Genomic DNA, 70,270 nt, shown 5'->3' with positions numbered 1-70,270 from the left:
ACGCAAAGTGCAATTATCCAAAAACAAACACTTTTAGCGAGCTGGAAACTGAGCAAAGCCAGGCAGGACTAGCAGAAGTCAGGTCCTCTCGCCTCGGGGAGGCTCCCAGCCCACACCCAGCTCAGCTTTCAGGAATGGCAGCTTTGTGTGCACAGGGCTGGACGGGGAAATCAGCAGCTGGGCTTGCAGGAGGAACAGACTGATGTGGTAGGGACTTCGTCTGATAAGGCGAATTCACAGGAAAGAAGCCGGGAAAACTACAGCTGTGCTGGCTGGGACTGTAACCCTGCTTGCTGCAAGAGCACAGCCGTCAGGAACTTGGAGTGGAGCACCTGCCGCGAGAGCCAGAGCCAGGTGGCGGTATGGTCTTCCTGCATGCCTGGCTGGCTAAAATCCCCAGCGACTGCAGGGGAGTCCAGAGGGAAAAAGCAAGCTAAGATGATCTGAGAGTGCTGAAACTCAAATGAGCTCTGCACGTCACACACAGACGGAAAAGGTGACGGCTGGAACCTTGTGGGCACAGTGGCTGTAAACAACCACTGGGCGCACAGGTGGTGCGTGGTTACGGGGCCACTGGGACACCTGCACCCATAACAGTGATTGGGTTCGAGTCCCAGCTCTGCTTCTGATTCCAGCTTCCCAATGCTGGGCACCCTGGGAGGCAGCCGGTGACGGCTTAGGTCTTCTGGGGAGTGAGGATCCCTTTCTGACTGTCTAAGTCTGTCTCTCTGCCATTCCAGTAAATAAAAATAAATTCAAAATTTTACAAAAAAAAAAAAAAAAGGAACACTGTCCAATCACCGGCATGGTGATTCCGGCATGATTCCGGAAGTGATCTAGAAAACTCTGAAAATCTGCTGCTGCACAGAAGCAACACAAACACTGGGAAGATTATCAAAATCACTTTTCCAGAACCCTGGAAGTTAGCCCACGTCTTGCAACAGTGCAAATGTTGGTTCTTTGGAAGAACGGCAAGCTCTGTGCCATTCTAACCTGCCCATTCCCGTCCTCCTCTCCCCAGCTCCGTGCAGCCACGAACCCCAGGAGCCTCACAGCTAAGGTGGCCGTGACCGTCAGCAGCCACCCAGAGCCCACGTGGAATTGCCACTGAACCGCTACCGGCTAACGTGCCTGGCACTTCCCTGCAAAGCTGCAAGGTCAGGGGTTCCCTTTATTTGACCAGACGCAAAGTGCTTTCTGGGCAAAAAGCTCTTTTGCCGTGACATTTGATGAAAACAATAATGGTGACTGTTTAATATCATGATCGCCTGAGGCAGAAATTCCAATTAGACGTAGTAAGAAGCCAGTCAACAAACTTGAAAGGAAAAACTTGGGAAGATGTCCAGAGGAGACTTGGAAAAACTCCAGCCTACCCCAGGAATCTGGAAGGCCATGAGCATGCACAGGGCTGCTTCCCGGGAAAGAACCTAACTCCTCACTTCTCTCCCCTTGAGGGTCCATGCAAGCAGGAGTCAAGGTCAAGGCAGTGTTGCAAGCTTCCTTCCGTGAAGGCATACCCCCAAACTGACACAGAGGCCCCTGGCAAAGAACACAAGATTAGTGCAAGGCATTTAAGGGAGTCTCTTACTGACGGTTACCTGAAAACCAACCTGAACAAGCACAAACATCAGTGGCTTCAGACTTCACAGAATTAGCCCAAGAAAATCACTAAACAAACAGATGACAACAAACACCACCAACAACCCCAGTGGGACACAGGAACCTAATTTCCAGAGATGCTGTGTCATATTACTGAAAATGTCAGCTTTCTACCCCCTACCCAAATAATAGTAAGACATGCAAAGAACAAGAGACTGTGGCCTGGCTGTTGTTTGAATGTTTTTGCCCTCTCCAAAATTCATGCTGAAATTTAAGCCCCAGTGCGACAGTGTGGGGAGGTGTGGCTTTAGAAGACTGACGCAGGAGAGCTCCGCCCTCCTGGATGAGATGCGGAGCCCCTGTGCAGGGGCTGGAGGAAGCACTTCACCCCTGTGCCTCTCCAACTTCCACCATGTGAAGACACAGGGTGCTCCTCCCCGAGGACACGCTGTTCAAGCAGCCATCTTGGACCAAGTCCCAGCCAAACAATGAGCCTGCTGGCACCTTGATGTTGGACTCCCCGGCTTCCAGAACTATCAGAAAAACAATTCCTGTTCTTTGTAAATTACTCAGTCTGTAGTATTTTGGGAAAGCAGCACAAGGGACTAAAATAGGGCCATGGATAAGAAACAATGTAGTCAATAGAAATTGTCCCAAAGGAATCTTAGATAGCAGACTTAACAAAGATTTTAAAAGAACTTTTCCAAAAATGTTTAAAAAAAAAAACTAAAAGAAAATTATGTTTGAGGAATCAGAAGGGAGCATGCCAATGCTTTCTTACCAAATGGATAATATCAACAAAGAGACAGAAATTATTTTTAGAAGAGAAGGGGGGAAGGGGAAGGACCACCAAACAGATTTCCTGAAATTGGAAAGTTTAACATTCTTACTCCAACACACTGGATATAAAAGAACACATTTATGTAGTAAAAAGCAATATTAAAGAAATAATGGTTGAGAATGTTTCACATTTCATATCAAACATTAATCTCTAGAACCAAAAACCAAAAAGCCCAATAAACCTTGTGTAGGACCCAAATGAAGAAATATACATCTGTAGACATCATAGTCAACTGGCTGAAAGGTTAAGAGAAAAATAACAAAAATAACAGAGAAATGACACTGAGAAGGCTGAAAGGGAAAACAAAATCAACTAATTTGATATTGAGCAAAAACTCTTTCAAAAATAAAAACGAAATAAAAGACATTCCCAGATAAACAAAAACTGCAAGATCTGTCCAAGAAATGCCAAAGCAGCAAGTCCTTTACGCTTCAAGGTAGTAACACCAGGGGCCGGTGCTGTGGCACGGTGGACTAATCCACTGCCTGTAGCACCTGCATCCCATATGGGAGCCCACTCAAGTTCTGGCTGCTCCACTTCCAATCCAGCTCCCTGCAAATGGCCTGGGAAAGCAGCAGAAGATGGATCAAGTGCTTGGGTCCCTGTACCCATGGGAGACCTGGATGAAGCTCCTGGCTCCTGGCTTCAGCCTGGCCCAGCTCCAATGATTGTGGCCATTTGGGAAGTGAACCAGAGGATGGAAGACCTCTCTCTTTACTTCTGCCTCTCCTATGGAACTCTTTCGAATAAAATAAATAAATATTTTAAAAAGCAGGGGGCCAGTAATATCCAACAGGAATGCAAATTCACAGGAAGGAACAGAAAGTACTAGAAATGGCAAATATGAAAGCAAAGACAAAAGTAGGCGACTACTCATCTGAAGCAGATTGTGCTAAATTAGATAAATAATCACTCCAGCACCCATTAAACAACCAGTAGGTAGAAGCTTTCTCTCTCTCTCTCTCTCTCTCTCTCTCTCTCTCTCACTCTGAGTGTCCTGCTCTATCTCTCAAACAAATGCTTTTCAAAGAGCTGGCAGTGAGGCAGAGTGGTTTAGGCTGCCACTTGTGACATCAACACCCGCATCCCACATTGGCACTCCAGTCCAAGTCCCGGATGCTCTGCTTCCAATCCAGCTCTTTGCTAACGCTCCTGGAAAGGCAGTGGAAGATGGCCCCAGCACCCATGTGGGAGACCCGGATGGGGTTCTGGGTTCCTGGCTTCGACTTGGATCACATCCATTTGTTGTGGCCATTTGGGGAGTAAACCAGTGGATGAAAGATCACTTTTCTCTCTTTTTCTCTCTGTGTCACTCTGCTTTTCAAATAAATAACAAATACTTTTCCAAAAAATTTTAAAACATAACTTATAGATCAAGTGAGGCCAAGCATTTGGCCTTGTGGATGAGACACCAGGTAAGACATCCATATGCCACATCAGAGTGCCTGGGCTGGATGTCTGACCCCAAGCTTCCTGCCAACGCACACCACGGGAAGCAATGGTGATGGCTCAAATGACTGGGTCCACACGACACCTGGACTGAATACCTGGCTCTCAGTTTTGGCAGAAGTCTTGTGACCTTCCACAGTGCTACCATGTGGAGTCTTAAAGGGGTGTTTTCATTGATAAAGGCACTTAAAAAATGGATCTTGGCTCTTGCCCACAGAACAGATGAACAAGTTGGAGGCCATCTCTAGTCCAGGCCTGCCATGAACTTTTGTGGAAAGAGAGGCAGAGACAGAGAGCAACTGACGCTGTGCAACATAACTGTGGAGAATGAGAGAGAACCTGCTAATGAGGAGAGGAAGAGGAGGGAAAGAAAAGCCACACTCTCATAACACATAAATAGCATTTATTTACACACAAGCTGGACAGCAAATCCAACTTTGAGATTTAAGAGCCAGAGGAACCAACTAAGAAAGAACTAATTTTTTTCTAAGTCAAACTCCCCTTAAAAATTCTACCACTTCTCTGAATTGAATGTATACTGAAACATATAAGTCCATAAACCTAATAAGACATTTTAATGTCTCAATTAAAAGTAATAAAATAAAAATTGAATTGGAAAAGCAGTTTAAAACCCAGGGTTCTACATGGAGGCAGTTTTAAGTCACCTGGGTTAATGCTTTCAAAGACATTAAGTGTTCAATAGTACACTCAATGATTCATTATGCTGGAACAGAACATTTAGCAGGCTAACCACCTTGGCAAGAAGACCAGGCCATCACCCCTAAGGAAGTACCTTTTAATCTTAATGGGCTGGGAGTTAACAAGAAGTAAATTACCACTCTCTGAAATGAGGATATATTCTAAAGTCGCTGCTGCAAAAAATGAAATAGACAATTCTGGAACAGGTCCAAGGAAGCCTATCACGGGTACACTTACCCTTCAAACGGAAGGTTCTTTTGTAAATGAAAGCCACAGTTGTTCTTCCTGTGTATTTAGTTGAACACAAAATGACTGGAAAAAACCTTAATTTCATGAATATGCATAATTATTAATAAAATAGTTTTTTTAAAAAGATTAACTTCAGGACCAGAGTACATTTAGATACGTAAGACTCGGTACAAGTGTTTCCTTGGGAAGCTATGACAATGTTCCCATGAATACGATTATCAAGGGTCCCTGTTCCATGAATGATGGTTCTAACGCCAAGCTGCTGTCAGGAGAGAAAAAGAATGTGCAGGTGGTACAGCAATCTTAATGAATGAGGTGTTGAGAAAAGAAACGGCACTTCAGAGAGCACTGGGGTGGAACCCAGAGAAGTGGGGGACCTCCTACTCCCATTAACTGCCTGTGTATCCTTGGAGAGGTCACTTGACCTCCCTGGGCTATAGCTCCCCGCTCTGAAAGCAAGGATGGTGAGGGTGTGCTCTGCCTCCCACAGTGCCCAAGTCTGGAGGCAGCACTCTGAGCGTCCAGAGGGGGGATCACCCAGCACTCCTGCACTGGCACAAGTCAACGTACAATCGCTCTGCTTTATGTTCCCTCCTGACAATTTATTTTGAAAGTTCAAATAAAATTAGCCGGCGCCGCAGCTCACTAGGCTAATCCTCCGCCTGCAGCGCCGGCACACTGGGTTCTAGTCCCGGTCGGGGCACCGGATTCTGTCCCGGTTGCCCCTCTTCCAGGCCAGCTCTCTGCTGTGTCCAGGGAGCGCAGTGGAGGATGGCCCAAGTGCTTGGGCCCTGCACCCCATGGGAGACCAGGATAAGTACCTGGCTCCTGCCATCGGATCAGCGCGGTGCGCCGGCCGCAGCGCGCCAGCCATGGCGGCCATTGGAGGGTGAACCAACGGCAAAGGAAGACCTTTCTCTCTGCCTCTCTCTCTCACTGTCCACTCTGCTGTCAAAAAATTTAAAAAAAGACAAAAATTTAAAAAAAAAAAAGAAAGTTCAAATAAAATTAGTGAGGCAGATTTTTGCTCAGCAAGAGATACGTATTAAAGGTGTAGAGACACCACTTTCAGTATGAATATGAGCCATTGCTATAAGTCATATGAAACCGTGTAGGATAATGATTCTTACTTTGTGGCTTACTACGTTAAACTAACAAAAATCCTCATGGGCACACTGACAGTCAAGTGTAGCAGCAGCTGTGTTAGGGTCTCCACAGAACATCACAGAAAATACCCACATACCATTCCACGGCTTGAATAGGATATGGCTCCCAAACTCACGCAGAGCCGTTAAGTCCCAAAGTCCTGGGCCAATGGCACTGAGAGAGGGGAGGCTGGATCCAAGTATGCTGTCTAGGCCGCGGGCTTCGCAGGGGCGCCTCGTGTCACTGGGGAGTGGTCTTGGAGGGAGTGCTCATGAGCGGGTTGAACAGAGAGCTGAGCTGGGCGTAGTTACTCCCTGCTTCCCGGCTCGCCATGTGATCCTTCCTCCACACACACTCCACCACTGCCATCCTCTGGCCTCACCAGACACACACAGGACCAATGGCACCATGGGATCTTCAAATGGCAACATGGGAGCTCAGACTGTGACCTTCAAAACCATGGGCCAAGATACACCTGTGTAGGTTCCTAAGTAGACTGTCTTAGGTCCTTTGCCACAAGAGTGAAAGGCGGACCAATGCAGAGACACAACAGGCTTTCTAAGGATTCCTCCAGCACGTGGCCTCCCAGCAGGACGCAGGAGACCCAGCGGGCAGGGCATCTCACCCCAGTCAGGGCCCAGCAGCTACCTCTGCACACCACTGTTTCCTCCCACACACCTGCACGGCACACAGCAAGAGCCAAGGTAAGAGTGGACACACAGAAGCTGCAGCCCATGTCCCACCAGCCTTTTCCAGGGATCTGGACCACAGGACCCTAGGCCTACATGCCCAGTCTCAGCTCCCAATTCAGACGTAGGCGCACAAGGCAGATAGGCAAGTTCAGCACTCCATGGTTACCTTGCCTCTATGGCTTATCCAGAACCAGTGCTGGGAGGTGATAAATTCCAGAGTTATTCCTGCAGACAGGCCAGCTCAGCCCTGGGTTGATGTTAGCCTTTACTCATAAATACAAAATAAAAAGCCACAGGAGAGGCCGGTGCCATGGCACAGCGGTTATGCCACCGCCAGCAGCGCCAGTATCTGATACAGGCACTGGTTGGAGTCCTGGTGTTCCACTTGCAATTCAGCTCCCCACTAATGGCCTGGCAAAGCAGTGGAAGATGGCCCAAGTGCTTGGGTCCCTGCACCCACGTGGGAGACCTGGCAGAAGCTCCTGGCTTCAGCTTGGCAGCTGTGGCCCTTGTAGAGGGCACCAGCGAACCAACTGATGGAAGACTTCTCTCTCTCTCTCTCTCTACCTCTACCTCTACCTCTACCTCTCTCTTTGTAACTCTTTCAAATAAATAAATAAATCTTAAAAAAAAAAAAAAGCCACAGGATCTTATAAAACAATGAATTCTCATATACAAGGGGTCGTCAAACAGTTCAAGGAAAACACGTATTATAAAAAACTATGCATGGTTTTCAGAATGTTTTGGCATCAAAATAAACGTGGTCGTTAATTCCATTTTTTCCACAAACTTTTTCAAGCTCCCTCATAGGTGAGAACACTGAAACTCAATGGCTACAAGTGACCATCCAGAAGTCACATGGCAGCAAAGCAGAGAAACAGAATCCAAATCTGGGCTGATCTGATCTTTCAATCTATGCTCTCCCTTGCTCTGGTCCAGCAGACCACGTGGCTGGAGGAAAAGAGCTGTGCCAAGGAGCAGAAGGGAGAAGATATTAAGGTGGAAAGACAGGCAAAGCCCAGGAGAGGCCCGGATGTTTGGATTTTATCCAGCGTCCCTTCTGCTGCCAACAGTCAGCCAGCAGGAACCATTTTCTGCTCAGATACACCCGTCCACTCAGCACACAGGGCAAGTTTTGAATAGGGTAGGCGACCTGCACAAAGAGGTATTGTAAGAAAATTAATATGGTCAGGGAACTGATGGGAAAATTATTCCAACAGAATAGATGTGAAGAATCAAAAATCATTTACAAAGGATTGCCCCAAAGCTAGAATTAGAACGAGACAGTGATAAAAACATTACAAAGAACAATCTGGTAATACCTGATAACGGGCGGGGTGGGAAAGAGGCGAGGATAATGCTATGTTCACAAGGCGGCTACTCAGAGAAACAGGAAAATGGTAATGGTAAGGAGGAATTCGGACATGTCGAAATTAAGGGACAACGGGACAGCACAGTGTTCAACATAAGCTGGAAAAAGTTGAAAGGCCAACAAAAAGCTGAATGGGAGAGCACAGAGCCCTGAGATGCGCCAGGACAAGCTGTGAGGACAACAGGCCAGTTAACCACACAAAGGCAAGGCAAGGACAGGGCCACACTGTCCCCTGCCACGTCCCCCTCTCCCCTCACACAGACCAAGTGCTCAGTGGCTGTCTTCTGAAGAAAGCTAAGAACTAATCCTTAAGATCACGACCCCGTCAATTTTGCCTGGATGAAAGCCATAGCCACTATTTTCTGTATTCCTGTCGGTACCTCTAACCCCAGGAGAGAGAGTGATGAGATCAATTTAACACGAGTTACTTCCAGGAGCCAGTATCAACCCCTCCAAACCAGACTGAGAACGACTGCAAGAGCTGTGCTCCAGCCTGCCCTTGACACTGCCCCGTCAGTTACTCAAAACGTTCTTGTGGAAGACCAGAAAGTATTCACGGGGGCCATTTATGTCTCCAGAGCCCACCCACAGATGTGAATTCCCAAAAAGCCTCCAGGAACACAAAAATTTAAAAAAAAAAAAATCGGTCCCTACAAAGTCATGACCACAAAGAGCTTATCACAGTCCACAAAATTCCAGAAATGACTGACAGCCTAGGGGAGTGATTGTTAACTCTCGAGTCTGTTTCCTGTATGATTTCCTGGTGAACGGCTGCTACCCCACCCAGTCTGTCAGTCAGCACATCCTTTCTCCAAGGTCACAGAGAGGCCTTCACCGGGCAGGGGTGGGCACAGGAGGCCCAGGGGTAAGCCAGTCTGTCGTGTCCCTGGCCGGCCCCCTGGGTCAATGAGGCCAGGACCGTACCGGGACTGTTAGAAAACTGTAGAACCCAGAGCTGCCATGGCTACCGTGTGGCCCTAGAAAAGGAAGCCAACGCAGGCGGCAGCAGAGTCACATGTAAAGGTGCCCTCGGAGGGGACTGTGGCACAGCAGGTTAGCGCCTGGGATGCAGTCCTGCCTCCACTTCTAATCCAGCTCCCTGCTAATGTGCCTGGGAGGCAGCAGATGATGGCCCAAGGGTGGGAGTCCCTGCCACCCATGTGGGAGACCCAACTGCAGTTCTTGGCTCCTGGCTTCAGTCCCAGCTGTCCTGCGCATTTGGGGGATGAACTAGCAGATGGAAGTCCATTCTCTTTTTCTCTCTGTCATTCTTTCAAATAAATAAATACATCTTAAAAAAAAAAAAAAGGCCGGCGCCGCGGCTCACTAGGCTAATCCACACACCAGCACACCGGGTTCTAGTCCCGGTCAGGGCGCCGGATTCTGTCCCGGTTGCCCCTCTTCCAGGCCAGCTCTCTGCTGTGGCCAGGGAGTGTAGTGGAGGATGGCCCAAGTGCTTGGGCCCTGCACCCCATGGGAGACCAGGAGAAGCACCTGGCTTCTGCCTTCAGATCAGCGCAGTGCACCGGCCGTAGCGCACCGGCTGCGGCGGCCATTGGAGGGTGAACCAATGGCAAAAGGAAGACCTTTCTCTCTGTCTCTCTCTCACTGTCCACTCTGTCTGTCAAAAAAAAAAAAAAAAAAGAAAGAAAGAAAGAAAAGAAAACTTTAAAAAAAAGAAAACACAAAAAAAAAAAAACAAAAAAACAGCCCTTCTTTGGGCCAATAAAATCCCATCTTTGCTTAGCTAGATTCAATCAGACTATACAGTTGCAATGTTAAAATTCCTGGCTAATTCAATTGCCCATGCAGTTCTTACTTGGGGGAAAAAAATTTTTTTTTTAATTTGACAGATAGACAGTGAGAGAGAGAGACAGAGAGAAAGGTCTTCCTTCTGTTAGTTCACCCCCAAAATGGCCGCTATGGCCAGAGCTGTGCCGATCTGAAGCCAGGAGCCAGGTGCTTCCTCCTGGTCTCTCATGCAGGTGCAGGGGCCCAAGCACTTGGGCCACAGCAGAGAGCTAGACTGGAAGAGGAGCAACCAGGACTAGAACCTGGCACCCATATGGGATGCCAGCGCCGCAGGCAGAGGATTAACCAAGTGAGCCACATCGCTGGCCCCCTGGGGGAAAAATTTAATAGATGGCCCCTCCATTTCATTTACCACCCTGTTTATTTTGCTGTGCACATCACAGAATACTCGATGTGAGCTTATCGTTGCAACCAAGGTCATCAAAGCTCACGCCTCCCTAAGCTGTGATAACGTGAGCAAACCAGAAAGATAAATGGACTACAAAGGCTACGCCGAGGACACTCTGGGCTCTGATCAGCTTGTCCCAAACACCAGTGAAGGGAGATTTATGCTTTCACACTGAAGTTATCACATTCACAGCTGCTGATACAAGAAAAGATGCAGGCAAAGAGGGGAGGTAACAACAGAGACTGCCGACTCCAACACTTCTACCAACAGCGGGGGACCGCCGCAGCCCCCAGAAGGCAGTGCAGGACCACAGCTGGCAGCCCCATCCCTTAGCAACTCAGGTCACAAATATCTGCAGAGAAAAACACATGGGGGAAAAAAGCCACTGGCACAAGCAGAGCACAGAGAAATGCTACAGAGGAGGAACAAAAATGAGCAACCAACTGGAGGTGAGCTTTTCCCTGTACAGGACTCAACTGTGTTTAATATTCAGTATGTCTCATCTGAAACTCACCTTTGACATACATTACAGCTTGGGATGCTGGTTTTTTTTTTTTTTTTTTTTTAAGATTTATTTATTTGAAAGGCAGGGTGACAAAGAGAGAGAAAGAGGAAGAGACAGAGAGAGAGATATCTTTCATCCACTGGTTCATTCCCCAAATGCCTGCAACAGCAGAGGTTGGCCCAGGCCACAGCCAGGAGCCTGGAACTCCACCTGGATCCCCCCCGTGGGTGGCAGGGGCCCAAGTACTTGGGCCATGCCCTGCTGCCTTCCCAGGGACATAAGCATGAAGCTAGATCAGAAGCGGAGCAGCCGGGACTTGAGCTGGCACACTGATGCAGGATGTGACTTCAAAAGTGGTAGCTTACCCCGCTGCACCACAACACCAGCCCCACTTATACATCTATTTTTTGTCTCACTGGCGGGAGTGTGAGTCCCTTGAAGTCCAGGACCTTATCTTTCCAGACCTAAAACACCGAGACAAAGCTCAGAAAACGTCTGCTGGAAACGATCCCAGTGTCAAACCCTTCCCTACGGCGAGTTTATCACATAATAAGTCATCCTGCCCTCCTTGCTTAAAATTCAGAACCATTACCACTTGCTGAGTGACCCCAATGCGCCAAGTACTGTGCTTTATAAAAACCACACTCGTGATTTTGCTCAGTGACTTCTCAACCAGGGAGTCAAGAGGAAAGACCATGTTCTTCCTCACCTTTCCCATGGCTGTGCCCGACAGACCCAGAACACAAGCAAGAGGGAGCAGAGTGGACAGCGTTAGCTCAGTCTCAAGACAATGCAGTGCTGGGGCAGGGCTGTGGGATGGGATTTTCCCTGAAGGGGCGCTGGTTCCTGGAGGAGGTGGTGCAGAGTTTAGTCGGAAGTCGCGAGAGATGGTGCAGGCCCTGCAGCTGCTGTCCCAAAGAGTCAACCAGAGGCTGGCACCGGGGCTCACTAGGCTAATCCTCCGCCTTGCGACGCCGGCACACCGGGTTCTAGTCCCGGTCAGGGCGCCGGATTCTGTCCTGGTTGCCCCTCTTCCAGCTCCCTCTGCTGTGGCCAGGGAGTGCAGTGGAGGATGGCCCAAGTGCTTGGGCCCTGCACCCCATGGGAGACCAGGAGAAGCACTTGGCTCCTGCCTTCGGATCAGTGCGGTGCACTGGCCGCAGCGTGCCGGCCGTGGCGGCCATTGGAGGGTGAACCAACGGCAAAGGAAGACCTTTCTCTCTGTCTCTCTCTCTCTCTGTCTGTCTATTCTGCCTGTCAAAAAAATAATATTAATAATAATAAAAAGTCAACCAGAATTGGGAACGACTGGCCCTAAGATCACCAGGCAGAGGAAGCAGCTGCACTAACATCTGCGCAACTTCAGAGCCTACAACTGTCTCCTCTCCTTATCTACAAGGCGAAGACACTCCCAGGACAGTCTGTCCTCTCACTGTCTTTGTTTTTTTCTTTTAAGATTGATTTATTTATTTGAGAGGCAGAGTTACAGACAGAGGGAGAAGCAAAGAGAGAGGTCTTCCATCTGCTGGTTCACTCCCTAAATGGCCACAATGGCTGGAGCTGAGCCAATCCCAAGCCAGGATCCAGGAGCTGCTTCTGGGTCTCCCACGCAGGTGTAGGGACCCAAGCATCTAGGCCATCTTCCACTGCTTTCCCAGACTACAGCACAGAGTTGGATTGGAAGAGGAGCAGCTGGGACACAAACCGGTGCCCATATGGGATGCCATCACCGCAAGCAGAGGCTTAGCCCACTATACCACAGTGCCAGCCCCCTCTCAATGTCTTAAAATGCTTGCAGTCTGGGGCTGGTGCTGTGGTGTAGCAGGTTAAACTGGCACCAGCATCCCACATGGGCACCAACCGGTTCATATGGGCTGTTCTGCTTCCAATCCAGCTCCCTGCTAATGCGCCTGGGAAAGCAGCAGCAGATGGTCCAGATGCTTGGGCCCCCACACCCACATGGGAGCCCTGGATGAAGCTCCTGGCTCCTGGCTTCAGCCTGGCCCTGCCCTGGCTGGTGCAGCCATACAGGGAGTGAACCAGCAGACTGAAGACCTCTTTCTGTCTTTCCCTCTCTCCCCTCTCTCTGTGACTCTGCCTTTCAAATAAAATAAATAAATCAAATAAATTAAAAAAATATGCTTGCAGTCTGTCCCCTTCAAGATGTGACAGAGTTTTACAATGCTAACATCCACCTGCTCTACATATTCAGGCCACAAGAGATGCAGATTTGAAGGTACTTTTGGTGTCCAAGCCTCTAACAAAGCCAGGCTGGCTTAATAACTCCTGCAGGGAAAGAGTAGCCAAGTACACAATCTCTACTGCTGTGCGCCCTCCCACCCTACCATGCTGACGTTATGTCGGCTGCTGGGTCCTGTCGGAAGGACCAAAACTGGGGGAAGGCTGCAGCAAAGTCCCACTGGGGCTGCCTTGCAGCCACTTAGGTCTGGGTCACAGTCACGTACCTCGGAGCCAGGCGGGAGGCACCGGATTAGAAAGGAGCCCTGAGCTTGTTCTGCCTGCAGCTCCTGGATGAGCTGATGATGGAAAAGCTGTCCCAAGTGACTACTGGCCAGAGAACAATATGAAAAAGACCCAGTAGGGAAGAAGGCAAGTACATCTGGGAACCTGGGAGACACTCAGAGGGCTGCACCTTTGCCCATGAGGTAGAGAGTAGAAGGACATGAAAGCAGGGACTGGTACTGTGGTTCCAGAACCAGCTGCTCCACTCCCAATCCAGCTCTCTGCTGTGGCCTGGGAAGGTAGTGGACGATGGCCAAGTGCTTGGGCCCTGCACCTGCGTAGGAGACCTGGAAGAGGCTCCTGGCTCCCAGCTTCAGATTGGTGCAGCTCAGACTGCTGCGGTCATCTGGGGGAGTGAACCAGCAGATGGAAGACCTCTCTCTCTCTCTCTCTCTCTCTCTCTCTCTCTCTCTGCCTCTGCCTCTCTGTAACTCTACCTTTCAAATAAATAAATAAATATCAAAAAAAAAAAAAAAAAAAGAAGGCCATGAAAGCAGAAAGCCAAGCAGGGCCGGGCCCTTTAACAGTGGTGGGAAAGGATCAGGTTGATGTCTTAGGACGCTTGCTCTATTCCTACGTAGACAATGGATTGACAGAAGGGAAGGACGCAAGACACAGACAGGAAGGGCAATGGCGATCACATCATCACCACTCAGGCAAGATGGGGAGGCTGCTTAGATTGCAACGGGCCTAGAGAGAGTGGACACATTCGATAATGATCAGGAGGTACAAGCATCAGGACTTGGCAACTGCCCAATGGAGGGCATGAGAGAAGACAGGAGTTGAGGGTGCGCTGGGGGTCTCTGGCCTAGTCAGCGGGAGAGCTGGTGGTGATTCCCACTGACAGGGACATGGTAGTCGGGGGGGGGGGGGGGGCTGCACTTGAGACACCTATGTGGCATCTAAGACGAGAGGTCCAGAAGGTACTGACAGATCTGGTGATATAAATATTCATTAGCATCAACAATCCACTCATTAGAATACAACATGAACCACGAGAAATGGGGACTTTAGGGAAAATGCACCGCTCAGCCCTCAGGCCCTCAGGCTTAGTGCAAGAGCCCACGAGAAGACAACGCCTCGGTACCTACTGCTGTCTACACTTCACAGCTCACACAGGGCGTCAATGCACAGCCTGGGCACGTGGGTGTCACGTAACAGATACGAAACACACATGCATCCCTACAGGAAAACCAGCTTCCGCTGACCCAGCCACAACAGGTGGCTCAGAAGTCTGCAAGCTCAGCCTGACAATGCCTTCAGGCACGGACTCTTACGCCATCACGCTCACCGGTGGCCAAGGCCTCCTCCCGCGTGTCACTCTCACTCGGCTGATGAATGTTCCAGGAGGTTTTAGGAAGTGAAGAAATTTCGTCTGCTGACGCTAATTTCACCATATCCATGTGATTGCTCTGCAACCGGTAGCGGGGGATAAAGCAGACTTTGCCTTGCTGGAAGATATCCTTGATGATCTCTTCTGTCTCGATTTCATCCGGCATGCTCAGGAAGATGGAGATTCTCTGGGATTTCTGATACTGCCGGTGGGCAATCACCTGCGTGGGGAACGAGGGCGGGACATTTCCCAAGCTGACACTTTCAAAAGCCAGCAACCCCCTTCCCAGTTTCTCCCTTTTTCATCCAAATACAAATGGCAAGTGGTAGAGTGGGTTACAGACAACGCCCTGACCTGAAACCTGATTTTCAGTTCAGGACTCACGTATTACTTCTCCAACTGTTTAACCCCCTTATGGCACACACACTGATTTAAAAGTTGCCATAGAAACCAGCTGCTGCCATCCAGGGTTGATTCCCCAAGTACCCAGGGTAGTAGTCTCCAGTCATTAAATACTCTTCCCCTACAGGCCTGCTGTATTGTCTCTCTGAACCTTGGCTCCCACAAACTACGCCAATCCTTACACTGTCAGACATTTCTTTTTTTTTTAAGATTTATTTATTTATTTGAAAGGCAGAGTTACACAGAGAGAGAGGCAGAGAGAGAGACAGAGAGAGAGAGAGAGAGAGAGGTCCTCCATCCGATGGTTCACTCCCCAACTGGCTGCAATGGCTGGTGCTGCGCCCATCGGAAGCCAGGAGCTTCTTCTGGGTCTCCCACATGGGTGCAGGGGCCCAAGGACTTGGCTCATCTTCTACTGCTTTCCCAGGCCACAGCAGAGAGCTGGATAGGAAGTGGAGCAGCCAGGTCTCAAACCAGCACCCCTAAGGGATGCCTGCGCTTCAGGCCAGGGAGTTAACCCATTGTGCCACAGCACCGGCCCCAGGCTTCTCCACTCCTAAACTCGACCCATTTAAAGCCTCACTCAAGCCCTAACTTTTCTTCTGCAGAACCCTTGAGACATTGAGAGGAACTACAATTGTGTATTGTCGTGGGTTGAGCACTAATTGTTTCGTGTGCCCTAAATGCGGTATCCCTAACCAGTCTGTAAGTTTCCTGAGGCAGAAAACATGTCTTATAATGCGCTCTTAGGCTAACATTTCCATCCCATTTTCTGAAATGCTTCTGTTCAAAGGAACATTAAAATGGTCCCAGAGCTGGAAGGGTGCGGGGGTCCTGGTGGAAGGATCCCTACTCAGCAGAGCCATTCATTGGCCAGAGGGGGCTGAGCTCTGCTTACCAGAACTGTCAACCATCTCAAGAACCTACCAGTTGCAGAAGGCGGCCGTAGCTCCCCCTTTTCCCCTTTCTTTTTATGCCCTTGCCTGTTCTCAAGCTAAGAAGATAAAGATGCTGTAAAGCCAGCTGATGACTGGCACAATGATAACCAGGACAAAGAGTCAACTGTTCTTAATAAAAAGGGAAACACAGACATTAAGTAGATACAGCACGTCAAGTCAATGCTAAGGAACAAAGTGAACTCCTGTGTTCTGAAAAGCTACAAAGCTGTTAACAGGCCTCAAACAGGCAAAGCAAACGGAATGAGAAACCCAGACTTTGGGCAGGCCTCCGGCTTCTGGCACCCAAGTATAAATGAGAAAGTTAAGCGTGTTCCTAGAGAATCGAGAGCTGAGTAAGCAGCAACAAACATGAGTTAAAATGCAGTGTGAGACTGTGCATAGGCATTTAACTTTCTTCTGCAAACCCCATTTAAGTGACAGTAAAGACATTCAAAAAAAGAAAATCCATGATAGCACTAAGACCAAGAGAACAGTGGTTTGACTGATTCCTGTAAGACAAAGTGGAGGCCGGCGCCGCGGCTCACTAGGCCAATCCTCCGCCTGCAGCGCCGGCACACCGGGTTCTAGTCCCAGTCGGGGCGCCGGATTCTGTCCCGGTTGCCCCTCTTCCAGGCCAGCTCTCTGCTGTGGCCCGGGAGTGCAGTGGAGGATGGCCCAAGTGCTTGGGCCCTGCACCCCATGGGAGACCAGGAGAAGCACCTGGCTCCTGCCTTCAGATCAGCGCGGTGCACCGGCTGCAGCGCGCCGGCTGTGGCGGCCATTGGAGGGTGAACCAATGGCAAAAGGAAGACCTTTCTCTCTGTCTGTCTCTCTCACTGTCCACCCTGCCTGTCAAAAAAAAAAAAAAAAAAGACAAAGTGGATGGGACAGAACTGGTAAACAAACCAGCAGACCACACCACTCTGAAAGCATCGACACAGGTCAAGCAGAATCCATTCCTCCCTTGGAATCCTAAAGGGACTACATATGGCACAGGAAATCCCACTAACGGTCATAACTTCATTCATAAATATATACAGACAACAAAGGATAATCAAACATTTTGGAAAAGTTAAAATACAAAATAGAAGAATGGAAAAAAAAGCAAGGTGTGCTAGCAGAAACTGAAACAATTCAGGAAATATAGAATTTTTCTGAAATTCAAATTAGTTTCCTTGGACAAACTCAAGAAGATAACTGCATCTATACCACAACATATTGCAATGGAAGAAGCAATCCGTGAATTAAGAGATAATCACTGGGTTAAAATTTTGATTGGCAGGGGCCAGCGCTATGGCACAGGAGGTTAAAGCTCCGGCTTGCAGCACTGGCATCCCATATGGGCACCGGTTCGAGTCCTGGTTGCTCCACTTCCAATTCAGCTCCCTGCTAATGCACCTGGGAAAGCAGCAGAGGATGGCTCACGTGCTTGGGCCCCTGCACCCACATGGGAGACCCGGAAGAAGCTCCTGGCTCCTGGCTTCAGATCGGCGCAGCTCCGGCCATTGCGGCCATCTGGGGAGTGAACCAGAGGATGGAAGACCTCTCTCTCTCTCTTTCTCTCTCTCTGCCTCTCTGTAACTCTGCCTTTCAATTAAAATAAATAAATCTTAAAAAAAAAAAAAAAAGAAATGTGATACAAGAAGCAACAAAGTAGAACATGGTATGACTGAGAAATTGTAGGGTAGAAGAAAAAATTTGGTATCGATATTTGAAACATTCCTTCCCTAAGCCAAAAATATCTAGTGACATGAATTACACATCTTTTTCTTACACATTCAGCCACACAACTTGGCTCTACAGTGACTATGAAGTAGGCAGGCACACAGGTGTGGCCCGGCCTGCTCTTTTCTCTGGCCTCTTGCTAGGAAGGGGCTTGCTGTAGCCCCGCGCCTCCAGGGCGCATGGCCTTCAGGCCATGTGCTCTAGGCTTCCTGGTTCCTGGTGCTCAGTATGAACCCCCATTCACCTCTCTCTCTCAAATAAACTCTCACTCTCCTATGCATCTTTCTTACTAAATAAAAGCTTAAAATGTACCATGCTGCCTCGTTTACCTGTGCCGGTATTTAGAATTCTTCTCTAAATATTAGGCAAGAACCCTCTTGGGCTTATTAATATCGGGGATTTAGGCCGGCGCCGCGGCTCACTAGGCTAATCCTCCGCCTTGCGGCGCCGGCACACCAGGTTCTAGTCCCAGTCGGGGCGCCGGATTCTGTCCCGGTTGCCCCTCTTCCAGGCCAGCTCTCTGCTGTGGCCTGGGAGTGCAGTGGAGGATGGCCCAAGTGCTTGGGCCCTGCACCCCATGGGAGACCAGGAGAAGCACCTGGCTCCTGGCTTCGGATCAGCGCCGTGCGCCGGCCGCAGCGCGCCAGCCGCGGCGGCCATTGGAGGGTGAACCAACGGCAAAGGAAGACCTTTCTCTCTCTGTCTCTCTCTCACTGTCCACTCTGCCTGTTAAAAAAAATAAAAATAAAAATAAAAATCGGGGATTTAGTAATAAGCCCAGGGTGAAATCGTAAGGCACCCCAAATTTGGGTAGCACATGTGGCACCCTGGATAGCATTTGTAGGGAACTTTAAGGGGCCACATTTCAGTGTAAATTTTAGGGGGTCTTGTCCAATTTCAACTACACTATCTATGATTGTCGAGGGTTGCCCCAGGCACTGGGGAAGTTCCAGAGTGGTTCGGGATCCCCTGCCCCACTCAGAAAAGTAAACCACCTCCCTGGGAAACCGGCTGGATCACGGGAAAGCTCACCCTAAGAAGGGACCTTTGCTACAACAATGCACTCTGATTGCAGTCCACGCTGCAGCAGAAACCGGCTGCCCGCCTGCTAGCCCTGTGCAGTGTGTGCAGCACTGCTCTGCTCACCCCGACGGCTCTGGGTTCCTTCACCATCAGTAACTACAGCCTGAACAGGTTGTTTCCTGTGGCCTGTAACAAAAATACTGTGAATACTGCTTACTAGAATCTCAATCTTGGAAATCAGCCACAACTATTACTCAATAAACTCATTACAGTTACAGAACAGAGTTTAAGTATTACAAAACTTGACAGCGGGGTGGACACTGTCAGGTAGTAGGCTAAGCCTCCGCCTGCGGCTCCCGCATCCTACATGGGCGCCGGTTCGAGTCCCGGCTGCTCCACTTCTGATCCAGCTCTCTGCTGTGGCCTGGGAAAGCAGTGGGAGATGGCCCAAGCGCTTGGGCCCCTGCACCTGCGTGGAAGACCTGGAGGAAGCTCCTGGCTCCTGATCGGCGCAGCTCTGACCACTGCGGCCATTCGGGGAGTGAACCAGCAGATGGAAGACCTTTCTCTCTGTCATTTGCTCTCTGTCACTCTGCCTCTCAAATAAATAAATAAATCTTAAAAAAAGAAAAAGAAAGAAACTGCATCATTTCCTGGACACTTCACTGGTCCGCCTGGACTCTCCTCGGAGCGCAGACTTGCTGAGGGGTCAGGCGGTGCACCCACCTCCACCCTGCTCTCGCCTCGGCACCGCCATCACCCCCATGCAGGTGTCGTCCACCCCCACCCAAACCCACTCCCCCAGAAGCCCACAACCCTCAGCCTCGTCCACTCTTCCCGCCACTGCGCGCCCACAGCTTCCCCAGACATAAGACGTGCGCGCGCCGGCGGGAACATGGCCTGAGGAGGAGGCGGCCGTGCGCGTGCCGGCGGCGACGTGGCCTGGGGAGGAGGCGGGCGTGCGCGTGCCGGCGGCGACGTGGCCTGCGGAGGAGGCGGGCGTGCGCGTGCCGACGGCGACGTGGCCTGCGGAGGAGGCGGGCGTGCGCGTGCCGGCGGCGACGTGGCGCGCCGGCGGGAACGTGCCCGGGGCCGAAGAGGATGGAGTGAGCGCGCGCGCGCTGGCGACTGCGCCTGCGCAAAAGCGCCAGCCCAGGGCCGCCCGCGGTGGAGGGGGCTGCCGGTTCGCTGTGGAGTCGGCCCCCTCGCTCTCTCGCACCTTCTGGGTCAGTAGGCGGGACTGGCGCAGTCGCTCCTCGGCGCTGATGGCCCGCAGACGCTGCTTCAGCTCGGCCCGCAGGCTCCGCTTGGCGCCGCTCACAGCCGCCGCCGCCGCCATCTCCAGCGCGATCCCGCCCGGGGCGCCCTCGGGTGCCTACGGCTGTGGCCGCTGACGCTGGCCGCTCTGGGGGAGGAGGGGCAGGGCCGGGGTCCGGGTCGCGGGCCCGCGGCGCGCCACGCCACGCCCCCAGCCCGCCCCCGGCTCCCCGGACCCCCTCCTCCGCGCCGCCCGCCTGGCGACCCCGCCCTCCCGGGTCCAGGGCTGCAGGTGGCGCCCGGGCCCTGCCTGGAACCCAGGACCCGCGGGCCCGCACGCGCTCCCCTCCGGGGGCCCGCAGAAGGGCCGCCGGCCCCGCTCCCTGTGCCGCGTGCAGCCCTGGGGCGCTAGGGGGACTGGGCCCCTATAAAGGGCCAGAGACCCCCCTCTTTGAACAGAGCTCCCTGCTGCAGTCGGGGGGTTCATTGCCCTTGAGCTGGACTCGCCCCGCGTAGGTCAGGAGGTGCCCCCGCCTCTGGAGAACCTAGGACCCGCAGTAGGTTGCCCGGTTCCTTACGGGCCCAGGATGCCACCGTATTGTGAGAAAATGGAGGCTGCCAGTGAGCCCGGCTCCAGCTGGCATTTGCCCTTCGCCGGCTGGGGGAGTCCCTCCAGGGAGTGGGTTGATGTAGAGAACCCTTATGCGTCAGCCTTGCCCCCATGTTGCCCGCCGGTAATGCAAATGTCAGTTAATTTTTAACGTGGATGAAGGTATTGACCTGTTAAATAATTACAGGCCAGAGCTTAGAAGCCTAACAGGTGGATGTGAACATGTAGTAGGTCTTGGGTTAAAAGTGTGTATAGAAAAAGCACCCAAGGATAGCAGGAAAGCACTGGAAACGGAAGATCACCAGGGAGCTAGCCCTTCTGGACATGGGAGGACACTAGGAAGCCGGTGTCGTTGAAACGGAAATACACCAGTGAACCAGTGGAGTAGAATGGAAAACACGGAAGTAGACTCAGAGCCATGTGGAAATTTAGAACGTGATAAAGATAGCATCTCAGATCCCTGGGACAAATACGGACTTTTTAATAAAGGGTGCTGGGACAACTGGATAGCAGTGATAAAAAAAAATTGATCCATTCCTCAAACCATACATAAAAAACTCCAAGTGGATTACAGTTCCTCTTTCACTTGGGTGTAGGGAAAGGTTCTCTAATTGTGGTTCAAATCCCAGAGACAATAAAAGACTGATGAATTTGTGGGCATTAAAAAAAATACACGGGGCCAGAGTCAGGGTCCCATATGGGTACCAGTTCTAGTCCCAGCTGCTGCATGTCCAATCCAGCTCCCTGCTAAGTTGCCAGGGAAAGCAGTGGAAGATGGCCCAAGTGCTTGGGTCCCTGCAACGTGGGAGACCCGAAACTCCTGGCTCCTGGCTTCAGATCGGGGCAGCTGCAGCTCTTGCGGCCATTTGGGGAGTGAACCAGCGGATGGAAGACCGCTCTCTCTCTCTAACTCTGTGTATATTAGCCTTTCAAATAAATAAATTAAATCTTTTTTTAAAAAAAGCTCCATATAAAAAAATACACAAAGCCCAAAGACAACTGACAGACTGAAAAGAATATGCCACAGACAGAGGGCTAATCTCTCTGATACATGAATGTCTTAGTCCTTAGTCCATTTTTCCTGCTCTAACAGAAAGCTGAGACTGGGCAGGTTATAAGGAACAGAATGGATTGGCTCATGAGTCTGGGAGCTGGGAAGTCCCAAATGCAGGAGCTGGCATACGGGAAAGGCCTTGCTGTATCGTCCCATGGTGGAAGCCTAAAGGTTGAGGTGGGGGATTGAACTCAGTGCCTTTTTATAATGAAGTGACTCCCACAACAACAGCATTAACTCATTTATAAGGACAGCGCTCTAATGACCTCTTAAAGATCTCACCTTGGGCCAGCGCCACGGCTCACTAGGCTAATCCTCCATTTGCGGCGCCGGCATCCCATTTGGGCACTGGGTTCTAGTCCCGGTTGCCCCTCTTCCAGTCCAGCTCTCTGCTGTGGCCTGGGAAGGCAGTGGAGGATGGCCCAGGTGCTTGGGCCCTGCACCTGCATGGGAGACCAGGAGGAAGCACCTGGCTCCTGGCTTCATATCAGCATAGCTCTGGCCATAGTGGCCACTTTGGGGGTGAACCAACAGAAGGAAGACCTTTCTGTCTCTCTCACTGTCTAACTCTATCTGTCAAATAAAAAAATTTAAAAAGATCTCACCTTGTCATACTGTTACAATGGCAATTACATTTCATTGTGAGTTTTGAAAGGGATGAACCTTCAATCCATAGCAGTAAAGAACTCAAAAAGCTGAAATGTGAGGTCATTAGGAAAATAGCCAAAAAGCATTCAGACTGGGGGAAAAGAGTAGAGCTACCTCAGTTCATAGATGACATAACCTTGTATATAAAAAGTCCTAAGGAATCCACACACACACACGCACACACACACGCACACACACACACAGCATTAGCACTAATAAGCTCGACACAGTTTCAGGATACATGATCAGTATATAAACGTATCTAATAATGGTCTTCCAGCTGGGACATCAGCCCTTCCTGGTTCTGCTGTAGCATCCAGCTTTCCTACTCAAACGGGGACATCGTCTGTAGGTTGTATTAGCCTCCACAATCATACAAGTCAATAGTTTGTTTTACAAAAAAAAATAATAATAATAAAATCACAATTGCATCAAAAAATAAGTAACATAAAAAACTTAGGAATAAATTTAACCAAAGAAATGTTAAGCTTACATGATAAAAATTATATGATACTGTTCAAAGAAATGAGCGTAAATCTATATAAATAAAACAGCATTAGAAAACTTGATTTTTTTTTTTGAAAGGTAAAGTTACAGACAGTGAGAGGGAGAGACAGAGAGAAAGGTCTTCCTTCCATTGGTTCACTCCCCAATGGCCGCAACGGCCAGAGCTGTGCTGATCCAAAGCCAGGAGTCAGGAGCCTCTTCCTGGTCTCCCATGTGGGTGCAGGGGCCCAAGGACTTGGGCCATCTTCTACTGCTTTCCCAGGCCATAAGCAAAGAGCTGGATTGGAAGAGGAGCAGCCGGGACTAGAACCGGTGGCCATATGGGATGCTGGTGCCGCAGGCAGAAGATTAACCTGTGCCATGGCGCTGGCCTGAAAACGACTTTGTTAAGGTGGCAGAACTCCCCGAATGGATCCACAGAGGTAATACCATCAAGAACAGATCTGGCTTTTCTGCAGAAATTAATCAGTGAACCTGAAATTCATATGAAGATACAGGGACCCCAGAATGGCTGCAACAGTCTTGAAAAAGAGCAAAGTTGGAGAACTCCCATTTCTCAACTTTAAGTTACTACAGAACTACAGTAATCAAATGAGTGGAGTACTGGTTTAGGGATACATAATGCATAGGTAAATGGAATAAAATTGAGAGTCCCGAAATAAACCTTGACCCTTTTTTTAAAAAAAAAATATTTATTTATTTATTTGAAAGTCAGAGTTAGAGGCAGAGGCAGAGAGAGTGTGTCTTCCATCTGCTGGTTCACTCCCCGAATGGCCGCAACAGTCAGAGATGCACTGATCTGAAGCCGGGAGATTTGTCTGGGTCTCCCACACAGGTGCAGGGTTCCAAGGACTTGGGCCATCTTCCACTGCTTTCCCAGGCCACAGAAGTGGAGCAGCTGGGACTCAAACCAGTGTCCATATGGGATACTGGCACCGCAGGCGGTGGCTTTACCTGCTACGCCACAGTGCCAGCTCCAATCCCTGACTTTTAATTTCTTTTTTTTTTTTCAAAACACTGCGCAAGATAATTCTAAAATGAAAGAACCATCTTTTTCAACAAATAATGATGAGAAAACTGCCCACATGCAAAAGAAGTTGGATCCCTATCTAACACCACATTCAGAGTTTAACTCAAAATAGATCAAAGACTTGAACGTAAGAGCTAAAGTGATAAAACTCTTAATAGAAAACATGGGCATAAATCTTCATCACCTTGGATTAGGCAATGGTTGCTTAGTCATAGCATCAAAAAACTCGAGCACCAACTGAAAAAACAGTGGGTAAATTGGATTTCTTCAAATTAAAAATATTTGTTTATCAAGAGACTAAAAAGACAGACTCTAGGGAGGGGGAAGAAAACATTTGCAAGTCCTATATCTGGTAAAACTTGCATCCAAAATATATAAAGAACATTACAATCCAACAATAAAGGACAATCCAAAGAGAGCCAAGAACTTACATAGAATTTTTCCATGTAAGATATATAAATGACCAATAAGCACATGAAAAAATGCTCACCATCCTTAGTCATTGAGAAATACAGATGAGTCACACCCACCACAATGAGTATAGTTTTTTAAAAAGGAAAATAACAAGTATTGCCACGGATGTGGGGAAATTGAAACCTACGTGCCTGTGGAAAAGTAAAATTACGCAGCCACTTCATAGAACAGTTTGGAAGCTTCTCAGAAGGTTGAATGTAGTTCCCGTAAGACCCAGTAACTCCACTCCTACATATGTACCTAAAGAGAGTTGAAAACACGTCCACACAAAAACTTGTATATGAATATCCGTAGCATTATTCACAATAACCGAAGAGTGGAAACAAGCCAAATCCCTGTCCACTGATGAATGTTCCGACGAGATGTGGTGTATCCACCTGTTGGAATGCTATTCAACCGTGAAAACTCATGGAGATCTGAAACATGCTATAACACGCGTGAACCTTGAAAAAGTACGCCCGCCAAGTGAAGGAAGTCAGACCCAATAAGCCGCGTTTGTGCGGCCTCACTTATGTGAATTGCCCAGAACAGGCAAACCCACAGAAGCAGGAGGTAGATCAGCATTGCCTGGTCTGGAAGCAGGAGGCGTGGGGCACAGGGCTTGTTTTTGAAATGAGGAAAATGTCGCAAAGTCAGCTTCGGGTGATTGTTGCGCAACGGTGTGAATGTACTAAAATCCAGCGAGTTGTACATTTTGAAGGCTGAATTCAATGGTATGTCATTCATCAAATAAAATCTACACGAATGTGCTAGTTTTTGAAAACAATACAGTAAGCGTACACCAAAAGCAAACTTTGGGGATTGGGTGGGAACAGAGTGGAAAGGATGGGAGGGTGGAGTGGAGGAGCGTGGAGATTCTCTGTGCCGCTGTGGGTGGCTCTGAGTCAGAGGCACAGGACGCTACCTACAGTTGAGCAGCATGGATGCAAGCCCAAACAGAATACAAACAGGCCAGACCCAGCTGGATTACAAATGTGTAATGTAAACACGACAAAATGGGTGGGGACGAGAGGAACTTGCCTCCGTATAACTTTGAAAAACAGTATTTCTCCCTGAGTATCATAAGGTGAAAGACAAAAGAAACTTTTTACAAATAATTGTACTTTAGTTTTTAGAATTGCGAAACTATTTTATTTGCATTCTAGAATTGAGCAAATAAGTCAATGAACTGAGAACAACGAGAGTCAGCTTTCCCCTGTTGGAAAAACAAGTTGAGAAATTAAGACGGGGGCAGCTAGGATGACTCCTGGGCTGTTGGAGTTGGAGGTGCTGGCAGGAACTCATGGTTTTTGGTGTGGTCCTTCAAAAGGTCCATGGAATATGCAACTAAAAGACAAAGGTGCTTCTCCTGGTCTCCCATGCGGGTGCAGGGCCCAAGCACCTGGGCCATCCTCCACTGCCTTCCCCGGCCACAGCAGAGAGCTGGACTGGAAGAGGAGCAACCGGGACTAGAACCTGACGCCCATATGGGATGCCAGCGCCGCAGGCGGAAGATTAACCAAGTGAGCCATGGTGCCGCCCACCCCCCCCCCGCCGCAAAACATTTTGATATTCATGTACTTGAGGGATCTTCAAAGAGTTCATGAAAAGTGCATATTATAAAAAAATTATGCATGTATCTCAAACTTGTGGGCATTTGAGGGAGCCACTGGATGTGAGCATGCTCTCATCTGTATCTATCTATGTATGTCTATATCAATCTCTTTCTCTAAAAAATTTTTTTAACTTTTTGTTAAATTTGATGAAGGGCTGGTGTTGCACAGCAGGTTAAGCCACCACCTGCAATGCTGACATCCCATATAGGCACCAGTTCAAGTCCCCGCTGCTCCACTTCCTATCCAGCTCCTGTGGATGTGCCTGGGAAAGCAGCAGAGCATGACCCAAGTACGTGGGCCCCTGCACCCAAGTGGGAGACCTGCTCCTGGCTCCTGGTGCCTGGCTCTGGGCTCCTGGTTCCTGGCTTCGGCCTGGCCCAGTGCTGGCTGTTGTGGCTGTTTGGAGAGTGAACCAACCATTTGAAGATTCTATGTGTTTTTCTCTGTCCTCTCTTCCTAACTCTTCCTTTAAAATAAATAAATAAATATGTAGGCGTCCTTCCGGCTACGTCGTGGAAGCAGGATTGCGCCGCGTCTTCCTGAAGAAGGCTAAGAACAAAAAGATGCACCTGGGGTTGACCGGGAGCCTACACGCATCTAAGCCTTGGGTGGGACCTGGGGTCCTTCGCTGGAAGCCACTCTTGCTGAATGAAATAGAAACCAGGCCAACTCTCCTGGTGGACAGCTGGTCGCCTACCAGAGGTGTCTCCTGTGGAAGGTATCCTTGGCGGTACTCTAAGCCATACAAAGACAACTTGCACCCAAGTTTGTCTGACATCTACCCTGTCAAGTGTCCATGATGCGGGTCCCGAGGGAGGTGAAGGCTTTGCGGTCAAGCTCCGTGGCCTGCCCTGGTCCTGCTCTGTTGAGGACGTGCAGAACTTCCCGTCCGACTGCACGATTCAAGATGGGGCCACAGGCGTTCATTTGATCTACACTAGAGAAGGCGGGCAGAGTGGTGAGGCATTTGTCGAACTTGCATCAGAAGATGATGTCAACATGGCCCTGAAAAAAGACAGGGAGAGCAGGGGGCACCGGTACATTGAGGTGTTCAAGTCTCACAGAACCGAGATGGATCGGGTGTTGAAGCACAGCGGTCCAAACAGCGCTGACACCGCTAATGATGGCTTCGTGCGGCTTCGAGGACTCCCGTTGGATGCACAAAGGAAGATATTGTTCAGTTTTCCTCAGGGTTGGAAATCATGCCACACGGGATCACTTGGCCTGTGGACCCCGAGGGCAAGATTACACGGGAGGCCTTTGTATGGTTTGCCTCTCAGGAGCTAGCAGAGAAGGCGCTGGGAAGCACAAGGAGAGAACAGGACACAGATACACTGAGGTATTTAAGAGCAGTCAGAAGAAGTGAGGTCATACTCAGATCCTCCTCTGAAGTTCAAGTCTGTTCAGCGACCCGGGCCCTGTGACAGGCCTGGCACAGCCCGGAGGTATATTGGCACGTGAAGCAGGCAGGCTTGGAGAGAATGCGGCCTGGCGCCTGCAGCGCTGGCTACGGGGGCTATGAGGAGTACAGCGGCCTCAGCAATGGCTACGGCTTCACCACTGATCTGTTCAGAAGAGACCTCAGCCACTGCCTCTCAGGAATGTATGACCACAGACACGGAGACAGCGAGTGCACAGTGCAGAGCACCACCGGCCACTGCGTCCGCATGAGAGGGCTGCCATACAAAGCGACCGAGAACGACATCTACAACTTCTTCTCTCCACTTAACCTGGTGAGAGTCCATATTGAGATCTGCCCAGATGGAAGAGTGACGGGCGAAGCTGATGTGGAGTTTGCCACCCACGAAGGAGCTGTGGCAGGGATGTTGAAAGATAGGGCCGCCGGCGCCGCGGCTCAGTAGGCTAATCCTCCGCCTTGCGGCGCCGGCACACCAGGTTCTAGTCCCTGTCGGGGCGCCAGATTCTGTCCCAGTTGCCCCTTTTCCAGGCCAGCTCTCTGCTGTGGCCAGGGAGTGCAGTGGAGGATGGCCCAAGTGCTTGGGCCCTGCACCCCATGGGAGACCAGGAGAAGCACCTGGATGCTGCCTTCGGATCAGCACGGTGCACCGGCCGCAGCGCGCCAGCCGTGGCGGCCATTGGAGGGTGAACCAACTGCAAAAGTAAGACCTTTCTCTCTGTCTCTCTCTCTCTCACTGTCCACTCTGCCTGTCAAAAAAAAATTAAAAAAAAAAAAAAGATAGGGCCAATATGCAGCACAGATACATAGAGCTCTTCTTGAATTCCACCACAGGGGCCAGCAACGGGGCCTACAGCAGCCAGGTGATGCAGGGCATGGGTGTCTGCGGCTCAAGCCACCTACAGTGGCCTGGAGAGCCAGTCAGTGAGCGGTTGTTATGGCGCTGGCTATAGTGGTCAGAACAGCATGGGTGGATATGATTAGTTTTGTAGAAGCATTTGAGTTCATTTCAATCACATTTTCAGAGGCAGCCAGCAAGCAGTGAAAAAGCAGTTATTAGGCCGGCGCCGCGGCTCACTAGGCTAATCCTCCGCCTAGCGGCGCCGGCACACCGGGTTCTAGTCCCGGTCGGGGCGCCGGATTCTGTCCCGGTTGCCCCTCTTCCAGGCCAGCCCTCTGCTGTGGCCAGGGAGTGCAGTGGAGGATGGCCCAGGTGCTTGGGCCCTGCACCCCATGGGAGACCAGGAAAAGCACCTGGCTCCTGGCTCCTGCCATCGGATCAGCGCGGTGCGCTGGCCGCAGCGCGCCGGCCGCGGCGGCCATTGGAGGGTGAACCAACGGCAAAGGAAGACCTTTCTCTCTGTCTCTCTCTCTCACTGTCCACTCTGCCTGTCAAAAAAAAAAAAAAAAAAAAAAAAAAAAAAAGAAAAAGCAGTTATTACCCTAGAGGAAGCTGTGGGACCCATTTTGCACCATGAGTTTGTGAAATCTGGATTAAAAAATTACCTCTTCAGTGTTTTCTCATGCACACTTTCCTTCTAGCATGTGATACTGAGTAAACTAAAACTATTTTCCGCTTTTCTCGATTAACATTTTAGTAATATCCTTCCGAGTGATGTTATCTGAGTTAAAGTAGTTTAAGTATGTTAAATTGTGCATCTTTTACACCACACCACAGTGAACACCTTGGGGAGATGTACTTTTTTGGAAAACTCAAAGGTGCTAGATCCCTAATTCAAAGAGAAACATTTCTCATGTTTGTTCATTCTAGTTTCTATTTTCATTTAAATCTTTTAGGTTAAGTTTAAGCTTTTTAAAAGTTAGCTTTGAGAATTGAGACACACAATACTAATACTGTAGGAATTGGTGAGGCCTTAACTTAAAACTTTCTTTGTACTGTGATTTCCTTTGGGGTGTATTTTGCTAAGTGAAACTTGTTAAATTTTTTGTTAACTAAATTTTTTTCTTAAAATAAGGACTTCTTCACAATGAAAAATAAATAAATATGTAATCATTAATTAGTTTGGTGAAAGCATGTGATAGAATGGGATTGCACTGTGAAAACCTGGAAATTTTAGTGAACTCCAAGAGTAAGTCAACAAACTTTTCCTGGGAGGGCATTTGGCACAGCAGTTAAATCCCTTCATGGGATGCCTGTTTGTGCATCAGAGTGTCTGATTCACGTCCCAGCTCTGCTTCCAGTCCAATTGACTGCTAACATCTCAGGAGGCAGCAGGTGATGGCCCAAGTGCTCGGGTCCTTGCCACCCACATGGGAGACCCAGATGGAGTCCCTGCTCCTGGCTTTGGTCTGGACCAGTCCTGGCTATTGCAGGAATTTGGGGAGCGAACCAGAGGATGGAAAATATCTGTCTCACTGTCTATCCATTTATTTATATCTGTATCTCTTTCTTCCTGCCTTTTAAATATAGTAAAACATAAATAAATTTTAAGAACACATTTACTGGGCCAGCGCCGCGGCTCACTAGGCTAATCCTCTGCCTGGCGGCGCCAGCACACCGGGTTCTAGTCCCGGTCAGGGCGCCGGATTCTGTCCCGGTTGCCCCTCTTCCAGGCCAGCTCTCTGCTGTGACCAGGGAGTGCAGTGGAGGATGTCCCAAGTGCTTGGGCCCTGCACCCCATGGGAGACCAGGAGAAGCACCTGGCTCCTGCCATCGGATCAGCGCAGTGCGCCGGCCGCAGCAGCCATTGGAGGGTGAACCAATGGCAAAAAGGAAGACCTTTCTCTCTGTCTCTCACTGTCCACTCTGCCTGTCAAAAATAAATAAATAAATAAAGAAGTTGAAAAGGAAGGCCACAGTGTCACCAGCGAAAACTCAATGACCCCCAGCCATGAGGTCTCCCTGGTCGCATTTAAGTTCAGTGCAACAGACTGTGTGAGTTAATGCACGCAACAGGGACTAGCTGGGGAAGGGAGAAGAAAAATGGATGAGAGCCATCACCGAAGGTAAAAGAAGCACTGAATTCACTTGTGTGGTCCATGGTCTCATCCTTACCCTTTTAGACCTGGAACTTGATTTCTGTTAGCATGCTAGAATATGATCTGTTTACCAATATTTGCTATGTGAGTGCTGTCCATGAACGACCAGCTGTAGCATAACGTGACTCGTTCACCATGCAGGATCTCAGACCCTTCCCAGACCTCTGGAATCAAAGTCAGCATTTCAACACAATCCCCTGGTGGTTAATATTCATACTGAGGTTTGAGAAACACTCCCATAGCTAATGTATACTCCAACTGCCAACTCTCAGCAAGAAATGGAAGCTTCGTGCCAACCATAACTTAGCCGGCACAGAGCATTCTCTCTTTTTAGATAGTTCAGGAGGTTGCCTAGTGACCCCCCACTTCTCCAGTAACCCCACACCCCCCCCCCCACCTCCAGGAAGTGACTTTTCAGCTGCAATATCAAGGCAGAGTTAGCAAACACTAGGTGAAAGGGTGAGTGAACTGGAGTGGGAAGTGTTAAGAGAGTTTTCCAGGAAGAAACAAGTGCTATGTCAGAGCTCCTAAAGGAATTTCAGAGGAATTGAAAGTTTCCTAGAACAGCTACTTAACAAAGTACCAGGGACAGAGTGACATGAGATGAGGCTGAAGAATTGGGATCCAGATGATCTGGGCTTGCTTTTGTTTTTCTGTTTGTTTCTTAATAAATTTTATTTTTGAATACTTCTAAATTCACATAACAGTTGTAAAGACAAATCAGAAAGTTCCCATATACCCATCACTAATGTTTACATCTTACTGTGGTACATTGTCAGAACCAAAAAATCAACATTGGTCTATTACTATTAACTAAATTCCAGACTTCATTTGGATTTCACTAATTTTTTGGTTGCTGCCTTTTATTTTTCTGTTCCAAGATCCAATCCAAGGTATCACATTGGGTTTAGTTGTCATGTCTTCAAAGCCATCTCTCAAAAGTGATAATTTCCCAGACCTTCCTTGTTTTTAATGCCTTTGACAGTTTTGGGAGTGCCAGTCAGGTGTTTTGTAAAATGTTCCTAGAGTTGCCTTTGATGATTTCTGGGGTTTGGGGGTTTTGGAAGACAATGCCACAGAAATTAAATGCCCTTTTCATCACAAGATGTCAAGCGATGCTGTCAACGCAACTGATCATCTGGCCAAAGCAGTGTTTGGCCAGGTTCCTCCCCCATAGAGTTACTCTGTTTCCCCTTTCTGTGGTCTATTCTCTGTAAATGAGTCATGAAGGCTGGTTCACTCATATTGAAAAAGTAAAATCTTCAGATTTGATCCAGTTTTAGTTGGAAAAAGGAACGGAAGAGAAGAAGTTTTGAAGATGGCTCCTAGGAGCCAAGTTTCTGGTTTTTGAGCAGCTGGTTTGATGTAAACAGAATTGAAAGCAGAAGGACACAGTAAATAGGCAAGCAGAGCATCTGAGGCTTTGCTGACAGAAGCAACCACAGGGCTGTGGAGGAAGTGCACCGCTGGTCAGATGCCTCTGCTAGACGCTGATGCCATTGTTTCTCTGGGTATCCATGACTATTCTGCATGGCTCTGTACCCTGGACACAAACATGATCAAACAGTCCTGTGAAGTTAGGTGAAACTTTGATTCTCTTAGGGAAACAGTCTTCCTCACCCCAAATCCTTGAGAATAACAATTCAGTAGTCATCTGATAGATCCCCGTCAAAGATTTTACTCTTCAAAACACTAGCATTGAGCCGGCGCCGTGGCTCAATAGGCTAATCCTCCACCTTGCGGCGCCGGCACACCGGGTTCTAGTCCCGGTTGGGGCGCCGGATTCTGTCCCGGTTGCCCCTCTTCCAGGCCAGCTCTCTGCTATGGCCAGGGAGTGCAGTGGAGGATGGCCCAGGTGCTTGGGCCCTGCACCCCATGGGAGACCAGGAAAAGCACCTGGCTCCTGGCTCCTGCCAGGATCAGCGCGGTGCGCCGGCTGCAGCGGCGGCCATTGGAGGGTGAACCAACGGCAAAGGAAGATCTTTCTCTCTCTGTCTCTCTCTCTCACTGTCCACTCTGCCTGTCAAAAAAAAAAAAAAAAAAAAAAAAAAAAAAAAAAAAAAAAACACTAGCACTACACAGATACACCCAACACTAGGGGTGAAGTTCATTAGGGTTCTGAATCCCTAAAGAGCTCTATGGGCTTGAGCATGGGACTTCATGGCAGAATGACTGAAATCCTACTTTAATCCTCAGGAGCCACATATATTAATAATCCAAGGCAGAAGTCAAGGTTCTTAAAAGGGGATTTAGCAACATGAAGTGCTTCTGAGCTGGAGAACAGGGAGTATGCTTGACATTGAGCAAGGGAAAGATGAGTTCAGACTGTTCAAAGGAGGGGTAGACTGTGAAAGACTGTGCAGACCATTTCAAGAACCTTGTACAAACTTGAACTTCCACTGAGTGAGGTAGAAACCCCTGGAGAATTGTAAGTGGAAAAGGAACATAAGTCATCTTAACATTTTAAAGACTCATTCTGACTGTATGTTGGGAATAAACTATAGAAGGAGAAAGGAACAAGCAAGAAAATCCTCAGGAGGTTACTGTGAAATCTACCAAGGGTTTTCAACAAGTTCATGGGAAATATGCATTATAGAAGAACTGTGCATGGATTTTGAAAATTTTCTGCGCCAATATGAATTTATCAGTACCCCTACATGCAAGAGATATTTGGGTGCCCCAGATCCAGATGGCATTAGTTGCGAGGAGATAGTACTAAGTCATTGAACACTGGGTGTATTTTGATGGCAGAACCAAGTAGTATTTCCTGATGGATTGAATGTCTGTAGTGAGAGAAAGAGAAGAGCCAAGGAGTCTGAAGGATGTCCACCCTGAAGGGAGGATGGAGATGCCATCCACTGAGATGAGGAAGGACTCCGGGTTAGAGCTTTGGGGATGATGAGGATCAGTATTCTGATTTGGGCAAGATGCATTTAATGTGCTTGCTAAACATCCAAGTAGAGATCCATCCATTCCACAGAGGGAGACACAGTCTGCTGCTCAGTGAGGAGGTCGTGGGTGGAGGTAAGATTCTGGGAATTGTAGCGTATGCTTGATACTCAAAGTCATAGTACTGAAGGAGATGGCTAGAATATGAGTGTACAGAAGGAGAAAGCTGGGCACTTAGGTGTCAGAGGTAGGGGATTTAGCTTGAGTATGGTGGAATGAGAAGGCCATGCCAAGATGGCCGCTGGCAACAGAAACTGCCTGGCAACAGGCTGTCATTGGATGGTTTTGGAAACCACATGACAGCAGAGCCTGCCTGGCAACAGGCTGTGATTGGATGGCCTTGGAAGCTGCCTGGCAACAGGCTGTGATTGGTTAGGGCATAGACCGCCCCTTGACCGGATTGGCTGCCTTGGATATAGAAGCAGCTGTAGCAACTGAAATAAACGGGTCTGTGGGCTGCTTGCCTCAGGCCTGCTTTCACCCGACTCCCAGGGTCTGTGTGGTGACTCTGCGCCTCTTGCCCCCACCACGTTCTTCCTCTCAGAAACAAATCCACAGCAACACTTGAGGAGAGAAGAAAGATTCATCCAAAGAGACAGAGTTGTCAGTAAGAAAGGAGGAAAACCACGAAACAATGGTGGTCCCCACGTCGAATAAAAATATGGACAAAGAGAGAGTTGTCCAGTGCATCAAATGTCACAGGTCAAAAGAGTGGAAGTCGGAGAATTCGTCTCTGAACTTTGTGTTGAGGATAAAAGTCTGATTGGTATGGGTTTAAGAGACGATGGGGGGGGGTGGGCATTGTAGTGCAGGGGGTTTAGCAGCCAATTAGATCACCTGCATCTCACATCAGAGCACTGGTTTGAGTCCTAACTACTTAGTTTTTTGATCCAGCTCTCTGCTAATGTGCCTGGGAAAACAGTGGAGGATGGCCCAAGTGGTTGGACCCCTGTATCCATGTAGGAAACCTGGATGAGGCTCCTGGATCCTGGCTTTGGCCTGGCCCAGCCCTAGCCATTGCAGACATTTTGATAGTGAACCAGCAGATAAAAACTTTATCTATCTATCTATCTATCTATCTATCTATCTATCTATCTCCCCCTCTCTCTCTAACTCTGCCTTTCAAATAAATAAATCTCTTTTAAAAAGACAATGAGGGCCGGCGCCGCGGCTCACTAGGCTAATCCTCCGCCTTGCGGCACCGGCAACACCGGGTTCTAGTCCCAGTCCGGGCGCCGGATTCTGTCCCGGTTGCCCCTCTTCCAGGCCAGCTCTCTGCTGTGGCCAGGGAGTGCAGTGGAGGATGGCCCAGGTGCTTGGGCCCTGCACCCCATGGGAGACCAGGAGAAGCACCTGGCTCCTGGCTCCTGCCATCGGATCAGCGCGGTGTGCCGGCCATTGGAGGGTGAACCAACAGCAAAGGAAGACCTTTCTCTCTGTCTCTCTCTCTCACTGTCCACTCTGCCTGTCAAAAAAATAAAAATAAAAATAAATAAAATTAAATTAAAAAAAAAAGACAATGAGAGGAGAGAAATGGAGACAGCAAGTATAGACAGCTCTTTTTGGAGGTTTTCTAAGCAGAAAAGCAGGGGAGTCACTGAAAAGAGTGAATGTTGTTTTCTTTCGTTGTGTTTGTTTTTACCATAGGAGAGAGCCCAGCAAGTTTGTGTGCTAACAGGACTGAGTCAGTCGAGAGGGGAAATGATGATGGGGAAGTCTGAGGCAGCAGAGCCGTTACTGCAGACGCAGTAAGGATGGGGGCTAATGTGTGTGTGTAGAGGTCAGGCCCAGAGTAATCGATTCACAGTAAGGAAAGAACAATAAAGCAGAGCTGGTTGTAGTCACCCACAGGATGGTGGGAGGAGGTGTGGAGGCTCACACTGAAATAGGAAGCAGGGTCAACGGAAATGAAATTGTGTCAAGATAACTGGGTTGCGAGTGTTTATAACAATAAACTCTCCCTATAAATGCTCGCTTCTGTCACTCAGCACAAGCATGCACCCTCTGCTCTAAGATAGTTGAAGGGAACATTGGTCATGGGTTTGGATCTCATGTGAGGCAGCTAGATTTCCTCTGTTACAGCAATAACTCATCGCCCTGGGCCCAGTCAGCTGTCTTGAAAATGCTGCCCGTGATCACAAGGCAGCTGAGTCTGAGAAACCCACCAGCACTGTGGAAAAACGCTTTAGTCATGGCACGTCCTGCTGCTGTGACCCTAACAGCATCTTCCAGCAGAAATAAGTGCCCAGAGCTACCAGTGACAGAGAAAGGGCTGGTTGTATTTTCACAGTCTGCGGGGTGTGAGGAAGCAGCATTTTCCTTGTCAGCAACTTTGCACCTGCTGCAGAAAGTCTCCAGATCCAGATGATTGGCCAGTCAGTTCCATCAGGGCCCTCCTCCTGGGAGACGAGCATTAAAGGGCGGAGTGCAACAGTGAGGGCATGAGGACACCCAGCTACCTGCCAGAGGTCACCCTCGGGGGGAACCTCTTCTCCCACTGGACTTCACGTGCAGTTTCCACTTGTGGAAAGGAAGGGGGAGAGGTGGAGTGCTGAGCTCTGGGGGTCCCAACCCTCTGACCTGGGACAGTTCCTTTCTGGTGTTAAGACTTTGTCTGCAGTAGTCTGGGAGTACAGAGGGTTTTCATGAGGATTTTTCCCCCAGAAACATTTTATATAAGGTATACAAACTTCGTGCATTTCAGAAATACAACTTTGGGAACATAATGGTTCTTCCCACCATGCCCACCCTCCCACCTGCTCTCCCACCCTTCTTCCTCCTCCCTCTCCTATTCCCATTCTTAATTTTTATTTTTTTATTTATTTTTAATTTTTTTATTTTTTTGACAGGCAGAGGGGACAGTGAGAGAGAGAGAGAGAGAGAGAGAAAGGTCTTCCTTTACCATTGGTTCACCCTCCAATGGCCACTGCGGCCGGCGCACCGTGCTGATCCAAAGCCAAGAGCCAGGTGTTTCTCCTGGTCTCCCATGGGGTGCAGGGCCCAAGGACTGGGCCATCCTCCACTGCATTTCCGGGCCACATCAGAGAGCTGGACAGGAAGAGGAGCAACCAGGACAGAATCCGGCACCCCGACCGGTACTAGAAACCGGTGTGCCAGCACCGCAGGCAGAGGATTAGCCTAGTGAGCCACGGTACCGGCCCCATTCTTAATTTTTACTAAAATCTATTTTCAATTAACTTTACACACTGAATATTAACTCTATAATAAGTAAAGAGTTCAAAAAATAGTGTGAAAAAACAAACTGTTCCTCAGCAGTTCTTTGATTTCTCTTTTGATTTCTTCTCTGACCCCTGTTCATTCAGGAGCACTGGTTCAGTCTCCGTGTGTTTGCATATGTTCTAGAGATTCTGGAGTTGTTGACGTCCAGCTTCATTCCAGTGTGGTCAGAGAAGATGCATGGTATGATTTTGATTTTTTTTTTTTTAAATTTGCTGAGACTTGCTTTATGGCCTAGCCTGTGGTCTATCCTAGAGGAAGTTCCATGCACTGATGAGAATGTGTTTTTTGCAACTGTAGGATGAAAAGTTCTGTAACTATCTGTTATGTCCATTTGGTCTGTAGTATTGATTAACTATTGTTTTCTTGCTGATTTTCTGTCTGGTTGATCTGTCCATTCTGAAAGCGGGGTATTGAAGTTCCCCATTACTTTTGTATGGGAGTTTATGTCTCCCTTTAGATCCACTAATATTTCTTTTAAATAGCCAGGAGACCTGTAATTAGGTACATATACATTTATTATAGTCACATCTTCCTGATGAATTGACCCCTTAATCATTGCATAGTGCCTTTCTTTGTCTCTTTTAACAGTTTTTACATTAAAGTCTGTCTTGTCTGATATTGGGATGGCTACACCAGCTCTTTTTTTGATTTCTGTTAGTATGGAATATCTTTTTCCATCCTTTCACTTTCAGTCTGTATGTATCTTTGTTGGTGAGAGGTGTTTCTTGTAGGCAGCAAATAGATACCTTTTTTTTTTTTTAATACATTCAACCAGTCTGTATCTTTTAACAGGAGAGTTGAGGCCATTTACATTCAAGGTGACAATTGATAAGCAACTATTTAGCCCTGGCATTTTCCCATAAATATTCCTATTGTTTACCTTGGATTTCCATTGTACTTTTTTTAAAAAAAGATTTATTTTATTTATTTGAAAGACAGAGTTAGAGAGAGAGATAGAGACAGAGAGAGAGAGGTCTTCCATCCGCTGGTTCACTCCCCAGATGGCCACAACAGCCAGAGCTGTACCAATTGGAAGCCAGGAGCCAGGAGCCAGGAGCCTCATCTGGGTCTTCCAAGTGGGTGCAGGGGCCCAAGGACATCTGCTGCTGCCATAGCAGAGAGTTGGATAGGAAGAGGAGCAGCAGGACTAGAACCAGCACCCATATGGGATGCTGGCGCTTCAGACCAGGGCTTTAACCCACTGCGCCACAGTGCCGGCCCCTCCTTTGTACTTTTATTGGGAGATTTTCTGCCTTCCCCTTCTTTCATAGTGATGACCATGTTTCTGTGTGTAGCGTATCTTTAAGAATCTTTTGTAAGGCTGGATGGGTGGTGACAAATTCTGTCAATTTCTGTTTGTTATCGAGGGTCTTTATTTCTCCTTCATTCATAAATGAGGGCTTTGCAGGGTACAATATTCTGAGTTGACAGTTTTATTTCCTTAAGACTTAGACTATGTCTTACCATTCTCTCCTAGCCTGTAGGGTTTCTGATGAGAAGTCAGCTGTAAGTCTAATTAGAGATCCTCTAACAGTACTTCTCCTTTTTTTGTTCTCTTGGTCTGAGATTTCCAGAGATTTGTCTTCTTTTTTTATTTTTTTTAAAAGATTTTATTTATTTATTTGACAGGTAGAGTTACAGACAGTGAGAGAGAGAGAGACAGAGAGAAAGGTCTTCCTTCCACTGGTTCACTCCCCAAATGGCCGCTACGGCCAGAGCTACACCAAACCGAAGCCAGGAGCCAGGTGCTTCTTCCTGGTCTCCCATGTGGGTGCAGGGCCCAAGCACTTGGGCCATCCTCCACTGCCCTCCCGGGCCACAGCAGAGAGCTGGACTGGAAGAAGAGCAACCAGGACTAGAACCGGCACCCATATGGGATGCCAGCGCCGCAGGTGGAGTATTAACGTAGTGCGCCATGGCGCCAGCCCCCCAGAGATTTGTCTTCTAACTCAGATGTTCTTTCTTCTGCCTCACCAAGCCTACCTCACCAAATGCTTACCACTGCATTTTTATTTGATCTATTGAATTCTTCATTTCTAATATTTCATTTTGATTATTCTTTAAAATCTCAATTTCATGAGGAAAAAATGTTAATTCATGTCATGTATGGATTTGCTCCTGATCACTCCTAAGTAATCCTGTGATCAAGTTTTTGAATTCCATTTCCAGCATTTCTTCAGTCGCTTCATTTTCACATTCTAGTGCTGAAGTGTTGTTGTGTTCCTTTGAAAGCATCATGTCGCCTTCCTTATTCTTGTTTCTTGAATTGCTGTGTTTATTTTTTTTTTTCTTTATTTATTTATTTATTTTTTGACAGGCAGAGTGGACAGTGAGAGAGAGAGACAGAGAGAAAGGTCTTCCTTTGCCGTTGGTTCACCCTCCAATGGCCGCCGCGGCCGGCGCGCTGCGGCCGGCGCACCGCGCTGATCCGATGGCAGGAGCCAGGAGCCAGGTGCTTTTCCTGGTCTCCCATGGGGTGCAGGGCCCAAGCACCTGGGCCATCCTCCACTGCACTCCCTGGCCACAGCAGAGGGCTGGCCTGGAAGAGGGGCAACCGGGACAGAATCCGGCGCCCCGACCGGGACTAGAACCCGGTGTGCCGGCGCCGCTAGGCGGAGGATTAGCCTAGTGAGCCGCGGCGCCGGCCTGCTGTGTTTATTTTTAAGCATTTGTGGAGATACTTGTTGGTTGGTGTTTTTTTTTTCTCTCATTGTCATGAAGATTAACAGGGATTAGCCAGAGTTCCTAGCACACAGAAATCAGTCAGCCAACAGTCTTCACTGTTTTCCATGTCATTACTGAGAACAGGGTGTTCAGCCTCTCCCCACCTGCGTGTTATCAGTCCAAAGCCAGTTAACGTTCACTCCTCTTTGTTCTCTATTTACTGGGCCCCCTCGAACAGGCTCCAAACAAAGCTCTGAGATAAACAGTAAGCCAAAACAGGCATGCTTCCTGCTCTCATAGAACTTGACAGCTGATGATGGAACCGATGCATTGGTTTTTAAATTACACTAATATGACCCTGTAATCAAGTTAGCATTGTTTTGAGAGTCCACAGTGGGATGTACGCTCGCCAGGGGAGGTATTCCCGCGATGACCTTCGCACTGAAATCCACAGGATGAGTGAGCAGGAGCCAGGCCAGGAGGCAGGGAACTGTCCAGGAAGAGAGAGCAGCACACGCAGAAGTCTGCTGCAGAAGACACTGGACACAGCCCACCTAGGAACACGCCACTGAAACAGAGGAGACGCCGGAACCAGAGGGAACCACACGGGGAGCATCCTTAATTCACACTGACAAGGGGATGCAATCATAGCGCTTCCTGGTTTTATTCACAGAATGAATAATATTCCACTTAGCATTAGTATTTGTAAGGTGAATGTTTATTATTTTTCACAGGAGCATTTTGTATATGTCGCTGAGATATTTATCTGTAAGTTGAAAGCATGCATCTCGGGGCCGGTGCTGTGGCTCACTTGGTTAATCCTCCGCCTGCGGCACCGGCATCCTATATGGGTGCTGAGTTCTAGTCCGGTTGCTCCTCTTCCAGTCCAGCTCTCTGCTGTGGCCCGGGAGTGCAGTGGAGGATGGCCCAAGTGCTTGGGCCCCTGCACCCGCATGGGAGACCAGGAAGAAGCACCTGGCTCCTGGCTTCGGATCAGCGCATCGCTGGCCGTAGCGGCCATTTGGGGAGTGAACCAACAGAAGGAAGACCTTTCTCTCTGTCACTGTCTAAAACTCTACCTGTCAAATAATTAAAAAAAAAAAAAGCATACAACTCTATGACTTTTGACAAATTTAGACATACACATAGCTACCACCACAAAGATGTAGAACATTTTATTATACTATGAAGTCCTTCCCAGTCAGCCCCACAACCCCAGCCCAGGGCAACAACTGGTGTGCTCTCTGCCTTAGATGAGTATATTTGGTTTATCTTTTATAAACTTTCATATCAGTGATACCATGTACTAAGTGCTGTTTTATGACTGGTTTCCTTCACTGAACACTGGGCTTGTGAAAGGTATTCATTGTTTGTCCCAATATTTCATTCCTTGTCATTGCTGAGTAATATTCCATTGTATAGAGTCCAGGATTTGTTGATGTACTCACCTACTGATAGACACGTTGGTTGTTTCCAATTTGGGTTGTTATGCATAAATAGTATGAATACATGCTTTTATTTCTTTTTGGGTAAACTCCCAGGAGTAGAATTTCAGTTCTTACAGTAAGGATGTGTTTATAAGAAATCTCTGTAGCAGTTCCAGCCGCTGGGGCTGGCGCTGTGGCATAGCAGGTAAAGCCGGCACCTGCGATGCTGGCATCACATATAGGCACCAGCTTGTGTCCCAGCCTCTCTGCTTCTGATGCAGCTCCCCACTACTGGCCTGGGAAAAGCAGCAGATGATGGCCGAAGTGTTTGGGCCCCTGCCACCCATACGGGAGACCCGAGTGAAGCTTCCGGGTCTTGGCTTTGGGCTGGCCCCACGCTGGTCATTGTGGTCATCTGGGGAGTGAACCAGGGGATGGAATATCTCTCTGTGCCTCCTCCTTTCTCTCTGTAACTCTGACTTTAATTAAATCTTAAAAAAAAAAAAACGTTCCAGCTGCTTTAGATCTTCCCCAGAGCTTGGCGTGGCCAGGCCTCTTCTCGTGACCTTGTGAAGGCTGTGCCTTGACCTTTCTGTGGTTGGAATTTGCATTTTCCTGATGACTAATGACTGGGGTTGAGCATCTTTTCCATGTCTGTAGGCCATTTAAATATTTTTTTCTGGGGAAATATTTGCCCGTTTTTAAAATTAGGTTGATGGTTATGTTGTTACTGAGTTATGAGAGTATTGTGGATATTCTGGACACAAATTCTGCACATTATGGGGTGTCTTCCATTCTGTGTATTGCCTCTGCTTATTTTTTTTTGTTTCATAGCTTTCATGAACTATAATTCTAATACCCCAATTTGAGTTCTTTTGTTTAAGACTTATTTAGTTGTTCGAAAGGCAGAAGAGAGAGAGGGAAAGACAGAGAGAAACAGATCTTCCCTCTGCTGGTTCACTCCCCAGATGGCTGCAACAGCCAGGGCTGGGCCATGCGGAAGCCAAGGGCCTAGAACTCCATTCGGGTCTCCCGAGTGGATGGCAGGGACTCAAGTACTTGGTCCATCTGCTGCTGCTTTCCCAGGCGCATCAGGAGGAAGCTAGATCAGAAGAAAAGCAACTGCAACCCAAAGCAGAGCTCCAATGTGGATGACAGTGTCATGAGTGGTGGCTTAACACACTGTACCGTGATGTCACACCCCCACGCCCCTGTTTGAGTTCTTAATGGTATGTTTTTAAGAATAGAATTTAAAAACATTTTTTATTTTTATTTATTTATTTATTTATTTTGACAGGCAGAGTGGACAGTGAGAGAGCGAAAGCGCGCGCGCGAGAGAGAGAGACAGAGAGAAAGGTCTTCCTTTGCCGTTGGTTCACCCTCCAATGGCCACCGCGGCTGGCGCGCTGCGGCCGGCGCATCGCGCTGATCCGAAGGCAGGAGCCAGGTGCTTCTCCTGGTCTCCCATGGGGTGCAGGGCCCAAGCACTTGGGCCATCCTCCACTGCACTCCTGGGCCATAGCAGAGAGCTGGCCTGGAAGAGGGGCAACCGGGACAGAATCCAGCGCCCCGACTGGGACTAGAACCCGGTGTGCCGGCGCCGCAAGGTGGAGGATTAGCTTATTGAGCTGCGGTGCCGGCCGAATTTTAAAATTTTGATAAGTCATAAGTCACCAATGTTTTTTCTTTTCTGGTTCAGGCTTTCTGTGGTCCTTTATTTTTCTTAAAATATTTATTTATCTGAAAGGCAGAGTTACAGAGGGAGGGAGAGGGAAAGAGAGAGAGCAAGCGAGCTTCCATGTGCTGGTTCACTCCCCAGTTGGCCACAAAGGCATAAGCTGGGCCAGGCTGGAAGCCAGGAGCCTGGAACTCTGTTTGGGTATTCCACATGGGTGGCAGGGACCTAAGCATTTGTGTCATCTTCTGCTGCTTTCTCAGACATATTAGCAGGGAGCTGAATTGTGCAGCTGGGACTCAAACAGGCACTCTGACGTGGGATGCTGGTGTCACTGAGGGCTCAACCTGCCACAGCATGTCTGCCACTTTGTGTGCTCTAAGAAATCTTTCCCTGGTCCACAGTTATGAAAATTTGCTCATAAGCCAGCGCTGCGGCTCACTAGGCTAATCCTCCGCCTAGCGGCGCAGGCACACCAGGTTCTAGTCCCGGTCGGGGCACCGGATTCTGTCCCGGTTGCCCCTCTTCCAGGCCAGCTCTCTGCTGTGGCCAGGGAGTGCAGTGGAGGATGGCCCAAGTGCTTGGGCCCTGCACCCCGTGGGAGACCAGGAGAAGTACCTGGCTCCTGCCATCGGATCAGCGCAGTGCGCCAGCCACAGCGCGCCGGCCACAGCGGCCATTGGAGGGTGAACCAACGGCAAAAGGAAGACCTTTCTCTCTGTCTCTCTCTCTCTCACTGTCCACTCTGCCTGTCAAAAAAAAAAAATTTGCTCATATAGTTTCTTCTAGAAGTGTACACTTGAAGCTTATTTAGGTCTATGATTTGTTTTAAATTTTTTTCTGTGACATGAGGTCATAGTTGAGGTTCATAAAAACCTTGATGGGGTTGGCACTGTGGTATGGCAGGTAAAGCCACCACCTACAACGCAGGCATCCCATATGGATGCCAGTTTGTGTCCTGGCTGCTTCACTTTTGATACAGCCCCCTGCTAATGGCCTGGGAAAAGCAGCAGAGGATAGCCCAAGTGTTTGGGCCCCTCCCATCCATATGGGAGACCCAGATGGAGTACTTGGCTCCTTGTGGCCAACTGGGGAGTGAACCAAGAGATGAAGATTGTGTGTGTGTGTGTGTGTGTGTATGTCCCTCGAACTCTTTCAAATAAATAAATCCTTTTAAAAAAATCCTTCATTTTTTAAAAATAATAAAATACACAATGAGATGCATTTTAAAGACCAAGTCAGAGCAAGCCAGAAAGGCTTACTGATTGCCCAAGGTCCCATTTGCCAAAGAGGTAACTGTTGACGTAAAAACCGGATATGTGGTTTTTTGTGCAAATTTCAGGAGCAGCACCCAGACACACTTCCTGTAATATCTGTTTATGACTGTTCTTTCCCACCACCTAGCACTGACAACACAAAAACGAACCAAAAGTAAAAGCTTCTGGGGGGAGGTGAGGCACTGGCGGGAAGAGGGGGAAGAAAATATGGGATCCGTCCCTGCCCCCAGGGACACAGCCGCAGGTGGCAAGGGAATTTACCTCTAGGCGTGATTTCAGAATAAGCCGAAGCTACCCTCGTCACACATCCCTCCTCTTGGCTGGTCCCAGTGTCCTAATCCCACCAGTAAGAATTAGACCTCTTAGGTAAAGAACTAGTTACCCAAAGCCCCCTGTGGGAGTGCACCCACCTCAAGAGGGCTCCAGCCTCTTTACTAGAGCCAGCCACAGCCTTACGGGAGAAGCCAACGCAAGCCCTCGGAGGGCAGACTGTGCTGTGGGAGAACAAGGTGGAGGACTCTCAGGTAGCGATCAGATTCGCTGACCTGGAAGTCAGAACACAGGGTCTCACAGAAGTTATACTTTTCTGATTTGTAAAGTTTTTGAAGGTCTGACCGTGACTTAACATGGAATCCCTGCCCTGGTTGTTCTAACTGTCCAAGAGCATCCTGCTTTAGGGATGAAAAAGACAGCGATAGCCGGCGCCGTGGCTCACTAGGCTAATCCTCCGCCTTGCGGCACTGGCACACCGGGTTCTAGTCCCAGTTGGGGCGCCGGATTCTGTCCCGGTTGCCCTTCTTCCAGGCCAGCTCTCTGCTGTGGCCAGGGAGTACAGTGGAGGATGGCCCAAGTGCTTGGGCCCTGCACCCCATGGGAGACCAGGAAAAGCACCTGGATCCTGGCTCCTGCCATCGGATCAGCGCGGTGCGCCGGCTGCAGCGGCGGCCATTGGAGGGTGATCCAACGGCAAAGGAAGACCTTTCTCTCTCTGTCTCTCTCTCACTGTCCACTCTGCCTGTAAAAAAAAAAAAAAAAAGGTTTTGTAATTTTCATCGTAGAGATCTTTAACGTCCTTGGTTAAGTTTATTCCAAGGTATTTGATTGTTTTTGTAGCTATTGTGAATGGGATTGATCTTAGAAGTTCTTCCTCAGCCATGGCATTGTCTGTGTATACAAAGGCTGTTGATTTTTGTGCATTGATTTTATACCCTGCTACTTTGCCAAACTCTTCTATGAGTTCCAATAGTCTCTTAGTAGAGTTCTTTGGGTCCCCTAAATAAAGAATCATGTCATCTGCAAAGAGGGATAGTTTGAGTTCTTCCTTCCCAATTTGTATACCTTTAATTTCTTTTTCTTGCCTAATAGCTCTGGCTAGAACCTCCAGAACTATATTGAATAGCAGTGGTGAGAGTGGGCATCCCTGTCTGGTACCAGATCTCAGTGGAAATGCTTCCAACTTTTCCCCATTCAATAGGATGTTGGCTGTGGGTTTTTCATAGATTGCTTTGATTGTATTGAGGAATGTTCCTTCCAAACCCAGTTTGCTTAGAGTTTTCATCATGAACGGGTGTTGTATTTTATCAAATGCTTTCTCGGCATCTATTGAGATAATCATATGGTTTTTTTTCTGCAGTCTGTTAATGTGGTGTATCACATTGATTGTCTTGCGCACATTAAACCATCCCTGCATACCAGGGATAAATCCCACTTGGTCTGGGTGGATGATCTTTCTGATGTGTTGTTGCATTCTATTGGCGAGAATTTTATTGAGGATTTTTGCATCTATGTTCATCAGGGATATTGGTCTGTAATTCTCTTTCAGTGCTGCATCTTTCTCTGGCTTAGGAATTAAGGTGATGCTGGCTTCATAGAAAGAATTTGGGAGGATTCCCTCTTCTTCGATTGTTCTGAATAGTTTGAGAAGAATTGGAGTTAGTTCTTCTTGAAATGTCTGGTAGAATTCAGCAGTGAATCCATCTGGTCCTGGGCTTTTCTTTGTTGGGAGGGCCTTTATTACTGTTTCAATTTCTGTCTCAGTTATGGGTCTGTTTAGGTTTTCGATGTCTTCCTGGTTCAATTTAGGCAGGTTGCATGTGTCCAGGAATCTATCCATTTCTGATAGGTTTCCCTGTTTGCTGGCATACAAGTCCTTGTAGTAATTTCTGATGATTCTTTTTATTTCTGTGGTGTCTGTTGTTACCTTTCCTTTTTCATCTCTGATTTTATTGATTTGGGTCTTTTCTCTTCTTTTTTTAGTTAGTTGGGCCAATGGGGTGTCAATTTTGTTTATTTTTTCAAAAAACCAGCTCCTCGTTTGGCTGATTTTTTGTAATGTTTTTCTTGATTCAATCCTGTTGATTTCTTCTCTGATTTTAATTATTTCTCTTCTCCTACTAGATTTGGGTCTGGTTTGCTGTAGGTTTTCAAGATCCTTGAGGTGAATTGAAAGCTCATCTAGTTGGTGCCTTTCCAATTTCTTGATGTAGGCACCTATTGATATAAACTTTCCTCTTAACACTGCTTTTGCTGCGTCCCATAAGTTTTGGTATGTTGTGCTGTTATCCTCATTTACTTCCAGAAAGTTTTTGATTTCTCTTTTGATTTCTTCTATGACCCATTGTTCATTCAGGAGCATGTTGTTCAATCTCCATGTGGTTGCGTATGCTCTAGGGATTCCTGAGTTGCTAATTTCCAACTTCATTCCTTTATGATCTGAGAAGCTGCATGGTATGATTCTAATTCTTTTGAATTTGCTGAGACTTGCTTTATGGCCTAGTATGTGGTCAATCCTAGAGAAGGTTCCATGTACTGCTGAGAAGAATGTAAAATCTTTAGCTGTAGGATTGAAAGTTCTGTATATATCTGTTAGATCCATTTGGGCTATAGTGTCTTTAAATCTACTGTATCCTTGTTGATCTTCTGACCGGATGATCTGTCTATTTCTGAGAGTGGAGTATTGAAGTCCCCCAGTACTACTGTATTGGGGTCTAAGTCTCCCTTTAAGTCTGTTAATAAATCTTTTAGATAAACTGGTGCCCTGTAGTTAGGTGCATATACATTGATAATTGTTATATCTTCCTGTTGAATTGATCCCTTAATCATGATATAGTGTCCCTCTTTGTCTCTCTTAACAGTTTTTGTGATAAAGTTTATGTTGTCCGATATTAAGATGGCTACGCCCGCTCTTTTTTCATTTCTGTTGGCATGGTATATCTTTTTCCAGCCTTTCACTTTCAGTCTGTATGGATCTTTGTTGGAAAGATGTGTTTCTTGTAAGCAGCAAATAGATGGGTTTTGTTCCTTAACCCAATCAGCCAATCGGTGTCTTTTAACTGGACAGTTCAGGCCATTCACGTTCAATGTGACTAATGATAAGTGGTAACTTTGCCCTGCCATTTGCCAAAGATAAGTTCTAATATATGCTTTGAATTCCCTGTGGTCTTTTGCTGTGAGGTTTCCTTCCTTGGTTTCCTTCCTTTACCTTCTTTCATATTGATGACCGTGTTTCTGTGTTTCTGTGTGTAACACATCTTTAAGCATCTTTTGCAGGGCTGGACGAGTGGCAACAAATTCTTTCAATTTCTATTTGCTATGAAAAGTCTTTATTTCACCTTCATTCACAAATGAGAGCTTTGCAGGATATAATATTCTGGGCTGGCAGTTGTTCTCTCTTAGTACCTGGGCTATATCTCGCCATTCCCTCCTAGCTTGTAGAGTTTCTGATGAGAAGTCAGCTGTGAGTCTGATTGGAGATCCTCTGAGAGTAATCTGACGTTTCTCTCTTGCACATTTTAGGATCTTTTCTTTATGTTTCACTGTGGAGAGTTTAATTACAACGTGTCGTGGTGAGGATCTCTTTTGGTCGTGTTTATTAGAGGTTCTGTGAGCTTCCTGTACTAGGATTTCTCTGTCCTTCTCCAAACCTGGGAAATTTTCTGCTAATATCTCACTAAAAAGGCCTTCTAATCCTTTCTCCCTCTCCATGCCTTCAGGAACTCCTAGAACCCGAATAGAAGAGGATACCAAGAAATGGAAAAATCTTCCATGCTCATGGATTGGAAGAATCAATATCATCAAAATGTCCATTCTCCCAAAAGAAATTTACAGATTCAATGCAATACCAATCAAGATACCGAAGACCTTCTTCTCAGATCTGGAAAAAATGATGCTGAAATTTATATGGAGGCACAAGAGACCTCGAATAGCTAAAGCAATCTTGTACAACAAAAACAAAGCCGGAGGCATCACAATACCAGATTTCAGGACATACTACAGGGCAGTTGTAATCAAAACAGCATGGTACTGGTACAGAAACAGATGGATAGACCAATGGAACAGAATTGAAACACCAGAAATCAATCCAAACATCTACAGCCAACTTATATTTGATCAAGGATCTAAAACCAATTCCTGGAGCAAGGACAGTCTATTCAATAAATGGTGCTGGGAAAATTGGATTTCCACGTGCAGAATCATGAAGCAAGACCCCTACCTTACACCTTACACAAAAATCCACTCAACATGGATTAAAGACCTAAATCTACGACCTGACACCATCAAGTTACTAGAGAACATTGGAGAAACCCTTCAAGATATTGGCACAGGCAAAGAATTTCTGGAAAAGACCCGGGAGGCACAGGCAGTCAAAGCCAAAATCAACTATTGGGATTGCATCAAATTGAGAAGTTTCTGTACTGCAAAAGAAACAGTCAGGAGAATGAAGAGACAACCGACAGAATGGGAAAAAATATTTGCAAACTATGCAACAGATAAAGGGTTAATAACCAGAATCTACAAAGAGATCAAGAAACTCCACAAAAACAAAACCAACAACCCACTTAAGAGATGGGCCAAGGACCTCAATAGACATTTTTCAAAAGAGGAAATCCAAATGGCCAACAGGCACATGAAAAAATGTTCAAGGTCATTAGCAATCAGGGAAATGCAAATCAAAACCACAATGAGGTTTCACCTCACCCCGGTTAGAATGGCTCACATGCAGAAATCTACCAACAACAGATGCTGGCGAGGATGTGGGGAAAAAGGGACACTAACCCACTGTTGGTGGGAATGCAAACTGGTCAAGCCACTATGGAAGTCAGTCTGGAGATTCCTCAGAAACCTGAAGATAACCCTACCGTTCGACCCAGCCATCCCACTCCTTGGAATTTACCCAAAGGAATTTAAATTGGCAAACAAAAAAGCGGTCTGCACCCTAATGTTTATTGCAGCTCAATTCACAATAGCTAAGACCTGGAACCGACCTAAATGCCCATCAACGATAGACTGGATAAAGAAATTATGGGATATGTACTCTTTAGAATACTATACCGCAGTAAGAAACAACGAAATCCAGTCATTTGCAACAAAATGGAGGAATCTGGAACACATCATGCTGAGTGAAATAAGCCAGTCCCAAAGGGACAAATACCATATGTTCTCCCTGATTGGTGACGACTGACTGGACACCAAGAGGGAAACCTGTTGGAGTGAGGTGGACACTATGGGAAACGGTGGCTTGATCAGCATAGCCCTGACTGTTAATGAACAACTTAATACATTATCCCTCTTAGTAGTTTTTTTAATCTGTTCTACTTAATATGACTGATTTAGTTCTGTAATTGATGCACAGTTATTCTTAAGTGTTGAAAATTAACTGAAATATGATCCCTGTTGAACATGGGAGTGGGAATGGGAGAGGGAAGAGATGTATAATTTGGGACATGCTCAGGCTGACTTGCCCCAAGTGTTGGAGTTGGAAGCATACCAGGGGATTCCAATTCAATCCCATCGAGGTGGCATGTACCAATGCCATCTCACTGTTCCAGGTGATCAATTTCAGTTCACAGTTGGTCATGGTGGAGGGACTGGGAGTCAAAGGGAGCACATAGACAAGTCTAGTACCTGCTAACGCTAACCGATGGAGTAAATAAAGGGGAGAGTGATCCAACATGGGAAGTGAGATACTCAGCAGACTCATAGAATGGCAGATGTCCTAAATAGCACTCTGGCCTCAGAATCAGCCCTAAAGGCATTCGGATCTGGCTGAAAAGCCCATGAGAGTATTTCAGGCATGGAAAGCCAAGACACTCTGGCAAAAGATCTCTGTGAGTGAGATCCCAGTGGAAAGAACAGGTCATCAAAGAAGGAGGTACCTTTCTCTGAAGGGAGGAGAGAACCTCCACTTTGACTATGACCTTGTCTAAACAAGATAAGAGTCGGAGAACTCAGAGGGCTTCCATAGCCTTGGAAACTCATGACTAGAGCATGGGGAGATTACTGATGCCATAGACAGGAGTGTCAATTGGTAAAGTCAACAACAGGAGTCACTGTGCACTTACTCCTCATGTAGGATCTCTGTCCTTAATGTGCTGTGCATTGAGATTTAATGCTATAACGAGTACTCAAACAATATATTTCACTTTGTGTTTCTATGGGGGTACAAACTGTTGAAATCCTTACTTAATGCATACTAAACTGATCCTCTGTAAAAAAAAAAAAAAAAAAGAAATTATCAATTCCCAACTTGACTCTCACTGGGATTAAACATGACAATAGGTCTGCTCTGATTTCATCATCATTTAAAAAAAATCATCTATTATTTTTCACTTTATGTTTCTGTGTGGGAGCAAACTGTTGAAATCCATACTTAATGTATACTAAGCTGATCTTCTGTATATTAAGATAATCGAAAATGAATCTTGATGTGAATGGAAGGGGAGAGGGAGTGGGAAAGGGGAGGGTTGTGAGTGGGAGGGACGGTATCGGGGGAAGCCATTGTAATCCATAAGTCGTACTTTGGAAATTTATATTCATTAAATAAAAGTTTTAAAAAAAAAAAAAGAAAAGAAAAAGAAAAAGACAGCGAGCCCTTTCATGTTGGAGGAGCATGACTGCCATCCCTATCTCGAAAGACAGGCTAACGAGGGAAACGCATAACAGGCGTGTCGGGTCGTAGCCTTACGATGACAGGACAGCCTTCAGAGTGAGGACCCAGAGACCGGGGTGAACATCACCTTGCTGCGCATGCTCCATGAAGCAGTCTGATTGAACAGAGAGTGTAATCTCACACTGACAGACTGAGGGAGGCGGCAGCCCAGTAATTCTGGTCTGTTCAGATCCTTCGTGACTCTCGTATAGCTTTGCTTCCTCCTGCGCATGGGCAAGGCCCCTTCTGGAAGGGGAGCCCTGTGGCTTACAAGCAAAGTAGTCAGGGGCTGGCGCTGTGACATTAGGTTAAGCCCCCGCCTGCGGTACCAACATCCCATATGGGCCCCGGTTCCTGTCCTGGCTGCTGCTCTTCCAATCTAGCTCCCTGCTAGTGTGGCTGGAAAGACAGCGGAAGATATCCCAAGCGCACCCCCGTGGGAGACTCAGCAGAAGCTCTTGGCTCCCAATCGGCCCAGCTCCAGCCGTTACGGCCATCTGGGGGAACGAACTAGCAGACAGAAGACCTACCTCTTTGTCTTTCCCTCTCTCTGTCTGTAGTTCTGCTTGTGAAATAAAAAATAAATCTTAAAAAAAAAAAGTAGTTTCTTTACATTCAGCTCTTACACAGATCAGGGGAAGTAGAGTAATATTTTCAGGTTTTATGACTACCTTGGGGAAAAGATGTTCTGGCCTCTTTTTTACATTTTTTATTTATTTGGTTTCATTTTATTTGGAAGGCAGAGAGGATTCCCATCTACTGGTTCACTTCCCAAATGACCAGATCAGCCAAGGCTAGGCCAGGACAAAGCTGGGAGCCCAGAACTCAGTCCAGGTCCCCTATGTGGGTGGCAGGCACCCAACCACTTGAGCCATCACCTGCTGCCTCCCAAGGTGTGCATCTGCAGGAATCTGGAGAGGAAGCAGAGCAGAGACTTGAGCCAGGCACCCTGATTCGGGAGGCAGGTGTCCCAAGCAAGATCTTGACCATTCTGCCAAATGCCCAGCCCAGATGTTGATTTCGGTGACTCACCTTGGCGAAGAATTCTAATTTCTGTGGCTTGTCTTGGGGGGAAATGAGGGTGGAAGACAAGAGGGCAGGAGAGGATCAGGGAGAAGCTTCGCTTCTGCGGTCTTCACTTTGGGGGATCATTTTCTGAGCTCCAGGGCTGCACATCTAGTTGCCATATCCAACAAATCCAAATGGTGGACCTGAGAGTGAAGGCTGGCAGAGGGCAGGGCATCAGTGGAAACCTCTAAGCACCCAGGAGCACCGGGGACCGAGAACACACGAGGCCAGGAGGAGGGGGAGTGGCTCTTACCCACTGTGCAGCCTAAGCCTAGTGGCACGGGGAATGACTCTGGGGACACGGGCATCCCCTCCAGACTCTGCCTTCCTGGTTATCACTCTCTAGCTCAGTACCTGTTTCCTGTATTGAGCTCTGCACTTTCTAGGCAGACCCAGAAAACTAAGATGTAAATTATGCGTAAAGACAAATTGGTGCAGCTTCAAGTTGCACCATCAAAGTTGTTTGTGTAGAGTTTGTGTCAGCAAAAGGTCTTTTTTTTCTTTTTTTTTTTTCCTTTTTTCAAATATTTATTTATTTATTTGAAAGGCAGAGATACATAGAGAAACGGAGAAAGAGAGAGAGATTTTCCATCTGCTTGTTCACTCCCAAAATGGCCACAATGGCTGGGGCTGGGCCAGACCAAAGCCAGGAGCCAGTTGGGTCATCCTGGTCTCCCTCATGGGTGCAGGGATCCAAACACTTGGGCCATCCTCCACTGCTTATCCCAGGCCATTAGCAGGGAGCTGGATTCGAAGTGGAGCAGCAGGGACTCAAACCAGTGCCCATACAGGATGCTGGCACTGCAGGTGGAGGCTTAACCCTCTGCACCACAGTGCCAGCTCCGCAAGAGTTCTCATAAGGGTCCGAGAAATCGGGCAGGTGTTAAAACACGGAGTGTCCCTTTGGGTCAGCAGTACTTCTTCAGCAACGACAGTATCACACAGATCTGTTTTGCAACTTCCAGAAAAATCTTCCAACCAGAATTATGTTCAAACTTCTTTACAAATCCATTTTCCTGGAAGAGAGCAAATGTAACAGCTTTAGAATGAGTGGAGATTACATGTGCCAGCATAAAAAGCAAAGAACCTTCATTTTTTTTTTTTTTTTTGACAGGCAGAGTGGACAGTGAGAGAGAGACAGAGAGAAAGGTCTCCCTTTTACCGTTGGTTCACCCTCCAATGGCCACCGCAGCCGGTGCGCTGCAGCCGGTGTACCGCACTGATCCGAAGCCAGGAGCCAGGTGCTTCTCCTGGTCTCCCATGGGGTACAGGGCCCAAGTACTTGGGCCATCCTCCACTGCATTCCCGGGCCACAGCAGAGAGCTGGCCTGGAAGAGGGGCAACCGGGACAGAATCCGGCGCCCCGACCGGGACTAGAACCCGGTGTGCCGGCGCCACTAGGTGGAGGATTACCCTATTGAGCCACGGCGCCGGCCAAGAACCTTCATTTTAAATGATGTAAATAGGGCAAGTGTTTGGCACAGGGTTTAAGATGCCACTTAGGGTGACTACATTCCATATCAGAGTGCATGGGTTCGAGTCCCAGCTCCACCTCTGGTTTCAGCTTCCTGCTAATGTGCCCTGTGGAAGACAACAGATGATGGCTCAAGCACCTGGGTTCAAGCCACCCACTTGGGAGACCAGAATGAAGTACCTGGCCCCTGGCTTCAGGTTGGTCCAGCCTTGGCTGTTAGAAGCATTTGAGGAGTGAACCAGCAGGTAGAAGATTCTCTCTCTCTGCCTTCCATATACATAAAAATATATACTGCAAATAACCCGCTCTGTTCTTTTACTCCTTGTACTCTGTTCACCCTCATTTTTGTGCCCTGCTTCCAGGTCTGGTGTCCTCTACAGCAGCACTAACTGAGAGAGGTGTGAGCCATGTGTATAACTTTCATATTTTTGCAGCCATATTTTAAAATGTAAAAAGAAATAGGGACCGGTGTTATGGAGCAGCAGGTTAAGGAACCATCTGCAGTGCCAGCATCCTGTACGAGTGCCAGTTAGAGTCCTGGCTGCTCTGCTTCTGATCCAGCTCCCTGCTAATGCACCTGGGAAAGCAGCAGAAGAGGGCCCGAGTGCCACCATGTGGGAGACCTGGATGGAGTTCCAGGCTCCTGGCTTCAGCCTGGCCTTATCCTTGGCTGGTGTGGGCATTGGGGAGGGAACCAGTAAATGGAAGATGTCTCTCTCTCTCTCTCTCTCTTCTATCTCTATTTCTGGTTTTCAAATAAAATTTTTTTAATTTATTTACTTGAAAGTCAGAGTTACATAGAGAAGGAGAGGCAGAGAGAGAGAGGTCTTCCATCCACTGGTTCACTCCCCAGTTGGCCGCGACAGCCGGAGCCATGCCGATCTGAAGCCAGCAGCCAGGAGCTTCTTCCCAGTCTCCCCCGTGGGTGCAGGGGTCCAAGCATTTGGGCCATCTTCTACTGCTTTCCCAGGCCATAGCAGAGAGCTGGATCGGAAGTGGGATAGCTGGGTCTCAAAGCAGCGCCCATATGGGATGCCAGCACTGCAGGTGGTGGCTTTACCCACTACGCCACAGCCGACCCCTCAAATAAAATTGTTTAATTTAAAATTTTCCTTTAATGATATTCTGTGTATGTATGCAAATAAAGGTAATAGATATAAAATAGACATACAAGTAAGAATGCAGGGTGCCTTCAGGCATGCAGCAGGAAAGAAGGTATGCCCAGGTGTGATTCTTTCTGGGAAGGGTGACAGTGCATTAACTTCAGCCACCTTGGTTTCAAGAAAGCTAAGGCTCAGGTGGCTTTACGGCACTGCTGTGGACAGGTGTCCCCTCCAACGCTCCTGTTGAACTTGAATTGCCCTCATGAAGGTATTAAGAGGTAATCAGGGCCGGTGCCGCGGCTCACTAGGCTAATCCTCCGCCTTGCAGCACCCGTACACCGGGTTCTAGTCCTGGCTGGGGTGCCGGATTCTGTCCCGGTTGCCCCTCTTCCAGGCCAGCTCTCTGCTGTGGCCAGGGAGTGCAGTGGAGGATGGCCCAAGTGCTTGGGCCCTGCACCCCACAGGAGACCAGGAGAAGCACCTGGCTCCTGCCATCTGATCAGCGCGGTGCGCCGGCTGATCTGAAGGAGCCATTGGAGGGTGAACCAACGGCAAAGGAAGACCTTTCTCTCTGTCTCTCTCACTGTCCACTCTGCCTGTCAAAAAAAAAAAAAAAAAAAGAGGTAATCAGGCCACAGTGGGCACTGCCCCCAGAAGTGGATAAGACTGTTAGTGTGAGCGGGTTAGTTATTAAAGAAAGAAGCTGAGCCCCTTTCCTCTCTCTCTCTCAATCCCCCCCACCCCTCCTTCCCAGGGCTTCTGTTAGAGCAGCAGAAACTGGACCAGCACATGTATTGTGTCACTAACCCCAAGAAAACCAGACCTCGGGATTTTTTTTTTTTTTTTTTTTTTTTGACAATGTAGGCAAAGCCGTGATCTCCTGTCCCCTTCTCTACGGAGCGTTCACTACCCATTCAGGAAATAGTGGGCACTGGCCACCTGCCAGGTCCCACCTGAGGCAGGGGAGACAGGGGTGAGCCACGCAGCATCCCTGCCCTCACTAAGCTCCCGTCCTCATCGCTGCAACCCTCAATAAACAAAGAGGCCAGAAAGCACACGGCGTGACGTCAGCTGTGCCAACTGTTATGAAGGACACACGGCGGGGTACGGGGACAGGGGGGCGGTGGGCCTGTCAAGGGGGCTCCAGGAGGACTCCTCCGAGGACCACAGAGACCTGACCTGCCCGAGCCAGCGCAGATGCCCCGAGGGCGTGGTGCGTGAGAGGTCGTTAGAGACCAGAGTCCAGCAGTCAGGACTTTGCCTTCTTGTCACCAGAGAGAAGGGCTTTGATCTTGGACAGGATTTTTTTTTTTTTTTTTTTTTTTTTTTTGACAGACAGAGTAGACAGTGAGAGAGAGAGACAGAGAGAAAGGTCTTCCTTTGCTGTTGGTTCACCCTCCAATGGCCACTGCGGCCGGCGCACCGCGCTGATCCGAAGCCAGGAGCCAGGTGCTTCTCCTGGTCTCCCATGGGGTGCAGGGCCCAAGCACTTGGGCCATCCTCCACTGCACTCCCTGGCCACAGCAGAGAGCTGGCCTGGAAGAGGGGCAACCGGGACAGAATCCGGCGCCCCGACCGGGACTAGAACCCGGTGTGCCGGAGCCGCAAGGCGGAGGATTAGCCTAGTGAGCCACAGCGCCGGCTCTGATCTTGGACAGGATCTAATTCAAATTATTAAACTGTCACTCTGGGGGTGTTTGTGCATGGCTGAGACGCTGTTGAGAATCCTGCATCCCATGTGGGAGTGCCTGGGTTCGAGTCTCAACTCCACTCCGAATCACAGCCTCCTGCTAAGAACCCAAGCACGTGAGCCCTGCCACCCACATGGGAGACCTAGCTCAGTCTCCCGGCTCCGAGCAACCACCCTGACCATTCTGAGTTTTTGCGGGTGTTTGGGGAGTAAACCAGTGAATGGAAGATCTCCCTCTCTGCCTTTCAAATAAATCGATATAATTAAAGTTTTTAAATAAGTAAGTAAGTGTATGATAAATACCACGCCTGCTGTTCCATGGAGGAGGACAGACATAGCAGGTGAAGGCTGGAAGCAGGGAGGCTGCTAAGAGGCTACGGATGGAGTCAGGTGAGAGAGGGGGGCCCTGAGGCACTGGACAGACTGCATGTCACAGGTGCGGCCAGCCGGACGAGCTGACGCACTGCACGTGGGCCCGAGGGCGAGGAGTCGGGGCTGGGGCTCACGGCTGGAGAACTTTCCGGGAGGACTCCCAGGGGCAAGGGGCTTTGTCTAACACCTCTGTCAGGGCCTGCATTTCTGCATTGCTTGAAATAGGTTTCACTTTGCTTTTCAGTAAACGATTTCAAAATCTAGGCTAAAACACAAAATGACTATAAGAAGACTTATTGAATGGACTTAGATAAATAAATAAGCGTATTTAGTCAAAGGCCTGAACCAACACTTAAGATTGGGTTCCTCACTGCTACATGAACAAACCAAACACACAGTTCACAAACTGAAGGTCTCTGCACCTGGTTATGTGGCCTCAAATAGATTAGACCAAGAAGGAGAAAGGCTTTGAACATGTGGGCTACTGGGAAAGCACCAACTCTGACTGTACTCTCTTACTTTCAAAGGGGGCTTTCTTGGGGAATTAGAATAGTTTTTTAAGAACTATATATTTAAATCTCTTAGAATTCCCCCATATAACCCTCACAGTTGAATAGCATTTGACAGTTTACAAAGCACTTCTACAAAAATGCCTTCTAGGGGCCAGCGTGTGGCTCAACAGGTTAAGCCGCCACCTGCAATGCTGGCATCCCATAGGCTGATTCGAGTCCCAGCTGTTCCACTTCAGTCCAGCTCCCTGATAATGCACCTGGGAAAGCAGCAGAAGATGGCCATGTACGTGGGCCCCTGCACTTACGTGGGAAACTGAGATGGAGTTCCAGGTTCCTGTCTTCTGCCTGGCCCAATATTGGCTATTATGGCCATCTGGGGGAGTGAGCCAGTGGATGGAAGATCTGTCTCTCTCTCTCTCTCTCTCTCTCTCTCTCTGTCTTTGTCTCTGTCTCCATAAGTCTGCCTTTCAAATAAATAAATTAATTTTAAAAAACTCTTTTAATCCTCATAAGGGAGCTACTGTGGTCATCGTTATATATTCTGTATATAATATATATTATCATATTGTATCACATCATCTTGTTCTACACATTATATAGCAGGAATCTGAATGTCAGGGTACTTCAGCGACTTATCCAAGGCTGCACCTCTCACGAATGGAGGAGCAGGATTCAAACCTCCAGGCTTAGTGTTAATTCATTCAATTGTTCCATTCACAAATATGGGTCGAGGACCTTCTGTGCCACAGGCTCTGTGCTAAGTCTGAGGGGCACAGGATGTACTGAGTTGACGTGGTGTCTCTTGCCTGCGGCAAAGGGCCACCTGTTCTTTCCACTCCACTAGCACAGGAAAGCCACCGGACTCGAGAGAGGACAATCCCGAGGGCTGCAGCAGGTTTCGTCTCAAGCACATTCCCGAAGCTTCTAGGAACCAGTCTTTCCTTGTGCATGCTAAAGGCGCCCAAAACCAAAATAAACACCCTAGCTCTCCAGTGAGAAACGTATGGAAACTGCACCTTCACCGATTTCAGCACTTCCAACTGACAGAGGGGACAGGGATAAATGATAGTAAATATGGGAGAGGAAGGAAAAAAAATGAGAAGCTGCAAAAGGAAGGAGGGAAGGAAAGAAGGAGGCAAAAATGAGAGAGAGAATACGGTATGAGATTAGGAGTGAGTGCCATTATTGATACACCATTCGCGATGACTAATAACTAACTGCAGTTGGCCACCTTTAATCAGAACCTCTCAGGGGAAGCTAGGCCATACACCCACTAATAGGAACAATAACCCCAGACCTGTATTGTGTGCTCAATTGCAAGAACTGACCTGGGGGCTTTATATCTATTAACTGATTAGATTCCTGTGCCGGTCCCAGGAGGTAAGTTGCAATCCTCTGCTGGTTTTACAGATAAGAAAACAAGGCTTGGAGAAGGCAGCCAATTTCTTCAAGTCACACAGGTGGTACACACTGGAGGAACTCAGGTCTGTCTGGCTGAGTGCTCACACACCACCTTCCTTTTTTTTTTTTTTTTTTTTTTTTTTTTTTGAGACAGAGACAGAAACAGACACAGACAGACAGTTCCCATTTGCTCGCTTACTTCCCCAAAAGCCTACAACAGTGGGGCTGGCCCCCGGCTGAAATCAGGAGCTGTAAGTAATCCAGGTCTCCCACATGGTGGCAGAGACCCAAGTACTTGAGCCTGGCTGCCTCCCAGGGTCTGCATTAGCAGGAAGCTGGAGTCAGGACAGGTCCTGCGATCTGGGACAAGGGCATCCTGACCAGCATCTTACTGGCCAGCCCAACCCCCATCCTACATTACTGATCAGAAACTTTCCATAAAGTCTTTCATGATCACTGATTTCTTGAGTTTTCTCAGAAGAGTAGAACATGAGAAGTTAGCGCTCGTGTCTGGATAAAACCGTGAAAGGCCCCTTCCACTCTGCCCCTCTTCTTGTGGGCCTCCTGATTCTCCCGGCCTGGGCAGGTGATGGTGCATCCCCTCCCCTCCCCCCCGGAAACACACTCTTGTGCAGATCTGTCAAAGTCATCATGAAAAGCAGCTGTCAGGTTGCCAGGCCAGCACGCTGTCATCAACACGATCAGCGTCTCCTGTGAGCCACAGATGGCGCAACGAGATTGCTTAGACATGACATCCGAGAGTGTTCCCCTGGGAAGTGCGTCCTGCCGTACTCCATGCTCACACATGCTCCTGAGCCATCTCCACGAGACGAGCCCACTTCCAGGAATTCTCCACCGCACTGTTACACCCCTCCCTCATGACTTAGCAGTCCCAGAAGCTCACAACACTTCTTGTGAATGAGTTATAATTGGCAGCACCCGTGTTCCAAGGCACCGGGGAGGCAGACCAAGCCCATAGACCTTGCAAACTGGGGTTTTCCCCCAGGCTCTTCCGTGGGCCTCTGTGCTGGAGAATTTTTGCCGTCACTGGAAACCTACACGGTGCAGCTGAACTTTCCATCCGCCCTTCAGCATAGCTTTCCCGCCACCAACCGGAAGAAAACAGAGCCAAACTCCTCACAAGCTTTCCCCGCCCCCGCCCCCGCCCCAAGTCAGAGCTAAGAGTTCAGGAAGAAGAAAGTGACCGGGAAAGGGGAGTGATTGCAGTCAGGCCTAACAGGAAGGCCTTAGACATACGGCAAAGGCATCAAGGGAAAGATTAATAAATGTGATTGCATCAAACTTTTAAACGTTTACATGACTGAAGACAGCTGTAGCTTTAAAAGGTAATTTGCAAATTAGAATATACCTGCCGCATACATAAAAATGATCTGTATCCAGAATATTCAGAAATTCCCTATAAATCACTAAGAAAATACAATTTAGTAAGAAAATGAGCAAAAGACTGACAGGCAACAGCCGGAATAAGAATATCAAATGGCGAGGAAACATGACAAGCTGGTTAACCTTACTAGTAATCAAGGAAACAGGAATTAAAACAAGATGAACTAAATATTTTAAATTTTTTTTACTTATTTATGTATTATTTGAAAGGCATAAAGAGAGAGAAGCAGAGATCTCTCATCCACTGGTTTATTCCCCAAATACCCACAGCAGCTGAAAACAGGAGCCAGAAACTCAATCCAGGTCTTCCACACGGGTGGCAGGGCCCCAACCGCTTGAACCATCACCTGCGGCCTCCCAGGGTGCACACTGGTAGGAAGCTGGAATAGGGAGCAAAGCCAGGCCTTGAACTGAACCCAGGCGCTCCAATATGGGATTCAGGTGTCCAAGTGGCATCTTAACCACTGTGCCAAACACCCGCCCCACCCAAATGTAACCAGATGTTAACCGTCTTGGGGAGGCGGAAGCGCTGGCTATTCTGACGAGCTGCCGATGAAACAGACTTTGCAGGCAAGACACTCTGCTCAGGGCAACAGTCCAGTAGACGAGAAAATGTACATACACCATGACCTAGCAATTCCATTAACGCAACACCCACACGCACAAGGGGAGAGAGACAGGTAAAGTAGTCAACGAAGCATTGTTGCTGAGGGCAAGCCTGGAAAGAACCTAGATGTCCATCAGCCGTGAATGGCCAGCGATTCCCTAGCACTCACATACGGGGCACTCTGAACTCCACATGGGAACTCCGAAATGTCGTGCAACATAGAAGTCACAAGGAAGTTCATTCTGATGCAGGTAAGTGGTGAAACCCGCGTCTCCAAGGGGTCACCAGAAAGGTCACGAGATGAAAAAACTGCACGTGGCTTTCACAAAATCTTTGCACCGAGTAAACTGCTTTTTAACCCCCCTTCTCCATGAATTTATTGACGTACCCTCAAATTTTATATACCCTCGAGTGAAAAAAAATTTTGCAGAATAAGTAATATGTACTATTTTTATTTATAGAGAAAAAAATTTTGCCAACAAGTGCTCTGTATAATTTCTATAGAGAGAGTCAGTAAATGCAGTTTGCTTGGAAGATAATTGATAACAGTGGTTGTCTCTCAGGAGAGGTAAATCCAGGATTGGGGGTTGGCAAGAAGACCCATGGGGACACAAATGCTTTTAGGAAATAAATATCAAGGGACAGCATCATGGCACAGCAGATTAAGCTGCCACTTGGGACATCTGCATTCCACGTCAGATTGCTGGTTCAAGTCTCAGATCCTCCGCTTCTTTTTTATTTTTTTAAATAATTATTTATTTTATTTGAAAGTCAGAGTTACATAGAGAGAGAAGGAGAGGGAGGGAGAGAGAGAGAGAGAAAGAGAGACATCTTCCATCCACTGGTTCACTCCCCAGTTGGCCGCAACAGCCGGAGCTGTGCCTATCCGAAGCCAGGAGCCAGGAGCTTCCTCTAGGTCTCCCACACGGGTGCAAGGGCCCAAGCACTTGGGCCATCTACTGCTTTCCCAGGCCATAGCAGAGAGCTGCCGGAAGTGGAGCAGCCGGGACTCAAACTGGTGCCCATAATGGATGCCGGCACTGCAGGCTGCAGCTTTACCCACTGTGCCACAGTGCCAGCCCCAGATCCTCCACTTCTAATCTGGCTTCCTGCTAATGTACCTGGGAGGCAGTAGATGATAGCCCAATTCATGGGCCCCTGCTACCCCTGTGGGAGACTGGATTGAGTTCTGGGCTCCTGGCTTTGACCTGGCCCAGCCCAGGCTATTGTGAACATTTGGGGAGTGAACCAGAGATGGAAGATTCCCTCTCTCTCTCCCCCCCCTTCCTTTGTGAATTTCTCTCTCTCACTCACTTTGCCTTTGAAATAAATAATCCTTTAAAATATTAAATATTAATTTTAATATTAAAATATTAAATATTAATATTAAAATAAAGATTTAAAATAAACAAATATTTTGTGTCTACTGGGACACGAAAGAAAGCATACCTATCCAGCTGTGAAAGGTTTCTTTCCAAAATGAGTCCCAGTACAGGCCCTTACACAGTCTCGGCTTTGGAGACACTAATTATAAAGACTTTACTGGAAACTTCTTGAATAAAGGTTCTTGTCAGTGATGCAGTCTATTATTTGTTTTCAACAAGTTTTAACAGCCCAGCATTTGTCGAATTAGATCACTTAGAATTATCTTTGTAGGCAATGAACTTACAAAACTCTACCCCTGTCTTCTCTCAGTTCAGAAGTACCTAAACCTAACACCAGCTCCGTCTGTACTAACTCTATCACGACCACCTAGCAAAAGCTAAGTGCTGGGTGACAGTGTCTGTGGTGCAGAATGTCAAGATGCCTTGGAAAGACACTGTGTCAGTGCCCAGACCTCACTGCTGTCACCGAGACTGTACAGACTAAAAACTCAAATATCTTGGCGCTATAAAGTTCTAGGACTCATTGGAAGTCAGCCAGAGAGGTTTTTCTTTCCATTTTAAAAAATAGGAAAAAAAATACCTCTAAATGCAAATCAGCCAAGGAATGCAGAGCCTTAGGTAGACAGATGGTTTGTGGTGGTATTATTTGAAAGAGCAGGGCAGCTCCCAATACCCATTTCATAGCACAGGACAACAGCGAAGCTTTCCGTCACACATACCCAGCCTCCGTTTTGCCTTATCCATTCTCCCATCCTCCTCGTTATGAACTCAGCCACAAAATAAGGGATGGACTTGAACGTGTCCACATCTGGAACAGCCTGCTCCTGGAGGAGCTTCTTGGCCAGGACCCCTTCGAATGCAAATATGGTCACAATCCTGCCCCAGTTGATCACACCATCCTCAAACTCTTTCTCCATCACTTGGTTGAAAATTGTCCTGGCAGTCTCGACGGACGCGACAGGCACATTGTGCAGGTACGGTTGCAGAGCCTCTTCCACTTCTTGCTGGATGGAGAAGGTGACGTTCTGCAGCACCCTGGACGTTTTGCTCGGTCCCAGTCCAGGCTGTGGCGTCTTCAGGATGTACAGCAGATAGTCCTGAGCCAGTGTGTGCACATAGCCAAACTCGCAGTCACTCATCTTCTGCTGCTCGGAGAGCAGAGCCGGTGACTGCTTCTTCTGGAAGCTTCCGAAGCCCTGGGAGGCGAACATTTAAACAGAGGCTGACAGGGTAGTGGCTCATGACGGTATCTGGAAGTTGGTGGAATTTCACGTCCTTCCTGTTACTCATGTTCGTGTGGGCTGTCCGCGAAAAGAGAAAGTTGAAATTCGAAAGAGGAGATTTTCTCAGATGTATGCAACTTCCTTATCCTGTGACTGACGCCCCGGGGTAAATGCGAGGGTAGAAAGAACTTGAGATCTTTGCACGCTGCTAGTGGGAGTGGAGGATAGTACAACCCCCCTGGGAAAAAGCGTGGAAGATCCTTAAAAAGCTAAAGGTACAGTTACCAAAAGCCCCAGCAATGCCATGTGTAAGTATAGACACAAAAGAACTGAAGTAGGGCCTCCAGCAAATACTTACACTTGGACTTGAGTATCCAGCGTTATTCACAATGTTGCCTTTGAGTTGGCAACATCCCAAATTGTCATCAACAGGTGAATGGACAAGTACACTGTCCCGCCATGAAAGGAAATGAAGATCTGGCACCTGCCACACAGGTAAGACCTGCCCGGGGCAGAGCCAGGAGCTGGGGGCTCCAGCCAGGTCTCCCACGTGGGCGGCAGGGACCCGAGTGCTGGAGACATCACCTGCTGCCCCCCAGGGTGTGCATCAGCAGGGAGCCGCAGCAGAAGCAGATGTGGAACTATGCAGTTACTCTGATACAGGAAGCGGTATCCCAAGAGGTGGCTTAACCCGCAGCGCCCCAGCAGCCGCGCCTCGGACTTGCGTGTCTGAGCTATCGCCAGAGGGCTCAGGAGGAGGGAAGAGGTGCCGCCCAGGGTGCTCCTCAGTGGGACTGCAGCCGCCATGGGAACACACCTCCCAGCCTGCAGGAGAGTAGGCGACACGGGCCTCGCTGCCAGGCTGCGAGTGCATCCCGGACTGCACAGAGGCCACCCTGCCCCCAGGCCGCCCCGCCAGTCCTAACCAGGGTGCCCCCACCCACTCCTGGCCTGTCGCTGAGGCTCAGGCTTCCCTGCTGGCTCTGGGGAAGCCTGCCCTCCCTGCCCATCGTGCACCCCGCCCACCCTCCGGCCTTCCTCTCCCTAGGGGTCAGCCCTGTTGCAGTCCGACACCTCTCCAGCCTCCTCCCCACCTTCCCTCCCAGGGGTTTTCCCCGGCAGTCCTCTTGCCCGTCTAGCAAGTCCCTTCACGGCCTTTGCTCTGTGGACTCCAGGACTGACCCGGGGACGGAGGAGCCACTCCTGCAGGCTTCCCCCGGGGAAGTCCTCCCGGGATCCACCTCCATGCACGGCTCTGTAATGCCTGATCCTCTGGGTCCAAAATCAGCTGCTTTAAAATTGTTTCACTATCCCGACTTCCCTTCATTCATTCATTGAATTTTAATTTTTATCTATTTGTGGATTTATTTCGGAGTGGGAAGATGTGTGTGTGTGTGTGTGTGTGTATGTGTGTGTATAGATAGAGACACAGAGAGAGAGGGAGAGAGAGAGGGAGAGAGAGAGGGAGAGAGAGAGGGAGAGAGAGAGAGAGAGAGTTTTCGCATCTGCTGGTTCACTCCCCAAATGCCAGCAAGGGCCCCGAGCAGGAGCCTGGCACTCCATCCTGATCTCCCCTGTGAGTGACAGAAGCCAGCCACTTAAGCCAGGACACCACCTCCCGGGGAGCACGTAAGCAGGAAACTGGATCTGGGAGTGGAGCCAGGTTCTGGAAGCAGGCACTGCGCTCCAGGAGGCTGCGTCCCAGCCAGGGTCTCAACCCCTAGGCCGAATGCCTGGGGCCGCTTTGAAATATTTCAAGAGGCTTCCGCATAGTTGCTTCCAAATAGAGACAAGAGGGAGGAAGACAAAGTCCTCTCCGAAGGAAAATGCTTTCTTTGTATAAAATTCAAAAGGGCTAGGTTGGGGAAGAGGGAGGTGCGGGTCAGAGAAAAGTGCTGGCCACAAAGCAGACGGGAAGGTGGGGAACCCCTTTCCCAGTGCCACTGTAATCTGAGCCTGCAATCACCAGGGTTGCAGATACAGGCCAGCAAGGACCCACTGTGGCTCCAAGGATGGGCTCCCATGTGGTAACTGACCGCCACCCCTCTCCCCTAAAAACAAACGAGGGGCCAGCATTGTGACCTAAGGGGTAAAGTCGCCACCTTGTGATGCCTCCACGAAGACGGGGAGCGACATAATGGTGCTGTGACTCGGATATGAAGCCTAGGCAGGGCTTAGTGTCGTTCCTCCATGAAGAGGGGGAGCGACATAATGGTGCCGTGACTCGGATAGGAAACCTAGGAGGGAAGAAGTGGAAAATACCAGAGAGAGAGACTAGCAAACAGCGTAGGGAAAAGCCGGACGAAAAAGGTGCCGGAAGAAACTATTGAAAGCCTAGGCATAGACTCAGATACGGACTACGGACTACGGGGGGAAGCTGGGAGAAATCTCTAAGGTCGAAAGCGAAAGTGAAAGCTAGAACAAACAGACTCGGATACGGACTGTGGGGAGAGGCCAGGAGAAATGAGGGAGGAATATTGTTGGAGGAAAGCTTGGGGAAACATACCGGGTAGAGAAAAATGTTAGGGAAATTGAAGCCGCGGGGGGCAGGCCGAGGCGGAAACGAAAGCCACTTTGGGATTCTCAAGTTAGCCCGGGAATAGGGGGCGAAAAGTTAAAACCAGAAGCGGAAACGTAAGCCTGGTTGGGATCCGTCTGATTAGCCCGGGGAGCAAAGGACGGGAAGCCAAACCGTGGGGCGGAGACGTAAGCTGGGTTGAATTCGCCAGGCTAGCCCGGGGAACTTAGATTGAATGCTAGTGGCGGAGACGTGAGCTGACGCTGTGTGGTTCGCGGAGGCTGCCGCGCGCAGAGAGAGCGTGCGGGGCACAAGTAGGTAGGGAACGCAGGGCTAGCGCGGAGACCGCGGAGTGTGCGCGCAAAGCCGAGCCGCGCAGAGCCGCGAAGCCGCGCAGATGAGAGAGGCGCGGGCTGAAGCGGCTCAGAGCCGGAAAGCCGCCGAGAAGCAGCCTCGGGGCGGGCGCCGGAAAGCCGCAGGGATAAGAGAAACAGAAGTTTAGAAGTAAAATGAGAGAAATGGGAATGTTGGCAGACAGAAGTAAAATGGGAGAAATAGGAATGCCCGGAGATAGAGAAATAGAGAAATAGAAAGGCCTCCCTACAATACTGCAATTAGAAGGCTTGGATTCGGTCTGCCCGATTAGTGAGGCGATGAGCACCTGCGGCGGCTAGCAGCTTATGCGCCGCAGGTCACCGAAGACAGGTATGAATTAACATCAGTAAGGCCTCCCCACAATACAGCAATTAGGAGGCTTGGATTCGGTCTGCCTGATTAAGGCGGTAAGCGCCAGCAGGCGGCTCGACCAAAGTATGAGCTGCAGGTCACCGAACACAGGCACACATCAGCGCCTAAAAACCTCCTCACAACATGGCGAAGAGAGGACCCGGATTCGGTTTGCCTGATTGATAGGACTTGTAAGAACCTGTGGCAACTCTAGCAAGTAGAGCAGAGTGTGTGCCGCGGGACACCGAAGACAGGCGCGTATCAACGCCAAAAAATAAAAAGAAAGGGGGATCTGTGGGGAGCAGCCCGGACTGGACTGAGTTACTGGAATTAAGACTTATTCTATGCATCTGCTCTCCCACAATATGGCGCTGGGAGAGAAGTAAACAGCTTCTGCACAGCTGCCTCCAGTTCAACCAATAAACTGTAGGACTTGCTCCTGATTGGAGGAGAGCAGCATACTCGGCGTGTGGGCAGCCGAGTTAGGATTGGTGGAAGAGGACTATATAGGAGGAGAGAGACGGCATGCACCAGGAACATCTAAGGGGAACATCTGAAGGAACGCCTGTGCAGCCCCCGAGAGAGCCGACCGGCGGTGTGCCGCTCCCCTGCGGAAGTGGGGAATGCGGCCAGGGGGAACTGCCCTTCCACGGAGGTGGAAGGGATAGTAGCCAACCCGGGAAGAACCAGCAGCAAACCCGGGGAGGGCCGAGCAGACGAAAGAACAGTGCAGGGTCCTGTGTCGTTCCTCCACGAAGAGGGGGAGCGACATAATGGTGCCGTGACTCGGATATGAAGCCTAGGCAGGGCTTAGTGTCGTTCCTCCACGAAGAGGGGGAGCGACATCGGCATCCTGTCTGAGTGCAGATTCAAGTCCCAGCTGCTCCACTTCCGATCCAGCTCTCTGCTGTGGCCTGGGAAAAGCAGCAGAGGATGGCCCAAGTCTCTGGGGTGCTGTGACTCACCTGGGAGACCCGGAAGAAGCTCCTGGCACCTGGCTTCGGACCAGCCTAGCACTGACCCTGGCAGTCATCTGGGGGGTGAACCATCGGATGGAAGATCTGTCCCCCTGAGTCTCTCCCGCTCTCTCTGTAACTCTGCCTTTCAAATAAATAAATACATCTTTAGCTTGCGCCGTGGCTCACTAGGCTAATCCTCTGCCTGCGGCACTGGCACACCGGGTTCTAGTCCTGGTCGGGGCGCCGGATTCTGTCCCGGTTGCCCCTCTTCCAGGCCAACTCTCTGCTGTGGCCCGGGAGTGCAGTGGAGGATGGCCCAAGTGCTTGGGCCCTGCACCCCATGGGAGACCAGGATAAGTACCTGGCTCCTGCCTTCGGATCAGCGCGGTGCGCCAGCTGCGGTGGCCATTGGAGGGTGAACCAATGGCAAAGGAAGACCTTTCTCTCTGTATCTCTCTCACTGTCCACTCTGCCTGTCAAAAAAAAAATTTAAAAAAAAATACATCTTTAAAAACAAACAAACAAGTCAGTGCTTAAACAAGAATCATAAGATTTGCTCATGAACCTGACTTATGGCAGGATTCCGCGGGAGTGAGTGGCCTCTGTTCCACGCCGTCCAACTGGAATGCCCCAAACAGTGGGGCTGTGTGCTGTTCTGCCCGGAGAACAGAAAGCAGTGGCTGACCCAAGCTAGGTTTCAATGGGAAGAAGAGGGAAGGGACCTGAAGCCACCCGGGGGGACGTGGGGACCCTCGAATGCAAGCTGCAGGACGAGGTGCGTGACCCGAGGGAGAGACGGCGGGGTGGTCACTTCCCTTTTCTCCAAAGGCGGAACCTAAACTTTTCTGGGCTTTCGGTGGCTTCGGGGGATGGGGCTTGAGGAGCACTCAGCCCTGGTTTGCTCTTTAGCTACTGAGCTTAGCAAAGCTACTTGCCTGTTCCAGGGCCCTGGCCTGGGCCTCCTTTCCATGGAGAAGAGTGATCATCAATGGAGACACAAAATAACCCAAAGCAGGGAGGGGGGATACGCAAGAAGCCACCTGCATGCCCCTCCACCCCCATCATTTCCCTCAGTTCTGTGAGTCCAAGCCTTTGCAATCAGAAAACACGACAGAAGTGGCCAGCGCTGTGGCACAGTGGGTTAAGCCACCGCTTGCAATGCCAGCATCCCATATCGAAGCGTTGTTTCCAGTCTGGCTGTTCCGCTTCCGATCCAGCTCCCTGCTAATGCCCTTGGGAAGGCAGAAGAAGATGGCCCAAGTGCTTGGGTCCACGCAACTCACATGGGAGACTGGATGCAGTTCCAGGCTCTTGGCTTCGGCCTGGCCCCACCCTGGCTATCGCACCGACATGTGGTGAGAGACCCAGTAGATGGTAGAGCTCTTGTCCTCATCTCTCTCTCTCTTACTCTGCCTTTCAAATATAAATAAATAAATAATTTTTAAAAACAAAACACAATAGCCGGCGCCGCGGCTCACTAGGCTAATCCTCTGCCTTGCGGCGCCGGCACCCCGGGGTTCTAGTCCCGGTCGGGGTGCCGGATTCTGTCCCGGTTGCCCCTCTTCCAGGCCAGCTCTCTGCTGTGGCCCAGGAGTGCAGTGGAGGATGGCCCAAGTGCTTGGGCCCTGCACCCCATAGGAGACCAGGAGGAAGCACCTGGCTCCTGCTTTGGATCGGCGCAGCAGCCAGCCATAGCAGCCATTTGGGGAGTAAACCAACAGAAGGAAGACCTTTCTCTCTGTCTCTCTCTCTCTCACTGTCTAACTCTGCCTGTCAAAAAAAAAAAAAAAATAGAAGAAAAGTCCACTTATCAACTCCCCAGACCCTGGGCAGGACAAGCCAGAGGCCCCACGAGACCGGGCTTCTAGTGGAAGCTTGCCTCCTATCTTGGGAAACTAATCTCCAGGAAGTCCCGTGAACACAACCAGAAAGGACTCCTCCCCTCACCCAACACCACTGTGGTGTTGAGGAGCAAGGCTTAAGAGGGTACTGGAGAGGGCAAGTGGTTGTGACCCGAGGAAGGGGAGAAGCGGGGAGCAAGGAGACAGGTGTCAGGACGCCTGGCTGGTGGGGTAGAAGGCTTGCACGCAGGTTATGGAGGCCACGATGGAGATGAAGAGGAAGGAAGGCCAGGAGGGGATAGCACAGAGCACCCCATCTCCCACGGAGCAGCTGCGCACCACCGCTAATGCCACTCACCTGCCCTTCCCTGCCTTCCCTGCACACCTGTGTGCCGGGGCAGTGACCACAGCCGTGTCGCCTTACCCGCTCTGGGTCTTACTTTAGTGGCCCACACTCCTTCCCCCACCAACTCCTGCCTGGACCCCGCATTCTCAGCCTCCCAGCCCACTCCACCCCACCGGGCTCCCCCGCGATGCCTGCCCTGAGGCCGCCGGCTTCTTCCCCAGCTCCGGCAGTGTGTTCCTCCACTGTCTCTAACTGAAATGACTTGGCTTCCCTTCCTGTGTTTCCGAAACATCTCCATCTTCCAGATCCAGTCCGATCAAGCCTTCTCGATTCACCCCAGCCAGCTGGGATGTGCTGCGGAGGGGACCGCTGGCTGAGTGACAGCAGGTCCCATGGTGCGTCTTAGGCTGCCGCTCCCAGGCTGTGTCCTGCCCTTTGCTGGACCCCCGACCGGCAGCTCTCCTGGGGAAAGGACACCGTATGCTGCGCTATACGCCGGCGCTGTCACATACACGGCTGGTGCTAACCGTGGGCTACACAGCCACTGCCAGTAATGTCAGCCACACGTTTCGCAAACAGCCCATTTTCATGGCCGGGCTGCCCCTGTGGCTGCAACTACTTGAGCTTTCCTGTGAAGTGCTGCTAAGCAAAGCAAAAGCAAGATTTCCTTTTCTCTCCCCAAATGTCATCTCGGGGGAAGTCCAAGAGGAAAGCCTATTTGAATAGAACCTTTACGTGATCCGGGCAGAAGGCCTGGACTTTCCAGTGCCTTGAATGGGGTAGCAGATGATAACATCACTAACCAAAGAAGCAGAAGTGCCCCATGACAGCAAGTGAAACCAGGGCCCCTCCAGGGCACTGCTCAGCGAGAAGTTCAGGGCTCGGGGCACAGCAAAGAGCAAAGTCCCGAGAACTGACAGCCACCCACGCAGCCAACCACTCAGCCAGCTTTGCTGAGGACCCGTCACATGCCAGGCTCTGAGCTGGGCTCTAAGGGTACACACACAGGGGATGCATTTCACAGACTGAGAGCCCACCGTGTCACAGCAGTGTCACACAAACCACCGGAAATCCCACTGCAGAATCTGGAGTGCCACAGCACAAAGCGACAGGAACGTTCAGGCCAGGGGAGAACAAGAGGGCTGCCCCAAAGGGGGCTGACATCCAGGTGGGCTCCTATGGGATGAGTAGCG

At 49.0% G+C, this 70,270-nt stretch overlaps 2 protein-coding genes, 1 long non-coding RNA gene and 1 pseudogene across 11 annotated transcripts in view; 2 read left to right on the top strand and 2 right to left on the bottom strand.

Moving 5' to 3' along the window:
* The window catches only part of MTHFS (methenyltetrahydrofolate synthetase), a 173,106-nt gene extending 152,267 nt beyond the window's left edge, over positions 1-20,839 (bottom strand). For 4 of the 7 annotated variants that reach the window (XR_011381073.1, XR_011381074.1, XR_011381076.1 and 1 more), the window contains exons 1-2: positions 19,916-20,839; positions 14,567-14,828 (exon numbers count right to left, since the gene is read on the bottom strand). Coding sequence is in view for 3 of the 7 variants with exons in the window: in XM_002722962.5 (XP_002723008.2) it covers positions 14,567-14,828; positions 19,916-20,035 (382 nt within the window). In the remaining 4 variants the exon portion in view is untranslated. Of the gene's footprint in view, positions 1-14,566; positions 14,829-18,705; positions 19,398-19,915 lie in introns of those variants that run through there. The other 3 variants (XM_002722962.5, XM_051834228.2, XM_070054602.1) reach the window with 3 other exon arrangements.
* A 5,926-nt stretch (positions 20,840-26,765) lies between these two features.
* Positions 26,766-28,032, top strand: LOC100349880 (heterogeneous nuclear ribonucleoprotein F-like; annotated as a pseudogene).
* Positions 28,033-48,722: 20,690 nt separating this feature from the next.
* BCL2A1 (BCL2 related protein A1) lies at positions 48,723-63,299 on the bottom strand. Of its 3 annotated transcripts, XM_002722959.5 has the most exons (3): positions 63,046-63,299; positions 62,184-62,765; positions 48,723-52,532 (listed from the first exon to the last, which is right to left on the bottom strand). In XM_002722959.5, the coding sequence occupies exons 2-3, from the start codon at positions 62,673-62,675 to the stop codon at positions 52,425-52,427; spliced, it is 600 nt and encodes a 199-aa protein (XP_002723005.4). In that variant the 5' UTR covers positions 62,676-62,765; positions 63,046-63,299; the 3' UTR covers positions 48,723-52,424. The 3 variants fall into 3 exon arrangements, with proteins under 3 accessions (XP_002723005.4, XP_069910705.1, XP_069910704.1); XM_070054604.1 differs by lacking the exon at positions 63,046-63,299 and having other exon boundaries at positions 62,045-62,821; XM_070054603.1 differs by lacking the exon at positions 63,046-63,299 and having other exon boundaries at positions 62,184-62,786.
* Positions 62,825-65,753, top strand: LOC138844753 (uncharacterized). The gene is made up of 3 exons (XR_011381077.1): positions 62,825-62,962; positions 63,120-63,182; positions 63,287-65,753. It is a non-coding gene; the product is annotated as an uncharacterized lncRNA (long non-coding RNA).
* The last annotated feature ends 4,517 nt before the right edge of the window (positions 65,754-70,270 follow it).

Source organism: Oryctolagus cuniculus, chromosome 12 (genome assembly GCF_964237555.1).
Source record: "Oryctolagus cuniculus chromosome 12, mOryCun1.1, whole genome shotgun sequence".
NCBI lineage: Eukaryota > Metazoa > Chordata > Mammalia > Lagomorpha > Leporidae > Oryctolagus > Oryctolagus cuniculus.
The sequence above is the reverse complement of the archived record's forward strand: the minus strand, read 5'-3'. Positions and strand labels throughout refer to the sequence as shown.

Bases quoted from the DNA above. Each gene is read 5' to 3' on its own strand.
- BCL2A1 (XM_002722959.5), bottom strand. From the start codon at position 62,675: ATGTTCGCCTCCCAGGGCTTCGGAAGCTTCCAGAAGAAGCAGTCACCG. The intron at 52,533-62,183 runs GTATGTGTGACG...GCTCTCTTCCAG, and splicing joins TAAGGCAAAACGGAGGCTGG to GAAAATGGATTTGTAAAGAA.